Here is a 72,089-nt window from a genome sequence, read left to right as displayed (position 1 = left end):
AGACTCCTCTTTGAGAAAAGCACAGGGAAAAGTAAAGGGTCTTTGTCTTACACTTTATGTACCAGCTTGGCCACAGTGTGGTAGAGCAAGAAGCAGATGCTTGAGCTCCCCTAGTTCAACCCTAGGCTCTTGGACAGCATTTCTGAACCTGCCCTGGGCCAGAGGGGAGTCCACTCCTCTGAAGGGTGGGTCAATAAAGAAATTAATAAGGAAATTGAAAAATTTTTTGAAACAAATGATAATAGAAACATAACATAGCAAAACCTGTGGGATATAGCAAAAGTGGTACTAAGAGGGCTATTTACAGCTCTAAATGCCCACATCAAAAAATATGAAAAACTTCAAATAAATAACCAAAGAATGCATCTTAAAGAATTAGAAAATGAAGAACAAACCAAACCTAAAATTAGTAGAAGCAATAAATAAATAAATAAACAAAGATTAGAGAGGAAATCAATAAATTTGAAATGAAAACAATACGAAAGATCAATGAAACAAAAGTTTGTATTTTGTAAAAGATGAACAAAATTGACAAATCTTTAGCAAACCTAAGAAAAAAGAGAAGATCCAAATAAATAAAATCAGATGAAGAGGACACAGTAAAACTGATACTGCAGAAATTCAAAGGATCAGTAGTGGCTACTATGGGCAACTACACCTCAATAAATTGAAAAAATGAGAAGAAATGGATGCATTCTTAGACACATACAACCTATCAAGATTGAACCTGAACAGACCAATAACAAGTAATAAGATCTAAACCTTAATAAAAAGTATGCTAGTAAAGAAAAGCCTTGCACCCAATGGCTTCACTGCTGAATTTTTTTTTTAAACATTTAAAGAAATAACACCAACCCTACTTGAACTTTTCGGAAAATTAGAGGAAGTGGGAATACTTCCAAACTCATTTTATAAAACCAGCATTACCACTGAAACCAAAACCAGACAAAGACACATCAAAAACAAAACAAAACAAAACAAAAACTGCTAGTCAATATCTCTGATAAATATAGGTGCAAAATCAACAAAATACTGGCAAACTGAATTAAGCAATACATAAAAAATGATCATTCATCATAAATAAGTGGGATTTGCCCCAAAGATACAAGGATGGTTCAATATAGATCGATTAATTAGTGTGATAGATCATTTCAACAGAATGAAGAACAAAAACTTTTTTTTTTTTGAGATGGAGTCTCACTCCATTGCCCAGGCTGGAGTGCAGTGCCACGATCTCAGCTCACTGCAACCTCCGCTTCCCAGATTCAAGTGATTCTCCTGCCTCATCCTCCCAAGTAACTGGGATTACAAGTACATGCCACCATGCCCGGCTAATTTTTGTGTGTGTGTTTTTTTGTTTGTTTGTTTGTTTGTTTTAGTAGAGACAGGTTTCACCATTGTTGGTCAGGCTGGTCTCGAACTCCTGACCTCAAGTGATTCTGTCCTGTATCATCATTTCAATGGATGCTGAAAAACATTTGATAAAATTCAACATCCCTTTATGATAAAAACTCTTAAAAAACTAGGTAGAGAGGGAACATATCTCAACATAATAAAAGCCACGTATGGCAGACCCACAGATAGTATCATATTGAATGGAGAAAAACTGAAGGCCTTTATTTTAAGATCTGAAACATGACAAGGATGCTCACTTTCACCACTGTTATTCAGCATAGTATTGGAAGTCCTAGCTATAGCAATCAGACAAGAGAAAGAAATAAAAACCATCCAATTGGAAAGGAAGAAGTCAAATTATCCTTGTTTGCAGATGATATGATCTTATATTTGAAAAAACCGGAGACTCCACAAAAGAAAGAAAATCTTTTAGATAAACAAACACATTCAGTAAATTTGCATTATATGAAATCAACATACAAAAGTCAGCTGCAGTTCTACAGGCCAATAGTGAACAATCTGAAAAAGAAATAAAAAAGTAATCCCATTTATAAGAGCCACACATAAAATTAAATACCCAGGAATTAATCAAATAAGTGAAAGATCTCTACAATGAAAACTATAAAACACTGATGAAAGAAATTAAAGAGGATACAAAATGGAAAGGTATTCCAGGTTCATGGACTGGAAGTATCAGAATTGTTAAAATGTCCATACCATCCAAAGCAATCTACAGATTCAATGCAATCCCTGTCAAAATACTAATGTTATTCTTCACAGAAACAGAAATAATAATCCTAACATTTATATGGAACCACAGAAGACCCAGAATAGCCAAAGCCATCCTGAGTAGAAAGACAAAAATCTGGAGGAATCAGATTACTTGACTTCAAAGTCTACTTCAGAGCTATGGTAACCAAAGCAGCATGAAAGCGAGTAGACAACTCAGAAACAAATCTACACATCTACAGTGAACTCATTTTTGACAATTGTGCCAAAAACATACAATGGGAAAAACACAGTCTCTTCAATAAATGGCGCTGGGAAAACTGGACATTCACATACAGAAGAATGAAACTACACTCCTATCTCTTGTCATGTACAAAATTAAATCAAAATGGATTAATGACCTCAAACTATGAAACCATTACAAGAAAACTTTGGGGGAAACTCTCCAGGACATTGGCCTGGGCAAAATTTCTTGAGTAATATCCCACAAGCACAGACAACCAAAGCACAAAAGGGACAAATTGGATCACATGAAGTTAAAAAGCTTCTGCACAACAAAGGAAGCAATCAACAAAGTGATAAGACAACCCACAGAATGGGAGAAAATATTTGCAAATCACCCAACTGACAAGGGATTAATAACCAGAATATGTAAGGAGCTCAAACAACCCTACAGGAAAAAAATTCAATAATCCAATTAAAAAACAGGCAAGTACTTGATAAGACATTTCTCAAAAGCCATACAAATGTCAAACAAACATATGAAAAAGTATTCTACATTATTCATCATCAGAGAAATGCAAATTAAAATTATAATGAGATAACATCTCACCCCAGTTAAAATGGCTTTAATCCAAAAGACAGGCAACAGAAAATTCTGGTGAGGATGTGGAGAAAAGGAACCCTCATACACTGTTGGTGAGAATGTAAATTACTACAACCACTATGGAGAACAGTTTGGAGGTTCCTCAAAGAACTAAAAATAGAGCTACCATACAATGTAGCAACCTCGCTGCTAAGTATATACCCCCAAAGAAAGGAAATCAGTATATCTAAGAGATGTCTGCACTCCCATGCTTATTGTAGCACTCTTCACAATAGCCAAGATTTGGAAGCAACTAAATGTCTATCAACAGATAAATGGATAAAGAAAATATGGTCTTATACATAATGGGATACTAGTCAGCCGTAAAAAAGAATGAGATTCTATCATTTTACAACATCATGGATGGGAATGGAGGTCATTATGCTAAGGGAAATAAGCTAAGCACAGAAAGACAAACAGAACATGTTCTCACTTATATGTGGGATCTAAACATAAAAATAACTGGGTTCATGGAGATAGAGAATATAAGGATGGTTACCAGAGGCTGGGATGGGTAGTGCAGGAGTACAGGGGGCTATAGTCAATAATAATTTAATTGTTCAGTTTAAAATGACTAAAAGAGTATAATTGGATTGTTTGCAACACAAAGGATACATTCTTGAGAGCATAAATACCCAATTTTTCATGATGTGATTATTACGCTTTGCATGCCTGTTCCAAAATATCTCATGAACCCCATAAATATGTACACCTACTATGTCCCCACAAAAATGAAAAATTTCAGAACAGTTTTTGAGTTTAAAGGGGAGAAAAGGATAAGAGGTATGTGTACTTTCCTTTCAATTCAGTCATTTTGGATAGTAAGTAAAAATTCAAGTGTGCATTGCATAGAGTGTATGTTTATTTCTGAGGCTGCACGTGACTGTGCCTCCTTGTTTTCGCACCTTTTCCCTCTGTTGGAATATACTTAAAGTTATTTTTCTGACTGGCTAAACCAACAGTAACAGGAATGTGAATTCAGAGCCTCACATTTCCTCCACTCTCAACTCTTACCTCTGCTCTTGTATTCATTAAGAAAAGAAAACTGCTTGGATGTTGATGCTTTAAGTTTTCATATTCTCCTTTGACATAAATTTAGGCCTCGGTTAATCTACATTATTGGAAAACAACAAGTGTTAGATTCACACTAGTTTTTAGAGAATATCAAGTCATTAGATTTTTCAACTTTAGAGTTCTAATAAATATAATAATTATACCAGATATTTTTGTTGGACATTTTATAAACATTCCTCACAGTTAAACTCTTAAACAAGTCTTTTGTTCTATTTGCTATTTCGTAACTAGTGCATTTACAGACAGTTACAAACTCAGTCTTTTTTGATATACAGATTAATTTCTCTCTGACTGCAAATCAGATCTTATTTTTGTTTAAAATGTATGGTTTTATACAATGGTTTCTAATCTTTTAACTAGAGTTTGTCCACATATAAGAAAATTATGCTCTGCAAATTCACAAATTTCTTCTTGAATCTATTATAAAGCTCTAATAAAAATAGAAGTCTTAATTGCAACCTAAGTAATTTAGGTTTTCTGTCTTTTGTTCAAAAATGGCAATGTTGATTTCTTGGGTAAAATGATATAATCAGCACACAGAATAGATGCAGACTTCTATATTCATCATGTCCCAGAAGACACTCTGTAACAGATGTGTGTGTCTGTGTGTGTGTGTGTCATAAAACTAAATCTGTACTTAGGATGTTATTCTTTCTTGGTAGTGTTTTAAGCAGTAGTTAAAAGCTGACATTTGGTTATTGATAACTGGAATGAAAAGGTGGTGGCAAGCTTTTCTAAACTTAGTTTGCTACTATTCTGCTGTAGTACGTGTGTAACATAATAACACAGTAGTTTATGTATACTTTATGTAGAAGGATACTTTATGAGCTAAAGCTAGTGATTTATGACAAATGTACCTTTAATATTTATAGCAAACTTTATGCTCCATGCTTAGCTAGTTACCTGATATATTTTTTCCTGTAGTGCTTTATGAACTGTGGAAATTGTTAAAGTTACATTAAAGTTAATAAATTCTAGTCTCTGAAATTCTAGTTTGAGGTTAAATAGTAAAAAAAGTTGATGTTTAATAACCACTGAAAATTAACCAAAATCTTTCATTTGACTAGTATAGATTTTTAATATGTTTTGTAAAATCTGGAAAGTTATACATCCAAACTTTAGAATTTCGAGAGCAATGGTAGAAAATACCCAAGACGGTGTCATGGACCTAAGGCAACTGTCAGAGCCCCTCTGAAAGGAACTGGGACACACCCTCTATTCACAGTAGTCAGAAACAACAGTAATACTCAGTCTTGACATTCCATCAATAATCCCTTAGAAACAAAGCAAAAACATTATTGGGAAGCTGAATTACAACTAAAGATAGAATAGCTTGTTTAAAGAAGTAGATAATATGGAATTTGGTTTGGAGAAAAAAAAAAACTTTCATGAAGAAATGGAACAGTGCAGGAAACAGTATGTCCCCAGCCCTGGGAGATGGTTGAGTTTCAAGACTTGCCCTGCTGCTTCCTCTCAGGTTATACTTATGATTATCATGCTCCCACTGCCCCTGCCGTGGCCCTCTCCAACTCGTTCCTTCCCTCCATCCCATCTAAGAACAAGAGGTCAAGGGCCATTCATCAATGTTTCCAGCTTTCCAATATATGATGTTTGGAAATACCCTGATGATCTCTGCCCAGTTGCACAGATGCTAGATAAAAACTTAGTAGTTACAAAGTCTGGATTTCATCGTTGACCCTGCTATTTATTGGCTATGTGGACAAGAGTAAATTACTAACTTCCCTGAGCTTTGTCTTGTTTGTTTCTATACTGGGAATAGTACAACTTACTTTCTAGAACAATTCTGAAGATTGAATGAGAATATGTGTAGATGGTTTAGCTCAGTAATTGACACATAGCAAATGATCAATAAAGAGCATTTGTTCTTTTTTTAAATTTAATTTAATTTTCAGTTCTGGATACATGTGTAGGACATGAAGGTTTCTTACACAGGTAAACGTGTAAGAAATGGTGGTTTGCTGCACCTATCAACCCATCACTAAGTATTAAGCCCTACGTGCATTAGCTATCCTGATGCTCTCTCTCCTCTCACCCCTGAAACAGACCCCAGTGTGTATTGCTTCCCTCCCTGTGTCCATGTGTTCTCATGGTTCAGCTCCCACTTATAAGTGAGAATATGCAGTGCTTAATTTTCTGTTCCTGTGTTAATTTGCTGAGGATGATGGCTTCCAGCTCTTTCCATGTCCCTGCAAAGGGCATGATATTGTTCTTTTTTATGGCTGCATAGTATTCCATGGTGTATATGTATCACATTTTCATTATCTAGCCTATCATTGATGGGCATTTGGATTGATTCCATGTCTTTGCTATTGTGAATAGTGCTGCAGTGAACATATGCGTACACGTGTCTTTATAATAGAATGATTTATATTTCTTTGGGTATATAGCCAGTAATGATATTTCTGGTCTTTGAGGAATCACCACACTGTTTTCCACAATGGTTGAACTAATTTACATTCCCAACAACAGTGTAAAAGCATTCCTATTTCTCCACAGTCTCACCAGCATCTGTTGTTTCTTGACTTTTTAAAACTCACCATTCTGACTGGTGTGAGATGGTATCTCATTGTGGTTTTGTTTTGCATTTCTCTAATGATCAGTGACGTTGACCTTTTTTTCATGTTTGTTGGCCACATAAATGTCTTCTTTTGAGAAGTGTCTGTTCATGTCCTTTGCCCACTTTTTAGTGGGGCTGTTTTTTTCTTGTAAATTTAAGTCCCTTGTGGATTCTGGAAGTTAGACCTTTGTTAGATGGATACATTACAAAATTTTTCTCCCATTCTGTAGGTTGTCTGTTCATTCTGATAATAGTTTCTTTTGCTGTGTGGAAGCTCTTTAGTTTAATTTGACCCCATTTGTCAATTTTGGCTTTTGTTGCAATTGCTTTTGACATTTTCATCATGAAATCTCTGCCCATACCTAACTACTGAATGGTATTGCCTAGATTTTCTTCTAGGGTTTTTATAGTTTTGGGTTTTACATTTAAATCTTTAATCCGTCTTGAGTTAATTTTGGTATAAGGTATAAGGAAGGGGTTCAGTTTCAATATTTTGCATATGGCTAGCCAGTTTTTCCAGAACCATTTATTAAATAGGGAATACTTTCCCCATTGCTTGTTTTTGTCAGGTTTCTCGAAGACCAGAGGGTTGTAGATGTGCAGTCTCATTTCTGAGATGTCGATTCTGTTCCATTTGTCTGTTTTTGTACCAGTACTATGCTGTTTTAGTACTGCAGCCTTATAGTATAGTTGGAAGTCAAGTAGCATGATGCCTCCAGCTTTGTTCTTTTAGCTTAGGATTGTCTTGGCTATATGGGCTATTTTTAGTTCCGTATGAATTTTAAAGCAGTTTTTTTCTAATTCTGTGAGGAATGGCAATGGTAGTTTAATGGGAATAGCATTGAATCTATAAATTACTTTGGGCATTATAGATATTTTTGTGACATTGATTCTTCCTATCCATGGAAAACAAGGAACGTTTTTCCATTTGTTTGTGTTCTCTCTTCTTTCCTTGAGCAGTTGTTTGTAGTTCTCCTAGAAGAGGTCCTTAACTTCTCTTGTTGGTTGTATTCCTAGGTATTTTATTCTCTTTGTCTCAATTGTCAATGGGAGTCCATCCATGATTTGGCTCTCTGCTTGTCTATTGTTGGTGTATAGGAATGCTTACTATTTTTGCACATTGGTTTTGTATCCTGAGAGTTTGCTGAAGTTGCTTATCAGGTTAAGAAGTTTTTGGCGAGATGATAGGATTTTCCAGGTATAGGATCATGTCATCTGCAAACAGATACAGTTTAACCTCCTCTCTTCTATTCAAATATGCTTTATTTCTTTCTCTTACCTGACTGCCCTGTCCAGAACTTCCAATATTATGTTGAATAGGAGTGGTGAGAGGACATCCTTATCTTCTGCCAGTTTTCAAGGGAAATGCTTCAAGCTTTTGCCTATTCAGTGTGATACTGGTTGTGGGTTTGTCATAAATGGTGCTTATTATTTTGAGGTATGTTCCATCAATAAGTAGTTTATTGAGAGTTTTTAAAATGAAGCGATGTTGAATTTTATCAAAGACCTTTTCTGCATCTATTGAGATAATCATGTGGTTTTTGTCTTTAGTTCTCTTTATGTGATGTATTACATTCATTGATTTGCATATGTTGACCAGTCTTGCATCTTGAGGATGAAGCTGACTTGATTGTGGTGGATAAGCTTTTTGATGTACTGCCAGATTCAGCTTGCAAGAATTTTGTTGAGGATTTTTGCATTGATGTTCATCAAGGATGTTGGCCTGAAGTTTTCTTTTTTGTTGTATCTCTGCCAGGTTTTGGTATCAGGATGATGCTGGCTTCATGAGTTAGCAAGAAGTCCCTCCTTTTCAATTGTTTGGAATAGTTTCAGAAGAAATGGTACCACCTCCTCTTTGTACCTCTTTGTACATCTGGTCCTGGGCTTTGTTTGGTTAGTAGGCTATTTACTACTGCCTCAACTTCAGAACATTTTTTGGTCTACTCAGGGATTCAACTTCTTCCTGGTTGGGTCTTGGAAGGGTGTATGTGTCCAGGAATGTATCCATTTCTTACAGATTTTCTTGTTTATTTGCATAGAGGTGTTTGTAGTATTCTCTGATGGTAGTTTGTATTTCTGTGGGATCAGTGATGATATCCCCTTTATCATTCTTTATTGTGTCGATTTGATTCTTCTGTCTTTTCTTCTTTATTAGTTTAACTATCTATTTTATTAATTTTTTTATAAAACCAGCTCCTGGATTCATTGGTTTTTTGAAGGGTTTTCATGTCTCTATTTCCTTCAGATCTTGGTTATTTCCTGTCTTCTGCTAGCTTTTGGGTTTATTTGCTCTTGGTTCTCTAGTTCTTTTAGTTGTGATGTTAAGGTGTCAGTTTGAGATTTTTCTAGCTTTCTGATGTGGGCATTGAGTTCTACAAATTTCCCTCTTAACATTGTTAACATTGTTTTAGCTGCATCCCAAAGATTTTGATATGTTGTCTCTTTGTTCTCATTGGTTTCAAAGAGCTTCTTGATTTCTGCCTTAATTTCACTATTTACCCAGGAGTCATTCAGGGGCAGCTTGTTCAGTTTCCATGTAGTTGTGTGGTTTTGCATGAGTTTCTTAATCTTGAGTTCTAATTGGATTGCACTGTGCAGAGCATTATTTCTTATTATGTATCACTGAGCAGAACTTCTCTTCCTTGCCCTCTTGTATCTTCTTGCATCCTTTATTCCAGGTAGCTAAGGACCCAGAGCGTCTTGATCTACCTGTCTTTTACTCATCATTTGTCTAAGAGCACTGAAGTCCTGGGAAGGAAACTGTCTGACATCCAGCTCATTGACTGTGACTTACCATTTACCTTTACTTCCTAGCCCATTTCTCAGCTGCTGGACTCTCTTTCCATTTTCCCTAACCTCCAGCCATTAATGGATTTCTTGGACAATCTGGTTCATTTCCCATACTCCCTTTAAACCTACACTACATTTCTGAAGCTGTATGCCAGCATGGTCTTTTGGATTGAGACTTCCCTGGGTTATATTTTCCCGCTATCATTTTGACTTTGTCTCCAACTATAGGCCCTTTTTTGCTTTGCCCACCATATGGCCCAAGCTTCCTGGTCTGAGCTACATTCTAAGCTATATTTCTTCTCTTTCAGCTGGGTATCCTCCTCACTCCTACTTGCTGCTTGGCTTCCACTGCCCAGTGATGAACTCTTAACTCTGTGCTGGGGCTAATGCTGATAGTGACAGAACACACAAAAACAAGGGTGGTAATCCACAGAGACAGATTGTTTAGCTTTTGCATTAATGAAAACAAACCATTTAGTTTGGCAGAACACTATCTTTTAAACGGAGGAAACATGTCTTCTACCCTAAAGTAGTTAAATTCAGTAATTTTTTGTCAAGATATTATGCTTTTTAAGACATCCTTTGAGAAACCCTTAGATAACTTTGTTTTACCTTGAACCAGTTGTGTTCCCCTAAGTAAACATGTGCTAGAAGTTCTGAGAAATTCAAGTATAAGCTTAGTTTGAGAAACACTAATGCCCGAAATGGAAGAGGTGTACTCAGAAATAAAGTCAACATGATTTCAATGTTATTTAAAATGAGATTGTTACTTTTTATTCTCCCTTACATTAGCTGAAATTCTTATTGACTTACTAGCAACGCTTGCCAAGATCTTCTTAATAAAGGCTATAGAAACAAATTTAACTTCCCAACTTATTTCATACTACTGTTTCCAACTGATTACAAAAAGCTAATTCACTAAAAATCACAAAGTGATATTGGCAGTAATTATTATTCTAAATGATTTTCCCACCTTAATAAACCCATCTTTTATAATTACCATACTTACAAGTAAAAATGTTATGGTTTTGTTTTCAGTTAATTTTTAGGAAGTTAAGAAGCTCAGTTTAAAATAATACCTAAAATTTCCTTACTCCATATCAGAGAATTTTATGCCTAACATACATACTTTTAAAAAATACCACTCATGTCATTGAAACCTCCTAATAAGTTGTATTCAAGGATGAATCACACTTCATCAAAAGTGTTTCTCCTAGGTCATAGTACCCATAAGGAAATGGTTATTTTTCTTTCTACCACTGTATTATCTGACTCTCATCTTTTAGTATCTACTTGGAATCCAGTATTTTTTACATAATTTCACATGAGGTTCTAGAATTTACTTTTGCAGAATTCTTGATCAAGCACCTGCCCATTTTCAGCCTTCTTAGCCAAATATAAACTATCATTAAAAGAACAATATCAATCAGTATCAGTTTAAACAAATAAAACAAAACACCATACAAAACAAAACATTTCACAACCTGAAGGTGTGTAAAAGTATAGTTTGTCTCCTTAAATAGGAGGTATAAGACAATTAGAAGCTCTAGAAACAGCTCTGTGCCTCAGATACAAAGCAAAATCAAACTAAAGAAAGTTATTTTCATCTGAATGCATGGATGTTGACAAAGTAAATCTTTCAGTCTTTTAGAACACAGCCAAACTGGAAGCTAATTTACTGCTAGCTGATGTCAGAAGCAATCCAACTTGTCCACCGCAGAAGCCACACAAAGAACATTATTCATAAGTAAACTACCTTGATAAGAAGCCATTCTCCCAGCATAATTAGGAAATACAATGGCCGGAACCATAGCTGGAGTTTTAATAAAAAAAGACAGTAAATTCTCTTTATAACTTTCATGACATAAAAGCAAAATATAACAGAGGAAGTCAGATTATTTCAAATTGATGGCAGTGCAAAGCAGTTAAAAATAGCAAATTATTTTTCTAAACTGAAAGAAGTGACAATATCTTTTAGGTGACAAATACAGTTTATAGAGACCCCAATGGAATCCCATTTTCAATTCACTAATTCAAGCAGTAATTACTGCACAAGACATTACCAAGTAATTTTTTTTCTGTGACTATAGATAGACATTTGTTGTTTTAGCCTGACCAAAATCTTCAAATAAAGATAATGTTCGCTATGTACTGAATTCTGCTCTAGCTTTCATGAAAATTACAATGATACTTACTGACTTTTAGAAAGTGCTATGATTCAGGCAATTATTTTTCATCATAGGAATTAAATATCTGTACTCATTATGCATACAGCTTAATTAAGAGCATTTCTTTTGGCACCTAAGTCCAGAATGGCTTCTCTAAATGTTTCCATGGAGTTAAACCTCTATTTCCTCTTCCTGTGATTTACAGTCCCCCAAGTTTAAGGAACACAACCTTCTCTTGGCCTTGAATCATTCTCTTGACAACTATGCTCAAAATTTAATAGACAATGATTTTTTTAATTTTTATTTTATTTTATTTATTTATTTATTTATTTTGAGATGGGGTCTCGCTCTGTTACCCAGGCTGAAGTGCAGTGGCATGATCTCGGCTCACTATATCCTCTGCCTGCCGGGTTCAAGCTATTCTTCTGCCTCAGCCTCCTGAGTAGCTGGGATTACAAGCATGCACCACCACACCCAGCTAATTTTTTTTTTTTTTGTATTTTTAGTAGAGATGGGGTTTCACCATGTTGGTCAGGCTGGTCTCGAACTCCTGACCTCGTGATCTGCTCACCTCGGACTCCCAAAGTGCTGGTATTACAGGCATGAGCCACCGTGCTCAGCCAGTGATTTTTAACTCACCTTCCACATGGGTCTTTTGTATTCTAAACCTAATCCTGGTCTTCAGAGCTTTCTGAATTTCCACCTACTTTTTATATTATGGTGACATCTGTCATGGTGACTTTTACCTCTTTGACTGTTAAGAAACCATTTGGAATTTTAATACTTCACAGGATAAATTTATTTTACAACCCAATTGTAAATATACAACCTGATACAAGCAAAATGATGCTAATCTTACTAATCAGACTACTGAGTTCAAATTCTGGGTCTTTCACCTTCTTGTAACGTAATCTTGGGCAGCTGTTGGGAAGGAGGGACAATTTGTTTAAAGTACTGTTTTAATATTTGTAGAATTTCTTACTAACTCCCAGATTAATCTATAGCTTTCAACCATAGTATTCTACTATTTGGAGGAACTGGTCATTCCAGGCCTGAGCCCATTCATGATATTAGACGTACCTTCACATACTGTTTCTCTGGGGAGTAAAAAACAGAACTTGGAATAATAGCTAGACTTCCAATATTTTAAAGATGTCTATTGCAAATGCAGCTCTTTTGAACATGTATCACATTTGGGCAGCCCTCAATATCTGCTGCACATTAGTCGTGAAATCAAACTAACCTGAAGCAGTAAGACTAAAAGAAATGCTTTCAAATTTTACTTGATACACCAGAAATCTGGCCCATCCATAGGTAGCTAGGGAATCACTCAGCAGAACAACCTGGCATGCAGCCACGAATCATGGAATGATGCTCTTCGATCTGCGGATTTTGCTGGGACTGCAAGCCTGAGAGTTGGAGTGGCTCACTGGATAACAGTTACTGATGGTCATCAAAGGATCATCAGTCCTTATTCACGTGAAACGGCCCATCCTGTGCTGCTCTTTTCACTCACGCTCATAGATCACAGATCACAGTCAAAGCAATCTTTAGAAAATAAGTTAAAATGTATCGTTAAAACTTAAATAATTAATTACTAGGTTAAAATTTGAAGTGTCAAAATAGACATTATTTATTTGTTTTAGACACTGAGACAATTACCTGTGTTAATATGTCCTGAAATAGACAAACTCGTTTACTTCTGAGACTTCCAACTTGGGAAATCCTGAAAAGTGTTAATATTTGGGAGTCAGCTAGACAGGTGGTGATTATACAAAGATAACCCTATTAATGGCACCATCTCAGCTATGGTAGCAGAGTGTTAGGCTAGTTTCCACTCTCAGGAAAATGATTAATAAGAGTCTGTGGCTCACGCCTGTAATCCCAGCACTTTGGGAAGCCAAGGCAGGTGGATCACTAGGTCAGGAGTTTGAGACCAGCCTGGCCAATATGGTGAAACCCCATCTTTACTAAAACTACAAAAATTAGCCAGGTGTGGTGTGGTGCACGTCTGTAGTTCCAGCTACTCTGGAGGCTGAGACAGAAGAATAGCTTGAACCCAGGAAGTGGAGGTTGCAGTGAGCCAAGATCATGCCACTGCACTCCAGCCTGGGTGATAGAGCAAGACACCATCTCAAAAAAAAAAAAAAAATAGTCTGTTCCAGTTAAAGGCATAACACATTACTCCAGAAGTCAGTAGCTTTAAAAAGCCATTTTATTTTGCTCATGGATATTGTGGATCAGGAACTGGAGCACGGCACAGTGGGGAGAATTCATCTCTGTTTCATCAGGGGCCCAAGTTGGAAACAGCAATGCCTGGGGTGACTTGATGGTTAGGAATGTCTAAGGGATTCTTCATTCACCTATCATACCAGTGGATACAAGTTTCTTTTAGGATTTCTGCCAGGGATGTCAGCTAGAACACTTTTGTGTGGCCATTTGACTTTCACTTACCTACAGCATGGTGGCCTCAAGGTATTCAGATCCTTACCTGGCATCCCAAGACTTTCAAAGAGAGTGTACCAGAGAACAGTGGGAAAATGTGTCACTCTGACTCAGCTTCAAAATTTATTCAGTGTCATTGGAAGGCCAAGGCAGGTGGATCACCTGAGGTCAGGAGTTCAAGACCAGCCTGGCCAACATTGTGAAACTCCATCTCTACTAAAAATACAAAAAATAAGCCAGGCATGGTGGCAGGTGCCTGTAATCCAAGCTACTCAGGAGGCTGAAGCAGAAGAATCACTCAAATTTAGGAGGTGAAAGTTGCAGTGAGCCAAGATTGCGCCATTGTACTCCAGCCTGGGTGACGAGAATGAAACTTTGTCTCAAACAAACAAACAAACAAAATTCATTCAGTGTCACTGCTACTGAATTTTGTTGTTACAGTGAGTCACAAGTATGCTAAGATTCATGGGGAAAGGATGTAGATACCACCTCTCTGTAAGAAGAATGTCTAAAAATGTATGGTCATTTACTTAGACCACCACAGATCCAGTGATGGCCCTAGATCTGGGTTACTACCATGGATGTCAGGCTGCTCTCAACCAGGAAAAGCAAAGCAGAACAAGCGCTCCTTGGATTGTGGGACCAAATCAAATCAGATCTTTTATTTATCCAGACCTTTAAGTCTACCCATCTCCTCTATTTCTCCGTCACAAGCTATATTTAAGTTTTATTGAACCAATAATTATTGGAAACCTTTTTAATGTAAAGTTGTATATTTGCAATTCCGGACAAAATAGCAGCCCTACTCCATTGTGCTCAGTGTGGCACACAGGAAAGAAGAGTAGCAGATGAGTTACAAGGCAGCTGATGAATCAAAAGGCTTTCATGGACAACAAAGCTCTTATTTCAGTTTTTCTTAGTCATCTTATCCATTAGTATTGTTAATTTATTTACCAAAAAAATAAAAAAAGACATTTCTTTCTGATGTTTTCTGCCCACATAGTATATCGCTTGAAAATCAAATGTTCTTTACCTAGGGCCTAACATAAAATTTTAAAAGAAAAAGTCAAATTGCACTCATCTACAAAAAAGTAAATCAGTAAGTAGGTACGTAGCCTGATCTTTTGCTCTGGCTGCCCTTAACATTTTTCCTTTGTTCCAACCTTCGAGTATTTACAATAGCAAAGACTTGGAACCAGCCCAAAAGTCCATCAATGGCAGGCTGCATAAAGAAAATTTGGCACACACCATGGAATACTATGAAGCCATAAAAAAGAATGTGTTCATGTCCTTTGCAGGGATATGGATGAAACTGGAAACCATTGTTCCCAGTGAGCTAATACAGGAACAGAAAATAGAACACTGCATGTTCTCATTCGTAAGTGGGATTTGAACAAGGAAAACACATGGACACAGGGAAGGGAATATCACAACCAGGGCCTGTTGGGAGGTAGGGGGCATGGGGAGGGATAGCATTAGGACAAATACCTAATGCATGTGGGGCTTAAAACTTAGATGATGGGTTGATGGGTGCAGCAAACCACCATGGCACATGTATACCTATGTAACAAACCTGCACGTTCTGCACATGTATCCCAGAACTTAAAGTATACTAATAATAACAAAATAAGTAGGTAAACATCTGTTACCAACAATGAAAGCTTTTTCTCAAACTTCTGTGCTAAACAGAAATATAATAATTAATCAAAGAATCTATTTTTTCTACAAAATAAATTGAATATTCTCAGTATTAAATATTCTTACAAAGGTTGCTGTCTCGATTATCATCTTTTTCATTTTATGAACTGACTAAAAACAAATTAAAGATGAAATGCTAAAGACTGGGAATCTCTACATCAATCTCTACATCTAACTAGTTTTCCATATGAACTAAGAAAGTGAATAGACATAAGTATTATTGCAGCAAGTGTTGTAAACATAATTATGAACTTTCACTATTAACAGTTTGACTAACCCACATTAGTTTGCTAGACTCCCTAGTAACTATTTTCTTTCTAAACTGACTTTTTACTAATAGCACATCATTCTTTACCAATTTGAACCAAAGACCACTCAAATGAAAATTGAAAATCAATCTTGGCCACTCTGATGATGAGTTTCACGTCAGCTTACAATTTGGGATATTGGTAGTCTATAAAACAAATCAGACATTTGTCCATGGAACCTACAATTTATATTGTGCTAGGAGAGTAGCTTCATAATATTCTTAAAAGGTGTAAACTCTACAAATATAAAAGACAATGATTTATCATTAGGAAAAGAAAGGAGAGAGAGAAACAAAGAGAGAGAACAAAAGTGGGCCTGAGGAAACATAAGTAGAGCAGGAAATAAGAATCAGGATTAGAGGAGAGTACAGTATAAATACTGGGGCAATGTATGAAAAAGAAAAAAATTCAGTGTATATATTAAATCAACAAATATTGATAAAAATACCTACTATATGCCTGACAAAATTGAGATATAGAATTAACAAGGTTTGTATACTCAAGGAGATCACATTTTGATGAGTGAGACACATACAAACAAACAAACAAAAAAAAAAGATACATAAGATGATTAAAAATTGTGATTACTAGGAATAACATAACCATTGCATCTTACTAGAAAATAGCTTGTATGAATTTCTTTGGAAATTTCTTTCAGTGTTCCTTCTAAAGTCTCTCTGAGGAGATGATATTTTAGTCAGACCTTTACAACAGTATTAAATTAGTCAGTCAAAGAACTGGGAGAGGAGCTGTGTAGTTATACAGAACATTCGGTGCTCTAAGACAGAATTTAGAGTTTCAAGGTACATAAAGAAAGTCAGTGGCTAACGGTTATTGAGGAACTAAGCTACATCACTCCCTTAATATGTGCTATTCCATTTAAAAATACAACCACAACAAGAAACACAACAAATCTATGATTTAGACACTGGCTTCATTATTTCACCTCTGTTTAGTGGACAATGAAACTGAATCATGAAAAGGTGAAATCTGCTGAAGCCTCAATGGTGAGCACTTGTTGGAGCTAATATAGAAACCGGGGCATTCTGAGTTTTTGTATTGTTTTTACTGAGATGGGAAATCTGGCAAAAGAAGAGTTGGGGAAGCATCAGTACATGAAAAGCTTAATTTCCAAAATAAGTTTGAGATAACTAGTAGCAATCAAAGAGATGTAAAATAAGTGATTGGATATATAAGATTAGGATGAACTTACATTCCTAGTTGAATACTTAAATTCAAGAATTATAACATGTAAATGGCAATTTGTGCTTCCAGACAAAATGGAATATCAAGTATTAGAATACACTCCAGCTTGAAACAAATACACGAACAAACAAAACAGAGAAGATAAAACAATGTTTTTTAAGACATTGGATATCATGTAACAAAAGACAGAGCTGAGAGACAAGAAATGAAACAAGGTGAGCCATAACGTTGTACCAGTTTATTATCTTGAGGGAGTTTATAGCTACAGTGCATGTAGAAGGAACTGAGATAAAGCCCAATAAACTCTGAGTTGAGTGCACAGAACCAAAAGTCCAAAGAAACTAATGTAAATAGGCTTCACATGGCAGAGTTCTAGAGAGGCTGAAAATACTGTCTTTTCCAACAAGCAAGTCTGAAGAAAACTCATCATTTACAGAGCACTGGGTAGAGTACTCACAAAAACCTTCGTGGGGTTTTTATCCCTTAGTAGTGAGGGATCATTAGTCTCATACAAAATGCTGCTATGGCCCTACTTAACAAATCCTAACATCAATACCTAAATTTATCAAAGTAATTTGTTTGCATCCCAGAATGATGCAATTTGTTTGCATCCCAGAATGATGCTCAATATTTATAAGGATACAATGTTCAGCACCCAACGAGGTAAAATTTGCAAATTCTGTCATTTTATCAAAGATTGCCAGGCATGCAAAGAAACAAAAAATACAATCCATAATGAAAAGAAAAATATCACTTGATTGAAACTGATTCAGAATTGTCACAGATGTTAGAATTAGCAGGCAAGAACATTAAAACAATTATTATTATTTTATTCTATAAGTTCAAAAAGTTAAGTAGAGACATGGGAGATTTTAAGAAGGTGCTAATTATACTTTCAGATATGAAAACTATAATGTGTAACACGGAAAAAAACACTGGATAGGATTCAGGGCCAATTAGACATGGCAAAATAAAAGATCATTGAATTTGAGGATATAGCTGAGGATTTTCCAAAATAAAACACAAAAAGAAAAGAGAATTAAGATAAATGAAGAACGCATCAGTGATCTATGGAACAACTTTAGGCATCATAATATATCTCTAATTGTAATACTAAAGGAGAGGGCAGGGAAGAAATATTTTTTTAATGATGGTCAAAATGTTTCCAAATGGATAAACATTTTAACTCACTGATAAAAAAAAAAAACTAGCAGATTTCACACACAAGAAACAACAATGCTATACCATGATACATCTTAATCAACACATTCGAAAACAGTGATAGAAAGAAAATCTTGAAAGCAGAGGAAAAAACCAGTATTGCATATAATGGAACAAAGATAAAGATGACAATAAATTTCTCCCTGGAAACAATAAAAGCAAAAAGATAGTAGAGTAAAATCCTTAAAATACTAAGAGAAAATAAACTTCTTAATATATAATTTTATAAACACACACCAAAAAAAAAACCTCCAAAAAAGAGGGCAAAAGATAGCAGATGCACAAAAGCTAAAAGAATTTATTGCCAGCAGATCTGCATTACAAAAAAAAAGTTAATAAATTTTTTTAGGCAGAAAACTTATTTAAAAATCAATATACACAATGGAATAAAGAACATCAGAGTTGGTAACTACATTGGTATATATGTAAGACCTTTTTTGATATTTAGTATTTCTATAGGATAATAGATGTTTTAAACAAAATGTAATTTTTAAAAAGTGAATAAAAATAATATAAAAAATCAGAAAGAGGGAAACAGAAGCATAGTAATGTATGCCAGTACTGGAGGGTACACTAAGTTGTGTAGTCTAAACTTTACAACAACTACTAAAATAAAAAAGCTAATAAGCCAGTAGAAATGATATAAACTAATAATAAAAATACAAAAATTATCCAAATCAAGTGGAAAAAGAAATAAAGGGGAATAAAGAAGAGAAAGGAAAAATAGATAACAAAGGACAAGATGATAGAATTAAATTTGTGTTCATAGTCACATTAAATGTAAATGGTCTAAACAACCCCATTTAAAAGGTAGAGATTGGTTGATTATAAAGAAACAACTATATGTTGCCTATAAAAAATGCAATTGAAAAATAACGCAGGTAGGTTTAAAAAAGCATACAAATTGTATCACACTAAAATTAGCTAAAATAAAGGTGGAGTAGTTATATTAATATCAGGCTAATTAGATTTCAGAGTAAAGAATATAACTCAGGATAATAAACATAATTTTATGATAACAGAACCAAGTCATTAAGCACACAAAATAACCTTAAGGATTTATTTATTTTAATTTTTTTTTTTTTTTTTTTTTTTTTTTGAGACGGAGTCTCGCTCTGTCGCCCAGGCTGGAGTGCAGTGGCCGGATCTCAGCTCACTGCAAGCTCCGCCCCCAGGGTTTGCGCCATTCTCCTGCCTCAGCCTCCCGAGTAGCTGGGACTACAGGCGCCCGCCACCTTGCCCGGCTAGTTTTTTGTATTTTTTAGTAGAGGCGGGGTTTCACTGTGTTAGCCAGGATGGTCTCGATCTCCTGACCTCGTGATCCACCCGTCTCGGCCTCCCAAAGTGCTGGGATTACAGGCTTGAGCCACCGCGCCCGGCCAGGATTTATTTATTTTATAACAGAGATTTAAAATACAATAAACAAAAAGTGGTAAAACTTAAAGGAGAAATAGGCAATTCTACAATTAAATTTGGAGATTTTAATACACCTCTCTTAATTGATAACTCCATTACACAAAAAATCAGCAAGCACAGAGGAGTTAATGACTACCAACCAAACTAATTTAACTGACATTTATAGAGCACTTAATCTGAAAGTAGCAGAAAGCACAACATTTTCAAAAGCCTGTGGGACTTTTACCAAAAGTTGGCAAGATTCGTGCACTGACAACTATGAGATATTTTTCAGCAAATTAAATTGTCTCTGTAAATTTAAAATACTTCAAATCATATGAACTATGCTTTCTTATACAATAGAATTGAAGTAAAAATCAGTAACAGAAAGGTTATTAGAAACTCTCCAAAAGTTGGAAACTAAATAATACACTTTCAAATAATTCATGGGTCAAAGGATAAATCAAAATAGAAATTAGAAAATATCCTAGCCTAAATAAAGCAGAAAGCATAATTTATCAAAATTCTGGAATGCTTCTAAACTAGTAATTGGGGAAATTAAAAGGACTGAATGCATATGTGCAAAATGAAGAAAGGTTTCAAATAAATGAACTTAATTTCCACTATAGAAAAAGTAAATGTGAAGGACAAATTCACCCAAAATAAGCAAAATGTTTAAAATATAATTGTAAATTAATAAAATGCAGAACAGAAAAACAATGAGAAAATAAATGAAACAAAAACCTGCTCCTGCGAAAAGATAAACAATATTGACGCTTTTCTGGCCAGACTGATCATAAAAGACAAAGTGAAGACACAAAGTAGTAATATTATAAATAAATGTGGGAACATCACTACAGATTCTCCAGACAGTAAAACGGTGATCAGAGGCTATTATGAACAATTTGACAACTTAGATAAAATGACAAACTTCTCGTAAGATAAAAACTTCCAAGCTCCCTCAAGAAGAGAGAACATGAATTGATCCGTATTTATAAAATAAATTGAATTTGGCATTAAACACTACTCAGGTAGATTCTAGGCCCTGAAGTCTTTACTCGTGAATTCTACCAATCATTTAAGAAATAGTAGTACCAATTGTACACAAATTCTTCTAGAAAATATACTTTCTGGCCAGGCACGGTGGTTCATGCCTGTAGTCCCAGAACTTTGGGAAGGTGAGACAGGCAGATCTTGAGGTCAAGAGATTGAGATCATCCTGGCCAACATGGTGAAACCCCGTCTCTACTAAAAATACAAAAATTAGCTGGGCGTGGTGGTGAGTGCCTGTAGTCCCAGCTACTCAGGAGGCTGAGGCAGGAGAATCGCTTGAACCCAGGAGAAACAGGTTGCAGTGAGCCGAGATCGTGCCACTGCACTCCAGCCTGATGACAGAGCGAGACTCCATCAGAAAGAGAGAGAGAGAGAGAGAAAGACAGAAAGAAAGAGGAGAGAAAGAGAGAGAGAAAGAAAGAAGAAAGAAAGAAAGAAAGAAAGAAAGAAAGAAAGAAAGAAAGAAAGAAAGAAAGAAAGAAAGAAAGAAAGAGAAAGAAAGAGAAAGAAAGAAAAAGAGAGAGAGAGAGAAAAAAGAGAGAGAGAGAAAGAAAGGGGGAGGGGGAGGAGAGGAGGGGGAAGGGAGGTTAAGGGAAGGGAAGGGAAGGGAGAAAGAAAAGAAAGAGGAAATAAAGAAGGAAGGAAGGAAGGAAGGAAGGAAGGAAAGAAAAAGAAAGAAAGAAAGAGAAAGAAAGAACGAGAAAGAAAGAAAGAAAGAAAGAAAGAAAGAAAGAAAGAAAGAAAGAAAGAAAGAAAAAGAAAATACAAGTTCCAGAATTGAAGAGATGAGAATATTTTTCCATCCAAGTGCTAACTAGGCCTGACCCTGCTTAGCTTCTGAGATCAGATGAGATCGGGCGCGTTCAGGGTGGTATGGCCATAGATGAGAATATTTTTCATCTCATTCTATGTGACCATTACTCTGGTGAGAAAACCAGACAAAGACACTCTAAGAAAAGAAAACCGCAGACAAATATCACTCATGAGCTTAGATGCAAACATGCTAAGAAAAGATAAACCAACAACATATCTACAAAAATGATAACACATAATAGCTGAGTAGAGTTTATCCTAGGAACAAAGGTTGTTCTTTAACATTTGTTCAAAAATCAGCGAATGTAATTTATGATCTAAAGAAAAGTGTAAAAATTAAGGACATATCAATAGAAACAGAAGAAGATAAAGAAGGAATAGCAAACTAGGAATAAAATGACCTCTGCAACTTGATAAAAGGCATCTGCAGCTACCTTTACATTTTAATAGTGAGAGACTGAATGCTTTGCCCCAAATCAAGAGTAAGACAAGAATTTTTTCTCTCCCCTCTTTTATTCAACATGGTATTGGAAGACATAGGTAGGGCAATAAGGTAAGGAAAATAAATAAAAGATAGGCATATTGGAAAAGTGGAAGTAAAGCTAATTTATTTACAGACTAAACGATTTTCTATGTATAAAATCCAATGGAATTGAGAAAAAAAGGTACTAAAACTAAGAATTGAAAGATACAGGGTCAATATACATAATTTAATTATATTTCTATGTACTAGCAATGAACAGTTGGAAATTGAATTACAAACAACAGCATTAGTTACAATAGGAATAAAAGTATGAATTATTTAGCAAAAATTCTGACAAACATTGGCAAAATTTGTACACTAATAGGTACGAAATATTTTTCAGAGAAATTTAAAGAGATCTGTATAAACGGGGATATATAGCTTGTTCCTTGACCAAGACTCAATGTTGTTAAGATCAATAACTCCCAAATTAATACACAGAGTCAAAGCAACCTCAATAAAAAAATCCCAGCTGACTTCTTTGTAGAAGTTTGCAAGATGATTCTTACATTCATATGAAAACACCAAGGACCCAAAAAACCTAAAACAACTTTGGAAAAGAACAAAAACTTTGGAAAGCTTCTGTGGCCTCATTTTAAGATTTATTACAAAACTTCCATCACACAATATGGTATTAGAATCAAAATAGATAAATACATCAAGCAAAAAACAAAAATTCATAATTAAATCACACGTATAATGTCAACTGATTTTTTTTTTTCCACAAAATTGCAAAGGCAAATCAGTGGAGAAAGGCGCCTTTTCAATAAATGGTACTGGAACGATTGGATATGCATATGAAAAAAATTCAATTTGTTCCTGTTACAATAATCAAAAATTAGTTCAAAATGGATCATAGACCTAACAGTCAGCCTAAAACTATACAACTCCTAGAAGAAAACAAAAAGAAAATCTTTATAATTTTAGCTAGGCAAAGAGTTATTATTTACAATACCAAAAATACAGTCTATAAAAGAAAAATAATTTTTTCCCAAAATTAAGAACATCTGTTCTTCAAAAGACAATCTTAGAAACTGGAAAAACAAGCCATACACTTAGATAAAATATTTTCAGAGAATAAATCTGAAGGCTGGGCACAGTGCCTCATGCCTCTTATCCCAGCATTTTTGAGTGGCCAACGCAGGAGGATCGCTTAAGTCATGAGCTCAAGAACAGCCTGGACAAAAGACCAACGTCCCTGTCTCTGCAAAAAATTAAAAGATCACCTGGGTGTGGTGACATGCCTGTAGTCCCATCTATCTATCTATCTATCTATCTATCTATCTATCTATCTACTCTAGTTCTTTTGCATCCTCACTAACACTTGGTATGGTCAGCCTTTTAATTTAGCCATTCTAATCAGTGTGTATCTCAAATGCTTTTAATTTGCGTTTCCCTAATGACTGAAGACATTGAATACCTTTTCTTGTGTTTGTTTTCTATCTATATATATCTTATATGGTGAATTGTCAGTTCAAATCTTTAGAATATTTATGAAAATTAGATTTTGTATTTCTTAAGTTTTGAGAGTTTCTTCTTCAACTATCCTGGATATCTATCTGATAAATCATTTGTATATATCTGATAAATGATATATATCTGATAAATATGAACCATCTATATATACTATATATCTGATAAATGACTATATATCTGATAAATGATATATATCTGATAAATATAAACCATATATATATATATATCTGATAAATGACTTGTATCCAGGATATTTGAAGAAGAAACTCTCAAAACTTAAGAAAACACACAATACAATTTTCGTAAATACTCTAAATATTTGAACTGACAATTCACCATAAAATATATATAGGTAGCAAATAAATACAAGAAAAGGCATTCATTGTCTTCAGTCACTAGGGAAATCCAAATTAAAAGCATGTGAGATATATACTGATTAGAATGGCTAAATTAAATGGCTGACCATACCACATGTTAGTGAGGACACAAAGGAACTAGAATTCTAACGTATTGTGGTAATGTGAAAGGGATAACCACTTAAGAAAATAGTTTGGCAGTTTTGTAAAAAGTAAAATAAGTTATACCTACTATATGATCCAGCTATTCCACCTCTACAAATTAACTCAACAAGAAAGCAAGCTTATGTTCATATAAAATTTTAAAAATAGTCTCAGACGCTTCATTTATAATAGCCAGGATTTTGAAAACAATCTATCATCAGACAATGCTTACATCAATTCTAGTATATCCAAATAACATTAATAAAATACTACTGGGCAATAAAAAGTGATGTCACACTACAACCTGGGTGAATCTCAAGCAAACCAGGCTAAAAGAATCATACTTGCTGTATGCTTCTATCTATATAAAACTCTTTAAAAGACACACTAATCAGTAGTGACGGAAAGCAGATCAGTGCTTGCCTGGGAGAGGTGGAGTTAGGTACAATGCGAAGAGATTATTACCATGTGGCATGAGAAACTGTTGGTAGTGTTGGATATGTTCACTATCTTGATTTTGTTGATGGTTTCACAGTTGTGTACATATGTCAAAACTTATCAAAGCATACACTTTAAATATGTGCAGTTTAATGTATATCAACAAATAATAACATAAAAAACAATTAAAATGGCATAAGATTGTCAAGACAGAAAATAAAAGGTGTAAGACTAAGGCTTAAAATACTTGACATTTAAATATCAGATAAAAAAGAGACAAATTTGCAAGGGTTACATAGACAAAGGTATGGGAGGGTTAAGAAAAGAAACCACAGAAAGAGTTTTTGAAGGAGAGGGTAGTCAGCAATGTCAAATTCCACTGAGAAGTCAAGCAAAATGAGAATTTAACATGTTCATTGGATTTGGATTAATGGAGAACTTCGGTGGCTATCGTAAAATCTGTTTGGTTGGAATCCTGTGGGGGGAAGGCAGATTGGAATGGAATGAGGAATAAGTTGAAGATGAGGAACTGGTAATGATGGGAGAGAGTAAACAAGTTTTTCAGGAAGATTGTTTTGAGGAAGCAGCAAGAGAAGCTGGAAGAGGAATTTGAAATCAAAGTGGAGATTTTATGTGTGTGCCTGCATATGTGTGTCTGTGTGTGCGTGTGTGTGTGTGTGTACATGGGTGTGAAGATGGGAGTACTTTGACCATGTTAAAATACGGAATAATGATTCTACTAAGGAGACACATAACAACAACAACAAAAATCTAAACTCATTGCTAGAGCCCCTGTACCTTTAAAAGTGGGAGAAAGAAGAGTCAAAGCAAAATTTGAGGACGGCCCACACAGTGGAATGTTTATTTGCAAGATAGTATTCTCTCTCAAAATTGTTCCTGCACATAGTCAGATATCCATAAATATTTGTGGCAAATGGATTAAAATGCAGAAAAATAGTCTTAAGTAACTCATACTCCAATTGCTCAGTCACCAAAAGGGTGTATAGAAATCTCTTATTCTACCTGACCTCTCATATGAAAGTTTGGTTTCTCTGCCAGTGTGCAATTATACTACAAGTGCTTTTTCAATCGACTACGTCTCACATTAGTAAAATATTCCTCAAACAGTTTAAAGAAGAGGATGTCAAATTTATCTTTTGAATTGTATTAGTCAACTTGATTATTTACTTGCTCAAATAATAGAGCATGCTGTTTGGATCCAAAATAGTGGATTTTTAGAGGCAAGTAGATTCACACTTGTAATATGAAGCTTCACATGTCACTTCCCATTAATTTAGATTATTGATCCTGTTACAGTGTCGATGAAGAAGCTAAAATAGAAATGAGAGGGCCGGGCGCGGTGGCTCAAGCCTGTAATCCCAGCACTTTGGGAGGCCTAGACGGGCGGATCACGAGGTCAGGAGATCGAGACCATCCTGGCTAACACAGTGAAACCCCGTCTCTACTAAAAAATACAAAAAAATAGCCGGGCGAGGTGGCGGGCGCCTGTAGTCCCAGCTACTCGGGAGGCTGAGGCAGGAGAATGGTGCAAACCCGGGAGGCGGAGCTTGCAGTGAGCTGAGATCCAGCCACTGCACTCCAGCCTGGGCGACAGAGCCAGACTCCGTATCAAAAAAAAAAAAAAAAAAAAGAAATGAGAGGTTAGTACACTCTTCATGGGGTCTTTTTGTTTGTTTGTTTGCTTGGTTGTTTTGTTTTGACTGTCAACAAAGCTATAAAATGACTTGGAATTCAAAGAGAACTCTACTATTTGTAATAATTATTGATATCATTTCAACAACCTGGCCCCTGTTCTCTGAGCTTTTGAGGAATGAGTAAATGAAGGTGTTAATCTGTTACAAATAGCAGATTAAACCTAGGCACAAAAGAAATCTGCTAAACACCCTCACCAAAGTTACAAAGTACAGTAAGTGGAGAGACACTAAGCAGGCTTGGTTATATGAAGGAGGTAGCTTTTAAGTTGCGTCTTAAAAAATGACTTGCACTTTGTCCTTACTTGCCTAATACTTTAGATGGAACTTTTGGACTTAGATTGGAAAATTTATATTTCTAAGAGAATTTTTTCTTAAAAAGAAAGGTTTTGATTTCATTTTAATCATAATATAGCCTTTTGACTCTGGGCAAATCACTTCACTTCTCAGATGCTCTGTTGTCTCCTCTAACAGTGGGGAAATGATCAGACCCTTGCTTCAGCATCATGAGGCTGGCATGCAGTAGGAATAGTGTTCCATCCTCGGCACACAGTCAATACTTAATAACTCACCTCTTTGGTGAGCTCCATATTATCATAGCCTAACCACAGCAAAGAAGCAAACAACATAATAAATGAAAAAATATATATCAAATATTGGAGTTGGATAGTGCAACCATACAGGGGAACTAGTGAAAATGTGATCTCTAGGTGTTCCATCTACCATTTATGATTTCCAAGGGCTAGGTGCTTTCCTCCAATGTTCAAACACAAGGATTTCTTTTTCTTTTTGTTCTCTGTATTATTATTATTATTATTATTATTCTTTATGTTATGGGGAACATGTGCAGGATGTGCAGGTTTGTTACATAAGTACACATGTGCCCTGGTGGTTTGCTGCACCCATCAACCCATTTTCTACATTAGGTATTTGTCCTAATGCTATCCCTCCCGCAGCCCCCCACCCCCCAACAGGCCCCGGTATGTGATGCCCCCCCTCAATGTCCATGTGTTCTCATTGTGCAGCTCTCACTTATAAGTGAGAACATGCTGTCTTTAGTTTTCTGTTATTGTGTTAGTTTGCTGAGAATTATGGTCACCAGATTCATCCATGCCCTTGCAAAGGACATGAACTCATCCTTTTTTGATGGCTGCATAGTATTCCATGGTGTATATGTGCCACATTTTCTTTATCCAGTCTATGATTGATGGGCATTGGGTTAGTTCCAAGTCTTTATTATTGTGAAGCGTGCTGCAATAAACATACGTGTGCATGTGTCTTTATAGTAGAATGATTTATAATCCTTTGGATGTATACACAGTAATGGGATTGCTGGGTCAAATGGTATTTCTAGTTCTAGATCCTTGAGGAATAGCCACTCTGTCCTTCACAATGGTTGAACTAGTTTACACTCCCACCAACAGTGTAAAAGCGTCCCTATTTCTCCACATCCTCTCCAGCCTCTGTTGTTTCCTGACTTTTTAATCGTCGCCATTCTAACTAGTGTAAGATGGTATCTCATTGTGGTTTTGATTTGCATTTCTCTAATGACCAGTGATAGTGAGCTTTCTTTTCATATGTTTGTTGGCTGCATAAATGTCTTCTTTTGAAAAGTGCCTGTTCATATCCTTTGCCCAATTTTTGATGGGGTTGTTTGTTTTTTTCTTGTAAATTTGTTTAAGTTCCTTGTGGATTCTGGATATTAGCCCTTTGTCAGATGGATAGATTGCAAACATTTTCTCCCATTCTGCAGATTGCCTGTTCATTGTGATGATAGTTTCTTTTGCTGTGCAGAAGCTCTTTAGTTTAATCAGATCCCATTTGTTAACTTTGGCTTTTGTTGCCATTGCTTTTGGCGTTTTAGTCATGAAGTGTTTGTCCATGCCTATGTCCTGAATGGTATTGCCTATGTTTTCTTCTAGGGTTTTTACGGTTTTAGGTCTTACGTTTAAGTCTTTAATCCATCTTGAGTTAATTTTTGTATAAGGTGTAAGGAAGGGATCCAGTTTCAGCTTTCTGCATATGGCTAGCCAGTTTTCCTGGCAACATTTATTAAATAAGGAATCCTTTCCCCATTGCTTATTTTTGTCAGGTTTGTCAAAGATCAGATGGTTGTAGGTGTGTGGTGTTATTTCTGACCTCTCTATTCTGTTCCATTGGTCTATATATCTGTTTTGGTACCACTATCATGTTGTTTTGGTTACTGTAGCCTTGTAGTATAGTTTGAAGTCGGGTAGTGTGATACCTCCAGCTTTGTTCTTTTTGCTTGGGATTTTCTTGTCTATGTGGCCTCTTTTATGTTTCCATATGAAATTTAAAGTATTTTTTCCAATTCTGTGAAGAAAGTCAAGGTAGCTTGATGGGGATAGTATTGTATCTATAAATTACTTTGGGCAGTATGGCCATTTTCACAATATTGATTCTTCCTATCCATGAGCATGGAATGTTTTCTCATTTGTTTGTGTCTTCTCTTCTTTCCCTGAGCAGTGGTTTGTAGTTCTCCTTGAAGAGGTCCTTCACATCCTTTGTAAGTTGTATTCCTAGGTATCTTATTCTTTTTGTAGCAATTGTGAATGGGAGTTCACTCATGATTTGGCTCTCTGTTTGCCTGTTATTGGTATATAGGAGTGCTTGTGATTTTTGCACATTGATTTTGTATCCTGAGACTTTGCTGAAGTTGCTTATCAGCTTGAGATTTTGGGCTGAGACGATGGGGTTTTTAAATACACAATCACGTCATCTGTGAAGAGAGACAATTTGACTTCCTCTCTTCCTAATTGAATATACTTTATTTCATTCTCTTGCCTGATGGCCCTGGCCAGAGCTTCCAATGCTATGTTGAATACTAGTGGTGAGAGAAGGCATCCTTGTCTAAACACAAAGAATTTTAACTGCAGAGGAAAATGTTTGAATATTGAAAAGAGTGGTTCTACAGTATGAACTATACAGTTTGAGTGAGTCCAAATCACTTTGCACAGTGATTTTGATGCCTGCTACTTGTTTGTTTTGTCAATTTTCTATTGACCTGGCTGCTAATGACTTTTGTATATGAATTGAGGAGTGTATACCTTTTGAGTATGATATGGGCCATTAATCATGTATAAGACTTACTTTAAAACTTCTCAGTGATTTATTTTGCTTTAGGATTTCTTGCAGGAAAGGTCTTGATTGGTGTTGATAAAATTCCTCAGCTTTTGTTTGTCTGGGGAGATCTTTATTTCTCCTTCATGCTTGAAGGATATTTTCACTGTATGCACTATTCTAGGGTGAAAGTTGTTCTAGGCAAACAATGTACAGTCCACTTTAAATTTTTATTTTTGGCCCAGGACCTCCTAAACTCTACTAATGTAGATTTTTCACCTTATAATCTTGTCTGATTTTTCTAACTAAACACAAGCTCAGTGTGTGCCATTAGTGTTTTGCCTCTTTTTTCTTTCAAAATTTGCATAATTTTACCAAAATATGTTTAGAAACATATTTTCTGTGACTTTCCTTGATTTAAAGATGAATACAGGGGATGGAGCAAGATGGCAGAATAAAAGACTACACCGTTAGTGCCTCCACTCAGGAACACCGAATTTTACTACATGCAGTAACGCGTGTCAAAAGAACCAAATTTCAGCTGAGCAACCACAGATAATAACTTTCTTTCATATTGCTGAAAGAGGCATTGAAGAGCGTCAGAGACAGTCTTGAATCATGGATGTCACCCCTCTCCCATCCCACAGCAAGAGATTCTGCCTGGTAATCTAGATATTCTTCCAGATCATATCCAAGACCACCAAGGCGGTATCTCCATGAGTCTGCAAAAACCACAGTGGTGGTGGGCTTGGGGCCCAAGTCCCTTCAAATACCTGGAATGCCTCCTCAAGAAGGATGGGCACAATGACTACAATAAACTCCTAACTCTTCAATGCCCGGACACTGACAAATATTTACCAGTATCAAGATTATTCAGGAAATCATGACATTGCCAAACAAACTAAATAAGGCATCAGGGACCAATTCAGGAGAAATAGCAATATGAGACTGTTCAGAGAATTCTGTATAACTGTTTTAAGGAAATTCAAAGAAATTCAAGATAACACAAGAAGGAATTCAGAATTCTATCAGATAAATTTAACAAAGAGATTGAAATAACCAGAAAGGATAAAATAGAAATTCTAGAGTTTAAAAATGCAATTGACATACTGAAGAATACGTCAGAATCTCCTAATAGCAGAAGAAAAAATGGTGAGCTTGAAGACAGGCATTTGAAAATACACAGTCAGAGGAGACAAAAGAAAAAAGAACAAAAAAAATCAAGCATATCTATAAGATATAGAAAATCACCTCAGAAGGGCAAATCTAAGAGTTACTGGCTTTAAAGAAGAGGTAGACAAAGAGAAAGAGGCAGAAAGTTTATTCAAAGAAATAATATCAGAGAATTCTCCAAACCTGGAGAAAGATAGATACTAACATTCAAGTGCAGGAAGGTTATATAACACCAAACAGATTTCACCCAAAGAAGACTACATTAAGGCATCTAATAATCAGACTCCTAAAGGTCAAGGATAAAGAAAGGATCCTAAAAGCAGCAAGAGAAAATAAGCACATAACATACAATGAGCTCCAGTACATCTAGCAGTAGACTTTTCAGTAGAAACCTTAGAGAGAGTGGCAAGAAATAATATCAAGCTCTTTCTCTCACCACAATTGAATAAAAATAAAAATAAAAACAAGATTGGAAAGTATACAAATACATGGAAATTAAATAATACATTCCTGAATGACCAATAGGTCAATGAAGAAATTAAAAAGGAAATTAAAATTTTCTTGAAACAAATCATAATGGAAACGAAACACAATATACCAAAACCTATGGGATACAGCAGAAGCAGTACTAAGAGGGAAATTTACAGCTCTAAGTGCCTTCATCAAAAAAGATGAAAAACTTCAAAGAAATAACTTAATGATGCACCTTAAAGAACTAGAAAAGCAAGACTAAAAATTACTAATTTACTAGTAAAATTAGTAAAAGAAAAATAATAAAGATCAGGAGAAAAATAAATGAATTTGAAATGAAGAGAATAACACAAAAGATCAGTAAAACAAAAATTTAGTTTTTTGAAAAGATAACCAAAATTCATAAACTTTTAGTCAGACTAAGAAAAAATAAAAAGAGAATACCCAACTAAATAAAATCAGAGATATAAAAGGAGACAGGACAACTAATACCGCAGAAATTCGAAAGATCTTTAGTGGCTACTATGAGTAACTATATACCAATAAACTGGAAAAACTAGAAGAAATGCATACATTCCTAAACACATACAACCTATCAAGACTGAACCATAAAAAAATCCAAAACCTGAACAGACCAATAACAAGTAATGAGATCAAAGCCGTAATAAAAATATCTTTCAATACAGAAAATCCTGGGACACGACAGCTTCACTGCTGAATTCTCCCAAGCATTTAAAGAATTAATACCAATGCTACCCAAACTGTTCCCCAAAATAGAGGAAACCAGAATACTTCCAAACTCATTCTACAAGACCAATATTACCCTGATACCAAAACCAAAGACACATCTAAAATAGGAAAGTATAGGTCAATATCTTTAATGAATATTGATGCAAAAATTCTCAGCAAAATACTGACAAACAAAATTCAACAATACATTAAAAACATTATTCATCATGAACAAGTGAGATTTACCCCAGTGTTGCAAGGATGGTGCTACATCAATCCATCAATCAATGTGGTACATCATATTAGACGAATGAAGGACAAAATCTATATGATCATTTCATTTGCTGCTGAAGAAGCATTTGATAAAGTTCAACATTTTTTTCAAAATAAAAGCCCTGAAAAAAACTGGGAATAGAAGAAACATTCCTTAGCATAATAAAAGGCATGTATGACAGACCCTCAGCTAGTATCATATGAAATGGGGAAAAACTGAAATCGTTTTCTCTAAAATCTGGAACATGATAAGGATGCCCACTTTCACCATGGTTATTCAGCATAGTGCTGGAAGTCCTAACTAGAGCAATTAGGCAAGAGAAAGAAATAAAGGCATCCACATTCAAATGGCAGAAGTCAAAGTGCCCTAGTTGCTGATGATATGATCTTACATTTGGAGAAACCTGAAGACTCCAGAGAAAAACTATTAAAACTAATAAATTCAGTAAAGTTGCAAGATACAAAATCAATATGTGAAAATCAGTTACATTTCTATTTGCCAACAATGAACAATCTGTAAAAGAAATAAAATAATGTCTCATTTGCAATAGCCACAAATGAAATTACATACCTGGAATTAAGTTAACCCAAGAAGTAGAAGATAGTTACAATTGAAAACTATAAAACACTGATGAAAACTATAAAATACTGATGAAAGAAACTGAAGAGGTTGCCAAAAAATAGAAAGATATTCCGTGTTAATGGATAGAAAGAATCATTATTGCTAAAATGCTTATACTACTCAAAGCAATCTACAGATTCAATTCCATCCCTATCAAAATACCAATGACATTCTTCTCAGAAATAGAAAAAAATCCCAAAATATATATATAACCACAAACTACCCAGTATATCTGAAGGTATCCTGAGTAAAAAGAAAAACAAATCCCTGGGATAATCACAATACCTGACTGCAAATTATACTACAGAGTTGTAGTAACCAAAACAGCATGGTGCTGGTGTAAAAACCAGACACATAGACCAGTGGAACAAAATAGAGAATGCAGAAACAAATAAACCCACCTACAGTGAACTCATTTTTGACAAATGTGCCAAGTGACAACAATGTGGAAAAGACAGTCTCTTCAAATGTCTGGGAAAATTCTATATTCATTTACAGAAAAATGATATTAGACTCCTATCTCTTGCCATATAAAAAATTCAATAAAGATAAAGACTTAAATCTAAGACCTCAAGATATGAAAATACTACAAGGAAACTTTGAAGGAACTCTCCAGGACATTGGTCTGGGCAAACATTTCTTGAGTAATATTCTATAAGCACAGACAACCAAATCAAAAATGGACAAATGGGATCACATCAAGTTAAAAAGCTTCTGCACAGCAAAGGTGGCAATCACCTAAATGAAGAGACAAGTCACAGAATGGGAGAAAATATTTGCAGCTACCCATCTGACAAGGGATTAATAACCAGAATATATAAGGAGCACAGACAGTTGCATAGGGAAAAAAAACTAACAATCTGATGAAAAAATGGGCAAAAGATTTAAACAGACATTTCTTAAAAGAAGACATATGACTGGCAAGCAGCTATATAAACAAGTGCTAAAGGTCATAGATCATTAGAAAAATGAAAATCAAAACTACAATGAGATATCTCACCTCAGTTAAAATGGCTTATATTCAAAAGAAAGGCATAACAAATGCTGGCAATGATGCAGAGAAAAGGGAACCCTTGTATGCTGTTGGTGAGAATGTAAATTAGTACAACCACCATGGAGAATATATTGGAGGTTCCTCAGAAAAACTAAACAACCCAGCAATCCCACTGCTGATATATACCCCAAAGAAAGAAACTCAGTACGTCAAAGAGATTTCTGCACTCCCCTTTTTGTTGCAGCATTATTCACGATAGTCAAGATTTGGAAGCAAACTAAGTGTCCATCAGCAGATGAATGGATAAAGAAAATGTGGTACTTATATACAATGGATTACTATTCAGCCATAAAAAAAGAATGAGATCCTGTCATTTGCAACAAAATGGATGGTATTGGAGGTCTTTATGTTAAAGAAAATAAGCCAGGGTCAGAAAGACAGACATCGTATGCTCTCATTTATTTGTGGGATCTAGAAATTAAAACAATTGAACTCATGGAGATACCAGAGACTGGAGAAGGTAGTGATTGGGTGGGAGAGAGGTGGGGATGGTTAATGGGTACCAAAAAAATAGTTATAAAGAATGAGTAAGACCTAGCATTTGATAGCACAACAGGGTTACTATAGTTAAAATAATTTAATTATACATTTTGAAATAACTAAAAGGTTATCATTGTATTGTTTGTAACACAAAGAATAAATGCTTGAGGGGATGGATACTGCATTTTTGATGATGTGATTATTACTCATTCTATGCCTGTACCAAAATATCTCTTGTACTCTGTAAATACATACAGCTTCTGTGTACCCACATAAATTAAAACTTTAAAAAATGTATCTTATAATTCTTAGGAATATGAAAAGTTTACACTTGACTGAAATCTGAAAAATATAGAGAAAGGATTAATTAACTCATTTGAAAAAAATACTTGAAAAACACCTGAATTTGTTAGAAGGTTGTTATTTGTAATAAAAAACAACTTCAGATTTGAAATGGTAATTGCTCTCTAATAATTATAACAGGAAAAGCTAGTGGTATCAACTTTCTTGAAGACTTCAGGAACGCTTTGATGAAAGCTTGTTTGCAGCCTTGACCCAACTCAAAATAAAATATACTTTGTATGTGAGATTGGAAAAGAGTATTTACCTGAATCTATTTAAATGTTAAAATTATTTCTTAGTACATATTTATTTACAAGAATTTCTGCCCCTTGAAACATAAATTGTACAAAACTTCAAATGTTCAATAATTTTAAAAATCACATTGTTGATGCTTTCTATTTAAAGTGACAAAAAACTATCTTTTCTGCAACATTACACGAATAACTAGTCCTTTCCCTTCTCAAGATAAGCAGAGATACCATGCACACTGTTGTCTATTAGAGGTCATCAGGATGGACGACTGCTTACATAAGAGTATGTCAAGATTTTGAGAGAATCATGTTGTTCTCCTCTGTGTCATAAAAACAAATAAGTTAACAAGTTTAAAAAATCTTATCTCAAAAGTGGGAAGATTTCCTGGCCAGTAAATTGGCTGCCTGAGGTTGTCTTGTTGAGTATGAGTTGGGAATAAATAAGTTACATATATTTGCCTTGCTGTCAGTGTTATCTATTTTATTAGTCCATTCTCACACTGCTATAAAGAACTACCTGACACTGGGCAATTTATAAAGAAAAGAGGTTTAATTGACTCACAGTTCTGCAGGCTGTACAGGAGGCATGGCTGGGGAGGCCTCAGGAAACTCAGGAAGGCAAAGAGGAAGCCAGTACATCTTTCATGGCAGGAACAGGAGAAAGAGCTGGGGGAGGTGCTGCACACTTTTAAACAACTAGATCGCAAGAGAATTCAATCATGATACCGCACTAGGGGAATGGTGCTAAACCATTAGAGACCACCCCCATGATTTAATCACCTTCTACCAGCCCCCACCTCCAACACTTGGAATCACAATGTAACATAATAGTTGTGAGCCAAAAGCAGAGTCAAAACGTGTCACCCATGTCTGGAAAATGTGACCCTATAATTTATAATACACTATATGTAAACAGATAATTTACTCTAGACATAAGTGAAACTTTGAGATCATGAACTCTAATCTTCCTGTTTTACAGATTAGGAAGCTAAGATGACAAATTGGTTAGTGGTAACTGTGGTTACACCAGGTGAAAAGATCATAATTTTAGCATTTAGTGGTACACATACACCAAGGAATACTATGCAGCCATAAAAAGAATGAAATCATGTCCTTTGAAGTAACATGGATGCAGTTGAAGACAGTTATTCTAAGTAAATTAACACAGGAACATAAAACCAAATACCATATATTCTCACAAGTGGGAGCTACCCATTGGGTACTAATGGACATAAAGATGGCAACAATAGACACTGGGGACTACTAGAGTGGGGAAGAAGGAAGCAGGGCAAGGGTCGAAAAACTAGCAGTTGGGTATTGTGCTTAGTACCTGGGTGACAGGATCAATCATACCCCAAACCTCAGCATCATGCAAAATACCCAGGTAACAAACCTACATATGTATCCTCTGAATCTAAAATAATGGTTGAAAAAAGAAAGAAATTTGAGCATTTGATTTAATGTTCTTTATCCCCCATCCATTATTACTTTTGCCAGTGTATAAGAATTTACAGTTCAGAATAGCATCTGCTAAGTAGAATTTCTTTACCCAAATCTTATTAGAACTTCTCAAAACTCCTCACTAAAATTCTCAAGAATGAGAACAACCTACAACTTGGAAAAACCAGAGTTCACAGAAAGTCTGGGAAAGAATCCATAATCTAGGATTAAATAAATCCAATCATCTGGGGGGAAAACAAAATACCAACACATAAGAATCTTAACTTTTGAGGAAAAGTATATGAATTGTAATTGTAGAATACTTAGAAGCTAATAATGAGAAGTATGTATCAAATTTAGGGAATTCCATCCAAGATTCATTTAGAGGAAAACTCATAGCTTTGAATGAATTTTATTATTAAACAAATTGAGATGTTAGGCAAAGAACAATTAAAATAATTGGGGAAAATGAGAAAAAATAAATCTGGGAAACATTGTATTGAAAAGTCTAATATTTCCTTTATCCCAACATCTGTCTAAAGGTTTTCTATAGGTACACCTTGTAATATTGCAAAATCAGGAATAGCGATTTCCAAGAAACTAGTTTCATAACTATTGAAAAATTACTAGTCTTCTGGAGGAGCATTTACCACCATTCTATGGCTTAATTGAGACTGTAATCTTTCACTAGCAAGAATTATATCTGTTGTATTGACTTACTACCTTTGGTGCTATTTGGGACATTTGGAGTCTCTAATTTACACCTCACTGGCATGAATATGATATCTAAATCATATCTAATAAAAGAATAAAACTGGATCCATATCTCTCATCATATAAAAAATTAGCCAAGATGGATTAAAAACTTAAATGTAAGAACTGAAAATATAAAAGTCCTCGAAGAAAACTTAGGAAAAACTCTACTGGTCATTGGCCTAAGCAAAGAGTTTATGACTAAAACCTCAAAAGCAAATGCAACAAAAACTAAAATAAACAAATGGGACTTAAAAGCTTCTGAACAGCAAAAGAAATAATCAACAAGAGTAAAAAGACAACCTGCAGAATGGGAGAAAATATTAGCAACTATGCACTTGACAAAGTACTAATATCCAGAATCTACAAGGAACTCAAACAACTCAACAACAACAACAACAATAACAAAAAACAACAGATAACCCCATCAAAATGAGGGGAAAAGCACGAACAGACATTTCTCAAAAGCAGATGTAAAGTGGCCAACATATGATAAAGAGCTCAGCATCACTAATTATTAGGGAAATGCAAATTACAATCACAATGAGATACCATATTACACTAGTCAAAATGGCTATTACTAAAAAGTCTAAAGACAAACATTTGCAAGTTGCATAGAAAAGGGAATGCTTATGCATTGTTAGTAGGAATGTAAATCAATACAACCTTTATGAAAAATAGTATGGACATGTCTCAAAGAGCTAAAAATAGAACTACCATTCAAACTAGCAATCTTACTACTAGTTATTTACCCAAAGGAAAATAAACCATTATATAAAAAGACACCTGCATTTGTACGTTTATTCCAGCAGTATTCATGACAGCAAAGTCATGGAATCAACCCAAGTGTCCGTCAGTGGATGATTGGAACTACACACACACACACACATACACACACACACACTCAGTCAGAGCAAAGAATGAAATCATGTCTTTTCCAGCAACGTAGATGGAACTGGAGGCCATTATCCTAAGTGAAATAACTCAGAAGCAAATTCAAGTACAGCATGTACTCACTTATAATTGGGAGCTAAACAATGGGTACACATGGACATACAGAGTGGAATAATAGACACTGGAGACTCCAAAAGGTGGGAAGGTGGCAAAGCGGGTGAGGGTTGGAAAATTACCTGTTGGGTACGCTGTGCACTATTTGGGTGCTGGCTACATTAAAAGCCAGACTATAATATGCAATATATCCATGTAACAGAGCTGTGCTTGTACCTCTAAGTCTATTTTTTTAATTGATTTTTTAATAGAACAGAGAAAGAAAGAGAAATAAGTGGCCAATTGTTGCTGAATATTCATCCACCAAAGGAAAACATGCATTTTTCTTGGAAAGTTAGGCTATTCCAGTTCTCAACTGACCTATTGCTTCTTTCCATGAGATTCTGGAATATATTATGCAACTTAAAATTAACCACCAAATTGACATGATTGTTTATGCATGTTTAGTCTTAACACATGTTAGAAATCAGTGTCTGAGTAAAGTTGATGGGAAATGTGAGCATTTTACCAAATAAAGGCAATGCTGACATGTCTTAATTTACATGATATTATCAGCATGTTTTGTAAATGTGTTCTACGTAAACACAAAAAATAAATTTCAAGTTGTAAAAGATTCTGTAAAAAGTTGTTATTTTTTTTCTCTGGAATTCAAGGATGTAATAATAAGACAGTCATACAGAAATTCTTCTTTTTAGTAATGGGAAATAAGGCATTTATTTCACATTCTCTTTAATTCATCAAATCAATCCACAAACTGAAACCAACAATAACCTGAAAACAATACAGCTAAGAGAGCAGACTTGTAGAATGAGATAAGATAACTTGAAAGTTACATGGTCATCATTTTAATAAACGTAATATTAATTACTCTTTACCAGTCAAAGAAACTTCTTATTCCTTAAAAATATCTTTTTACTAAACTCTTAAGTTGTCTGAAAAAAACACTTTTAATCTAACATGCATTTATCTGAAGTAATATGGGAAGACAGTACTAGGAAAGTAGGTTCAAACTGAAAAGGAAAGGTGAAATATTGTTATAATATCAATGAAAAAAGTGAGGTAGACATTTATATGATCATCTGTCCAGCATCCTCACTATTATTTTCATGATTTATCTTCCTCTCTCCATGATACTGCCACACACACCCGGCCACCTTTCTATCATATTCTTGCACGAAACTGCCACCCTAAACACAGTTGTTTCATCAAGAGTTGACATCCCATAAAGGATAGAATAATCTTAGTGTCCCAACCCCTAGTATCACAATCGATTGGTCTACAAACAGGCACAAGACTTAAAGTGGGCTACATGCTTTACTAGTAGGTTTGAAACATAAAAATCATCAGGATGTACCTCTTTCTCTCTCTTTTTTCTCTCCCAGTTGTTGTCTTAAGATCTGATATTTTAGTCATTTAAAAAATTGTTTCTCAGGATGGGTATAGAGAGCAATGGAAATAACAAGCATCAAAAGTCTCTTGGGTTGGCAATGTGTGTGCCCCACTTTAGCCCCACCTTTTCCCTTGAGGATAAGAGAAATGCCCGAGTGTCCTCCAATCTCCTTAGATTCCAGAAGCCAATGTACTTTCTGCATAAGCCAGCTGGAATTGGATTCTGACCTCTTACATCAAAAGGAAACTCATATTGAATGAAAACACATGTATTAAAGCTGGACAGCAAAACCACTAAACAGTTTGATAATTTCTATGCAACAACTGGTCAGTTTAGTGAAAGAAAATAATCCAAGTAAATTAACCAAAAATTTTGTGCAAAACAGTAGCTCCTCAGATGTAGTTCAGGTAAGAAATACATAAAAGTCAGAAGATAATTATAAGAAAAAGCGAAAGAATGTGACTTATTTATCACAGTGGTATCATTCATTATTGTGGCTCTAATAAACTTCTGCCAGTGAGCCAATTCCTTCAGGGTTACCCAAGTTTTACCTGCTTCTAGTGGCAACAGTGTCTGGCATTATGCAAAAAACACAATTCTAGTTGCTTCAAAGAGTTCTGGCACCAAATAGAAGTCTTTGGTCACACATGAAAGTAAATAAAAGTAAAATGTGAATCCTGTACCAAGTAACTTAACCGCCATTCTCTTTATTCGTGATAACACGGAAATGGCAGCTGTGCCCTTTTTTAGATTCACCACTAGGGTAAGAGTCAGAACTTCAGTGATGAGATAAGAGGAGCTAGAGAAAATGGTACTAAGGAGCAGATACAAGGCTCCCAATCCCACTTTCCCTAATTCCTTTCCCCTTATGTTTTCTTTCTTTCCTCTCTTTACTTTCCCTAAACTGAAATTACAGACTAGCTCATCTCTGACAGGTAGAAGTGGATATAGCAAAGAAACAAACAGCTTCAGTCTCGGGGCTCATATTAGCACCAGTCCCTCTGGGTGCCGCTTGTGGAGTTTCCAGGAAAGGAGGAGGACGGGTCACATTCAGGTAGCATTTCTAAATAACTATTTCTGAAAAACTACTGAAATGGTATAGATGCTTGTTCCCTCTATAGCCCATGTTGCAATGTGGTCCCCAGTGTTAGAGGTGGGGCCTGATGAGAAGTGTTCAGATCATGTCGATCACGGAGGCAGATCCCTCTTGAATGACTTGGTGCCCTCCCCATAGTAATTAGTTCAGGCAAGATCTCATTTTTTAAGAGTCTGGGACCTCCCTCTTCTCTTTCTTGCTCCCCTTCTTGCCACGTGAACACTAGCTCCCCTTCTCTTACCATGACTGAAAGTTTCCTGAGCCTGCACCAGAAACAGATGTTGGTGCCACATTTTTTAAGACAGTCTACAAAGCCATAAGCCAAAATAAACCTATTTTCTTTATAAATTACTCAGCCTCAGGTACTTCTTTATAACAACACAAGACCGATTAATGCAACTACCTAAAGAGATTTCAGCAGAATGGCATTAAAACTCCAAGCCTCCAGCAATTTGTTATCATTTCTTTTCTTATTTTGAATAAATATTCACTTTTATTTTTGTGAACCCACTTTTGTGTTCATGAGTTCGTATTTATTATGGACTGAATTGTGTCCCCTCTTCCCTCCTAAAATCCATAGGCTCAAGCCCTAAGCCCCAATCATATAGGAAGGTGATTAAGGTAAAATAAGATTATATGTGTGGTCCTCTGATTTGCCATGACTGGTTTCAAAGAAAAGGAAGGGAAACCAAAGAGCACATGCACAGAGGAAAGATCACATGAGGACACAGAGAGAAGGTGGCCATCTACAAGCTGGGAAGACAGGCCTCACCAGACACCAACCCTACCTTGATCTTGGACTTCCAGCCTCCAGAACTGTGAGAAAAAAAAATTATGTTGTTTAAGCCACCCAATCTGTGATACTTTGATATGGAAGCCTCAGCATATAGACAGTGTTCTTCTTCAAGAAGGATCTCCAAATTGTATGAAGTTAAGGTCCTACGAAACCTGGATCTGGCATTGAAAGAAAAATTTAAAATAGGCAATAGATAGGGTAGGGACTAGGGCAATGAGGAAAATAATTTCGAGTTTTTTTCTCTCCTACCATCACCACCAAATCTGATGCAGACTCACTATTTTTCCTCAGAAAATTGTCAAAATAGACCTTAATCCTTAGGAGCGTCAACACTGGAGAATGAAGAGTTTAGAGTATTAGCTGAAGTTTTGCTATTTTTATATATCATACTTTAATTATCGAGACATCCAGAACTCAATAAATAATAAATAATATAATAACCAAAATCATTATATTAATGGTATTGCATAAGCTCGTTGTGATTGCTGTTCTCATTTTTGTTTCACTATAAACAGAACTTGAATAGACAGGAATTTATATGATTAAACATCCTACTTGCAAACATGAATATATTATGAAGTGTTAATGTGATACATTAATAAGTTATGTCATGCAGCATAGATTTGCTATTGGAATAAGGAGAACATTTTCAGTTTCTTTTTTAACTTCAAAACAGTTGATTTTGACAAATTTGGAGAGATTAGAATTTTAGAGAAAATTGATTAATACCACAGAGAACCCAACATAAAGATAACCATTCTAGATTGCTGAAGATGCACCTGACTTTTTGGTAGACTAACGGTGGCATTTAGCCTACCCGCAGAAAGCGTTCATTACTGCATGTGAAGCCATGAGTCGTTTTCCCTTTTTACCTGAGGGACACAGGCCATAGGAGATAGAAAGTTCCTATTCTTTGATGCTTGAAAAAGTATTTCTACTCCTTATTATCACAAATAGCTACAACCTCAAATGATTTCCCAGCACATGGTGTGGTTCATGGTCAAATATGGAGCCTTAAATGAATACTAGTGGTTTTGGAATTAATCAAGAATTAATCAAGAGTGGGGATGCGGGGACATGGAGACTGTTAATGAGTCCAAAAATGTAGAAAGAATGAATAAGATTTGGTATTTGATAGCACAACAGGGTGACTACAGTCAGTAACAATTTAATTGTACATTTTTTAATAACTAAAAGAGTATAAATGGATTACTAAATGGAATTTTTCCATACAGAAACTTGGGAAAATCAGGAAAGGCATCCCCAAAGAAATGAGTCAGAAAACACAAAGATATGGTGAGAAGCTCAATATTTTCAATCACTCAGTAAAGATCCAATATGAATTAATTATTAAATAGATTTAATAAAATCTATTGTATCAGACATTATGTGGAGGCATGAGAAAACAAAGGGAAATACAACACTTACCCCTCATGTATGTTGATGCTCACTCAGTTAATGTGTACCTTCCAATCTATTCTCTGATATGATCACAGCTGCATTGCAACACATCAGAATATTTAGAATGTTTCCTTCAAATACATAAAGCTGCACTTTGAGACGCTAAGGCAGGTGCATCACTTGAGGTTAGGAGTTCGAGACCAGCCTGGCCAACATGGTGAAACCTTGTCTGTACTAAAACTACAAAAATTAGCCAGACATGGTGGTGTCTGCCTGTCATCCCAGTTACTTGGAGGGCTGAAGCAGGAGAATTCCTTGAACCCAGGAGGTGAAGGTTGCAATGACCCGAGATTGTGACACTGTGCTGCAGTCTGGGTGACAGAGTAAGACTCCATCTCAAAAAATAAAAATAAGAAATAAAATAATAAAATAAAATACATGAAGTTATAAGGTTTTATATTTTTTAGTTGAACTTGTTCTATTGTAAAATAAAATAATAACGACATATTTTTCCTAGCATATCCTAAAATTGTCTTTTTCTACCAAAACAATCTTATTCCAAATCGAATGACCAATATCTGCTTTTTCCTCAAAGTTGATACACCAGGGCAGGCTCACAGGGCTCAGTCTTCCTAGCTAATGTAATTTTGTTTTCAATAGCAGTGTAGTTACTTCTCTTTGAAGAGCAAAGTCTTCATGCTAGAAGTGGTGATGTAGAGATTAAGGTGATATTGCACATGTCACAACAGACCCCAACGAGAATACATTTTGGAAGGGAAAAAAGTAAAAGCGACAGTCAACTTAGGTATTTCAAATCCCCAGGGACTGAACACCACAGCAAAAATCGCTGGTGCTTTCTTTTCCTGATTTTATAAGCATTTTTTACATAAGATAGACCGTAATTATTGTTAGCAGTCAGAGAGTTGTTCCAGTAACTATTTTATAAGATACCATGTCATACAGGATAATATTGGTACTTTAGGATCTCCCAGAGAGCTGTGCAGAAACCTTACATTCCTGTCAAAACAGGTAAAACTGTACAATTTGATTCCTTCAGTTTTTCAAATAGGTAAAAGTAATAGTAAAATAGTCCAGAGTATTGTATGTGAGTTAATAAATGTATTTAGTGAAAACAAAAAAATAAAGAGAAAGAAAACAAAGGAGAGGTGGTTTGTTTTTCTTATTAATGCTTGTCTCACTAAACAATTTGCTTTCTTCTTCCACTTCAGCCCATTCAAATGACATTTACATTGCAAGGCATTTGAGTAAATGTATTTAATATTTTTCACTGTTTAGTGCACACGATTGCTTGGTAGAGCACAAAACTGCCAAACTGCCTCTACTCCTCCTTGAAGAAAGACGAAAAGTAGTTTAAAGCTGGAAATAGTGAAACCAGAAGCCAACCACCTCCAGGAGCGAGGGCTCTACTTTTTCCAGGCACCTTCCGTTCAGACGGTCATTCCACTAGCAGGAGCTCTGTTGCCCATCTGCTTTGAATGGAGGTGTTGTCAGCATTCAAATGGTAAATGACAGCAAATTCTGATATTTTTACGTGTTATGTGAAAGGCCAGAAAATTCAGGCTGTGAAAGGCAAAAGAAGTCGACATCTGTTGAGCCAAAATGTCGGCTATTGTAGAGAACTCAGACCTTCAGTAAGTAAGTTGTGGGAGGTTTAGAGATGGCTCAGAAATCTTTCTTGTGACTCCTCTGCCTCCAGGGAGAGAGAACAAGCAGCTGCCAGAAGTAAATTTTGATCATAACAATTCATTCGACCAGGAAAATTTCAATCACGTTCCATGTAAATTGGGCCAAGTCACAGGTGTTCCAGTTTCCAGTTACGCATGAGTAAAGTGAATCATACTATTCAGTTAAAAAGCACTTTGAAGTAATCGAAATACAGATATTGAGCAAATACAGTGTAGGCTTAACATAGCTGAGCTGATAATGGTGTTTAACATTTTCCCAGGTACCATTTTTCCATACTTTAACTTGGGTACACATCTTTCTTTAATTTCATTCATGAGTCCACTGAAGATTTAATCATATATACACAAATAAATGTTATATACTATGCTATATAATTTTATAGGTAATAACAATAGGAAATGTGTTTTTTCAGCATACTCATTTAATTTTATTAACAGCAAACAGATATTTTAAAATATTATATTTTTGGAACAGTTTAACTTATTTATTTATTAATTTGTTTTTTTTTTTTCCTTTTTTCTTTTTTTTTTTTTTTTTTTTTGAGACTGAGTCTCATTCTGTCGCCCAGGCTGGAGTGCATTGGCACGATCTTGGCTCACTGCAACCTTTGCCTCCCAGGTTCAAGCGATTCTCCCGCCTCAGCCTACCAAGTAGCTGGGATTACAGGTGCGTGCCACCAGGCCCAGATAATTTTTTGTATTTTTAGTAGAGATGGGGTTTCACCATGTTGACCAGGCTGGTCTCAAACTCCTGATCTCAGGTGATCTGCCCGCCTCGGCCTCCTAAAGTGCTGGGATTACAGGCATGAGCCACCATGCCCAGCCCTGTTTTACTTATTTTGTGCAGCCTCTATCTTCCTGGTTTTCTTTTCCAATTTACCCTCAGGATTAAACCACTTAAAATCTGTCTAAACTTTACTACCCATTATGCATTCAGTTTTATAACTAATGAGTCAACTGGGTCAAACTCTATACTTTTTTAGAAGCCTAGTATATTTCTGAATATGCAGTTTTTAAAAATACTGTCTTATTGTTCCAAACAACATATAATTGGGAGACAAATAATAAGCCTTCTTCTTCTTTCTAGTAAGCCTTCTATATGCCATCATCCCCAAAGCAACTTTTCATTTTCTCCTCAGGTAACTTTATAGAGCATTCATTATGAGTGCACATTATATTAGGTGCATTAATATAGTGTGTTGTACTATGAACACCAAGGATGATTAACTTAATAAAATATTATAGCCAAGATAAGTCTAGAATAGATCTTTTGTGGTAGGTGGAGAAAAAGCCCTAGATTAGGCTGTCTATTCTCTAATCACCAACTTGCTATAATCTCACTTCCTTCTCATTTAGCCCTTCTAAACACTTATTTTCTTTAATATTCAAAATGTTCTCATCTCTACACCCACAAAAGAGGAGAAAAATTCTTGTCATTTTTAGTTCCAAAATCATTCTTAACAGTATGTGTTCATAAGTTTTAAAATTTATGCTAATGGCCATCTTCTGTAAAATAGCTTGTTATCCTTACAGTTTTGCATCTCTCTTGCCATTTAAAATACCTATAACTCAATTCAAGTAAATTGCAAGGAGTTGATACATATAACTTTACCCCATTACACATTTTGAGACAAGAAAGTGAAAATAATTGCACAAAGACTGTGCTGTTCATTGATTTCATAGGATCTTCCAGCCTTTTTTAGAATGGCCACCTCCTTCACGTTTTAGTGCGTGTTTTGTATGCTGCAAGAGCAGTGAGAAGATTACATTTAGAATTCTGTGAACTTTAAACAATAAAAGTTGCAGTATTTGTTCCCAGTTGTTTTTCAGTTCTTTCAATTTATCATGAAAAAGAATTTCAATCTCTTCTATCTTATGAAAAGGTCTCTGCCAGATATATTTGTCTGATATATAACTAGGAATCTGGAAAAACTTCAGAATATATAGCAGTTTGCAAAGGATATATTTGAAAAACTAAAACTCAGCAGAAATCATTTTTAAAATATTAACCAAAAACAATAGCTTTGACCAATAAATAAGTAGGTTTTTTGGTGTTTTTTTATAGTCATGATTCCCACATGTTTGTTTAGCTACCCCACAATCTTGCTGACTTTTCTCAGCAGTATCTTGTGATCTTGCTTTTCTTTCAGGAGTACAGTCATATAAGTGCTCCTTTTAAATTGGGACTTTTATGGAGACACATACAAACATTAAACGAAGTGCTTTGAACATTAAATGTCCAAAGTTAAAAGAAAAACTAGGCTACGTAATTTAGGCATCTAAATCTTAACCATCTGGGGCCATACTTTCTATTATTTGGAGGAGCAGTAGAGAAGAGCACGCACATCAGAGTCAGTCTGCCCAAATTCAAATTGGTGTTCTGTCCTTTATTTAGTTCTGAAAGTTTGGGCAAATAACTTAATCTGCATGACTCAGACTTGTCTTCTGTAAAATGGGAATAACAAAAGCATCCGCCTCATAGGACTATTGTGAAGATTAAATGGTTGATCCATGCCCTGCCCTCTGTATGTTACTTAAATAGCTAACATTTAAGTACTCAAATGTTAGCTATTGTTACCCAACATGCAATGATTATGCCACTTACTTCACAGTATGTGGAATCACAATTTTCATGAGCTCTTTGAGGTTAAACTTTGTATACTAGAAACAGAGCTAACCATTGCCATCAGCTCAACTCACACTCCAGTTTTGTTGGGATGGCAGCTCCCCAGCACGCCATTCCATACTTAATGATTTCCAATCAATCACTCACGATTGCACATCACTTCCCATCAATCAGTAAGGACAATTCTCAATCTGATATGAAACTAAAGGGTGGAGTCAATTACAGTTGCTTGATATGTTCTGATTCCATATTCTTTATAAATATTTTATGTATCTAAGTCATATTGTCACAGTTGCGTACTGCATATGTGAAACTACAAGTAATTAGGATGAAAGTTCTTAGAGCCTAGAATACAGGATATCCACACAATATTTAGGAACACTAAAAATACATGGTTTTGTGAATACAAATTTACAGCTTAAAAATAAGTCAAAATGTACTAGGTAAATAAAAATAAAAGAGATCACCAGAGAGAAATAGCTAGAATAATAACCACAGAATCAAGATAAATTACTATGATAATTATTTTGGGTTCTTATCGTTTTTAATAGACTTTTTTTAGAGGAGTTTTAATTTTACAGAAAAACTGAGCAGAAAGTCACAGAGTTCTTGTACATCACCTCTCCCCACTCACCTATGCACAGTTTCCATTATTATTAATGTCTTGTATTAGTATGGGACATTTGTTATAACTGGTGAGCCATAATTATTAACTAAAGTTAATCACTTATAGGTTCTCTGTTTTTTACGGTTCTATAGGTTTTGACAAATGTATGACTTCGTGTATCTACCATTATAAATAACTACCATTATTGTTTGTCTGCTTACAAACTCTTTTGTCTGCTAAAATTTTCTGTTCAGTGAAAGAATACAATACATAATGAACCATTCAGCTAGAAAGCTTCTTTCACTTTTCAGGGCTGTTTACTTCTAAGAACCTATAGGAGCCTATAGATGAAGGAAATTTCTGCTAGCTTCATCTTAACATCTACTTACGAATTTTCTCATATGGAACGCTTTAACTTCACTAAAAAGTCCCCTGTCCCCTGTGTTCCACTGCTTTAATGCTCTCTTCCTCTTCCAAAAACCTTGGCAACCATTGATTCTTTTACTGTTTCTGTGGTTTTGCCTTTTCCAGAATATTATTTTGCTAAAATCTTATGGTATATGGAATGTTCAGATTGGCTTCCTTCACTTAGTAATGTACATTAAAAGTTTCTCTATGCGTTTTTAGGGTTGGATATTTTATTTCTTTTAAGCGCTGAATAAGAATCCATTGTATGGATTTACCATGGTTTGTTTCTCTGATCACCTATGAAGGACATCTTGATTGCTTCCACATTCTGGTAATTATGACTAAAACTACTATAAATATTTGTGTGCAGATATTTGGGAGGACATAAATTTTCAGCACATCTGGGTAAATACCTGGGAATGCAATGGCTGAATCCTATGCTACCCATCATGTTTAGCCTTGTGAGAGAAGCTAAACCATCAAACCACCTTCCAAAGTGGCTGTACCATTTTGCATTCCCACCAGCAATGAATGAGAATTTCTGTTCCTCTACGTCCTGCCCACATTTGGTATTATAAGTGTTTTAGATTTTGGCCATTCTAATAGGTGTGCTGTGGTACCTTGTTCTTTTAATTTACATTTATCTAGTGAATAATTATGTTCAGCATATTTTCATATGTGTATTTGCTATCTTCTACAATTAGACGTCTGTTCAGCTCTTTTGCCCATTTTTTAAATAGAATTTTTTGTTTCTTTATTGTTAAGTTTTAAGACTACTTTGTATGTTTTGGATATACAAACCCTTTATTAGTTATGTGTTTTGCAAATATTTTTCTCTTAGTCTGTAGTTTGTCTCTTCACTCTCTTAATAGTGTCTTTTATCAAACAAGTTTTCATTTTAATTATTTGCATTAAATATATAGCTGAAATAATAATTATCTAATCAGGAAAATTTGATGTATCGATTATTTTTAATAATGAATGCACCCAGAGTCATTTCTGAGATTTTGTGAGGAAAACAGCATAAAGATTGAGCTACCACTGACAAATGGTACAGGAAAATTACATAGAAATGTGAAGAATAAATTTAGAAACATGTTTAGAAGCACTAAAAACAAATGTGGGAAATTCACCAAAAAAAGGAAATTGTTTTTTGGGAAATATGTAGCAATTTTTGAAAAATCAAAATTGGATTATATATATTTCATTGGATCATATATAACATTACATCATATATCACATATGATTCATATATATGAATATGATATATACATATATGACACACATATCATATATATGAAGTATATTTATCTCATATATATCATACATACTATCTATCTACATATGATATATATGAGAGACATCAGTGAAAACCCACGGTTTCACAAGGAATTAAAAATTATATGTGACAGGATCACAACCTATTCTCTAGGGTCAATTGGTGGCCTCGTACATGCCAGTGCCAATGGATTGGTGGAGCTGCATCTAGGGCAATGTTGAGAAGCCTCCACGGGAAAGAAAGGAAGCTGTGATTGTTGAGCAGTGGAATCTTTGCTATAGAATGCTCACAGCATTCAATCTCAACCCTCAACCACAGCCCAGAAAGGAACAGATCCTGGATAAGTCACATGTTTAATTACAAAGCATACTAAAATAGAGATTTCATGGGAGAAGAAAGGCATTGCACCATAAGCTGAATGGTGAGTCCTTTCTTCTTTAAGTTCTGCATGATGACCAATATAAAAAGACAGACTTAATGGTCACTCTTGCTCTGGTAGAATAGGGGCCCCATACTTGGCAGATATGAGCAAGAATCTGTCCAAGACTCAGGCTGGGCTAAATTAAAAAAAAAAAAAATCGCTTTTCAAAATTTCATAGATGTTGAAGTCATCTCTACTTCTGAGCTGCTCCTTCAGGCCCCAGATAAGAGTCTTCAGAACAAAGACAAAAATGCAAAAGGAAAAAAAAATCTATGCAAGATGGCTGAATGACTGAGAGAGAACATTCTTTCTGAGTAAAATCAGAATAAAGAAACTTGTAAGGTATCAACTGGTGACAACAGTAGACAATTCTGTGGCAAATACACTATAAGAAGAAGAAAAATAATTGCCTTCTAGCATATGAGCTCTTCAACTCTAAGTCAGAGTCTCAGTCAAGTTGATTAAGAAGAGCTGGCTACAGTTTTTCCAGAAGCTACAACTTAGGGTTAGTAATATTATAGATCTGACAAATGTCTTTTCTCAATGTTCAAACACAAAATCTAAAATTTTGCCTACTTCATAAAGGCACAATTGTCTAAACTGATTGTAAGATAATGCAAATATTGATCTAAAACCAAAACAGCAATCCTGTAGCCTGAGTATGCTAACAGCTTTCCTGCCAGATCAACAATAAAATAGCAAACTGGTTAATTGTGCTCCTCTCTTCATTTCATCATAAGCAAGTGTCTAAATTTAGCAAATAAGCTGAATATAGGAATCTCCAAGCGTGTCAAAATATGATGGCAATTAAATTGACATCTCTTCTGCACTTCATTTTTAAGGAAACATATTTTTCAAGGCCTTGACAGTCAAAAACTATTTGGATTATTTATGACATTTCCAATGAATTAGTAACATTTTCTATTGCATTACATTTTGCATAATATAATTTGTCACCATTTCTTTATTAAGCTTGTTTTATATTCATAGTTGTCCCACAACACTATATTTTCCTTTTTGTCAGCCCAGAACTTCATTATGAAGGATGAGGTTTTATCATTTCCCAGTGATGCAAATGTCTACAGTGAATAAGTGTCATTATGCAGGAACAGGAATTTAGTTTTCCTCCATTAACCAGGCAGGCTAATGACTCAACAAGTTTATAGCTTGCCACAAAATTTGATAGCTCAATGTGAGTTAGAACAAATGAGAGTTACATGGATGTAAAGATTTAAAATACACACTTTTTTTTTTTCATTTGGTTAATTTTCTAAATCTCCTAAAGTAAATTCCAGATTTTCATTGGATTAATGAGTAAGGACTCTTCCTGACCTTTTCTCCTGAGAAAGAGTAACTCTAGTTTTCCACTGCCAGCAGTTCAACAGATCACATGTTCATCTCCTCAGATCCAACTCAGCTTGAGGGCATAGTCAAATGGCAAGCATTCACTCATACCTCCAAATCAACATTTCAACTCCTGTGGAAGAGAACAAGCACATTCAATTCTGAAGATTGTAAAGGAAGATCCCCGGAGTCAACTATTGCAGTCTTATTTCTAAATCCAGGGAACGTAAAAAAGATTGAGCAGGTAACGTGTTCAGCCTGCACATAGGCACAACCTTCTGAGTGCATAGCATTAAACAACCTTTCAAGTTAGCCTAGACCTACAGATCTTAAATCTCTTACCACTGTTAGAAGGTGCTTTCGGCTTTAGATGAAGGGAGGTATTAAGGGGAAGGGAGTCAGGAACCAAGTGTTCTAGTTATTCCCATATCTTTACAATGGTATGTGTTGGTTATCTATAACTTTACGGATGTGAAGCAGAGCTAATAAGCAGATATTGTACAAGAAGGTGAGATAATTCCAAATTCTAGGGTGTGAGGGAAGGTCACTACATGGAATATTAACCTCAAAAGACTACTCATAAGGAGCAATAGGCACAGAGCACTATTCTGGGCAACCCAATTTTGTTCTGAAAGTCCCAGACTAGGAGGACACATCCACAAAAGCAAATGCTTACTAGGTATCTGTGGAAGAACAAGACAACCCTTCACTCACTGCGCAACTGCACCAAAAGCAGAAAAGATCAAAACAAATTCTCTACCAGTAGAGTTTTCCTAAATGAAAGTGATTCAAGAGTCCACTCATTTAAAAATAGTCAATTTTATGTTATGTGATTTCACTTGAATTAAAAATATATGTATGAGCAGAAGGCATGGGGAGTCCATTAAAGTTATTGACAAAAAATGGTCATATTTTATGAAAGAATACAATGAAACATTTTCAACTAGGGAGCATGCAGAACTGGGTTTTAGACTGAGCTATTTGAGTAATTAGCAATATTACTCTGAACATGACCCTTAACCTCTCTGGATTTTAAATTTCTACAAAGGGAAAACTTTGGACTAGATGGTGACCAAGATTTCTTCTAGTTCAAAAACCAAATGAGTCTAAGATTCTACTTACATTCTACTCACGTATCTATAAGGGAGTTCCAACTGGTTTGAAAACGTGAAAAGAAAATGTCATTATTTGAATACCTATAGAAGTGAAAAATAATGAAGGACTAGAAACTGCCTATGTTTTCCCATAAAGCAAATATTTAACGTCAATCGCTTTTAATTGAAATCATTTACATAATCTTTACTTGAAGAGGACCACACCAAATACATAAAAGGTGAATACTCATGGAAATTGTTATGCCTAAATACTGCTTTGGTTTAGATTTAGAATTTTATAGAATTTCAGCCTGGATTAATATTTAAATCAGCTTTATTGAGGTAAAGTCTACATACAATTAAATTTTAAGTGTAGACTTTGATGAGTTTTGACAAACGTATACCATTGTATACCCACCACCCCATGAAATAGAAAATTCCCATCACTAGGAAAATTTCCCTTGGCCCCTTTGCACCTAGTTGCCTTGCCATCCTTGTCAACTGCTTAGCTGTTATCTTTATAGTTCTGCGTTTTCCAGATTGTTACTTAAATGTACCTAAACCTTAGGTATGCTTGCGTGTATGACTTCTTTAACATAACACTTTAGAAATGTATTGATGTTGTTGAGTATATCAACAGAGTTTTTCCTTCTTATTTCTGAGTAGTATTCCAATTTATGGATGTGCTACTTTTCTTAACCAGCTGATGACATTTGTGTTGTTTTTTGTTTCTGGCTACTATGAATAAAACTGCTATGAACATCTCAGTACATATATGTGGATATGTACTGACTAGATATAGCTCAGTTTTTATGTGGATATGTATTTTCACTTCTTTTTGGTCTCTGTCTACGAGTGGAATTGGTAAGTGCATGCTTTACTTTGTGAGAAACTGTCAAAGTGCTTGTCATAGTGACTGTACCATTTTGCATTTTCACCAAAAAGACATAAAAGTTCCACTTTCATCTGGGGAGGGCAAGATGGCCAACTACATGCAGGCAGGTGGAACAGCTCACACTGACCGAGATGACTGGTGTGCTCCTAATAGATCCTCAGGGGGAAGGCACTGAGAGTCGACCAAGGGAAGACACAGAAGTTGGACCGAGAGGAGAGAAAGCTGGGAACCCCACACGGAGCTACTGCGCACTGTGACTTGTTCCTGACCCCACATGGCTCTGTGGGAATGGGTGGCAAGGAGCAACCCACTCTCGCCACGGGCCCGGAGTGCCAGCAGACAGAGACCCTTTGACCACTACAGGCACTCGAGTAGGCAGGGAGATCTGCCTAGAGAAGTGGTAGGGGCAGCAAGTCAGCTGATGTGGAGCCCAGAGGATTTGGTGTGGAAGCATCTGTAGCAGAGCACCATCAGGGACAGCTATCGGCCTAGGCTTGACTGGCTCCCGTAGGAGATGTTATTCGGAGCAGAACTGTCAAACCTGAACTCTGCAGCGCAGTCTTGCCCATTAGATGAGGCCGGTTTGACCTGAGCATCCCTTGATCATCTGGCCTCTCCCGAGGCCCCAGTCTGGCTGTGCCTGCTTGTAGGGCAGTCTCAGGTGCCCTGGGGTCTGCCTCTTAACTTCTGATCTAGCTGACCATGCCTGACTCGTGGCAAGCTCCAGTGGGGGAGTCCCTATGGCCGTGTGCCAGCTGGCATACTCCCTCCGTGCACATATATACATATATGAGCATATATATATATCACACATACACATAATGAAAAAAGTCTTTTATGAGAAATATGTTTTGAAAACATTTTCTCATTTTGTGTGATTTGTCTTTTCATTTTCTCAGTGGTGTTTTGAAGTGCATAAGTCTTTAATTTTGATGAAATTAAACTTACCAATTGTTTTCTTTTTTAATTTTAATTTTATTTTTTGTGAATTTGTTTTTTTTAACTTTTATTTTAGGTTCGGGGTACATGTGAAGGTTTGTTACGTAAGTAAACTCATATCATGGGGGTTTATTGTACAGATTATTTCATCACTCAAGTATTAAGCCCAGTACCCAATAGTTATCTTTTCTGCTCCTCTCCTTCTTCCCACCCTTCACCGTCAAGTAGACCCTGATGTCTGTTGTTTGTTCCCTGCTTTGTGTCATGAGTTCTCATCAATTAGCTCACAGTTATAGGTGAGAACATGATGTATTTGGTTTTCTGTTCCTGCATTCATTTGCTAAGGATAATGGCTTCCAGCTCCATCCATGTTCCTGCAAAAGACATAATCTCATTCTTTTTTTTTTTTTTTTTTTTGCTACATAGGATTCTATGGTGTATATCTACCACAATTTATCCAGCCTGTCATTGATGGGCATTTAGGTTGATTCTATGTCTTTGCTATTTGGAATAGTGCTGCAGTGAACATCTGTGTGCATGTGTCTTTATGGTAGAATGATTTATATTCCTCTGCGTTTATACCCAGTAATGAGATTGCTGGGTTGAGTGGTATTTCTATTTTTCACCTCTTTGAGCAATCACCATACTGATTTCCACAATGGTTGAACTAATTTACATTTCCACCTATAGTGTATAAGCATTCTCTTTTCTCCACAGCCTTGCCAGCATCTGTTACTTTTTGACTTTTTATTAATAGCCATTCTGACTGGTATGAGATGGTATCTCACCATGGTTTTCATTTGGATTTCTCTAATGATCAGTGATACTGAGCTTTTTCTCATATGATTGTTGGCTATATATATGTCTTCTTTTGAAAGGTGTCTGTTCATGTTCTTTGCCCACTTTTTAATGCAGCTGTTTTTCTCTTGTAAATTTGTTTAAGTTCCTTATAAATGCTGGATATTAGGCCTTTGTTGGATGCATAGTTTCCAAATATTTTCTCCCATTCTGTAGCTTGTCTGTTTACTCTGTTGATAGTTTCTTTTGCTGTGCAGAAGCTCTTACGTTTAATTAGATCCCATTTGTCAATTTTTGCTTTTGTGTAATTGTCTTTGTCATGAAATCTTTGCCCATTCCTATGGCCAGGATGGTATTGCCTAGGTTGTCTCCCAGGATTTTTATAGTTTTGGGGTTTACACTTAAATATTTAACTCAGCTTCAGTTGATTTTTGTATACAGTGTAAGGAACAAAAAACCACATGATTATCTCAATAGATGGAGAAAAAGGCTTCCAATAAAATTCACCACCCCTTTATGTGAAAAACTCTCAATAAACTAGGTATTGAATGAACACCTCAAAATAATAAGAATCATCTATGACAAACCCACAGTCAACATAATACTGAATGGGCAAAGGTTGGAAGCATTCCCCTTGAAAACCAGCACAGGACAAAGATGCCCTCTCTCGCCACTTCTATTCAACATGGTATAGGAAGTCCTACCAGAGCCATCAGGCAAGAGAAAGAAACCAAGGGCATACAGATAGGAAGAGAGGAAGTCAGACTATCCCTGTTTGCAGACGACATGATTCTGTACCTAGAAAACCCCATAGTCTTGGCCCAAAAGCTCCTTCAGCTGATAAACAACTTCTGTGAGGTTTCAGAAGACAAAAATCAATGTACAAAAATCCAACACTTTGGGAGGCCAAGGCGGGTGGATTGCTTGAGGCCAGAAGTTTGAGACCAGCCTGGTCAACATAGTGAAACCCCATCTCTACTAAGAATACAAAAATTAGCCTAGTGTGATGGTGCATGCCTGTAGTCCCAGCTGCTTGGGGGCTGAGGCACAAGAAACGCTTGAACCCAGGAGGTGGATATTGCAGTGAGCTGAGATCGTACCACTGCACTCCAGCCTGGGTGACAGAGCGAGACTCGTCCTCAAGAAACAAAAACCAAACCCAAAACAAACAAACAAACAAAAAGTTATTAGCATTCCTATACACCAACAACAGCCAAGCCAAAAGCCAAATCAGAAAGGCAGTCTCATTTACAACTGTCACAAAAATAAAGATAGCTAGGAATACAGCTAAGCAGGGAAGTGAAAGATTTCTACGATAAGAATTACAAAACACTGCTCAAGGAAATCAAAGACACAAACAAATGGAAAAAGATCCCATGTTCATGGATAGGAAGAATCAGTATTATTAAAACGGCCACACTGCCCAGAGCAACTTACAGACTCAATACTATTCCTATTAAATTACCAATGACATTCTTCACACAATAGAAAAAACTACTTTAAAATTCATATGGAACCAAAAAAGAGCCTGAATAGCCAAGGCAATCCTAAACAAAAAGAAAAAAACTGGAATGTCATGTTACCTGACTTCAAACTCTACCACAAGGGCTACAGTAACCAATACAGCATGGTACTGATACTTTTATTTCAATAGTTTTGGGGTACAGGAGGTTTTGCTAACATGGATAAGTTCTTTAGCAGTGATTTCTGAGATTTTGGTGCACCCATCACCTGAGCAGTGTACACTGTACCCAATATGTATTATTTTATCACTCATTCTCCTCCTACCCTTCCCCTCCAAGTCCCCAAAATCCATTATATCATTCTTATACCTTTGCATCCTGGTAGTTAACTCTCACTTATAAATGAGAACACACAATATCTAGTTTTTCATTCCTGAGTTACTTCACTTAGAATAACGGCCTCTAGCTCCATCCAAGTTGCTGCAAAATACATTATTTTGTTCCTTTTTATGGCTGAGTGATACTCTGTGGTGTATGTATACCACATTTTCTTTATCCATTCATTGGTTAATGGGCACTTAGGTTGGTTCCATATCTTTGCAATAGCAAATGGTGTGCTATAAACATGCATGTGCATGTTTATTTTCCAAATAATGACTTCTTTTCCTTTTGGTAGACACCCAGTGGTGGGATTGCTGGATTGAATGGTAGCTATACTTTTATTTCTTTAAAGAATCTCCATACTGTTTTCCATAGTGGTTTTACTAGTTTACATTATCCATGCCAACATCTGTTGTTTTTTGACTTTTTAATTTTGGTCATTCTTGTAGGAGTAAGGTGGTATCTCATTGTAGTTTTCATTTGCATTTACCTGATAATTAGTAATGCTGAGAATTTTTTCATATGTTTGTTTGCTGTTTATCTTCTTTTAAGTATTGTCTATTCATATCCTTTGCCCACTTTTTTTTTCTTTTTTCTTTCTTTCTTTTTTTTTTTTTTTTTTTTTTTTTTTTTGCTGATTCATTTGAGTTCCTTGTAGATTCTGGATATTAGTCCTTTGTTGGATACACAGGGTTGCAAATATTTTCTCCCACTCCATGGGTTGTCTGTTTGCTCTGCTGATTATTTATTTTGCTGTGCAGAAGGTTTTTAGTTTAATTAGGTCCCATTTATTGTTTTTATTTTCGTTGCGTTTGGTTTTGGAGTGTTAGTCATGAATTCTTTGCCTAAGCCAATGTCTAGGTTAGTTTTTCTGTTGTTATCTTCCAGAATTTTTATGGTTTCGGGTCTTAGATTGAAGTCTTTGATACATCTTGAATGATTTTTTTATGAGGTAAGAGAGGAGGATCCAGTCTCATTCTTCTACATGCAGCTTGCCAATTTACCCAGCACCATTTGTTGAATAGAGTGTCCTTTCCTCAGTTTATGTTTCTGTATACTTTGCTGAAGATCAGTTGGCTGTATAAATTTGGCTTTATTTCTGGCTTCTCTACTCTGTTTCATTGGTCTGTGCCTATTTTTATACCAGTGTCATGCTGTTTTGGAAACTATAGCCTTGTAGTATAATTTGAAGTCAGGTGATGTGATGCCTCCAGATTTGTTCTATTTGCTTAGTATTGCTTTGGATATGCGGGCTCTTTTTCGGTTCCATACGAATTTTAAGATTTTTTTTGTAGTTCTGTGAAAAATGATGATGGTATCTTGATGGGAATTGCACTGAATATTTATCTTGCTTTGGGTAGTGTGGTTATTTTTACAGTAATCAATTGTTTTCTTTTATGACTTTTGCTTATTGTGTCCTACTTAATAAATCATTGGCTAACCCAAGGTCATTAAGATATTCTTCTACATTTACTTTTAGATGTTTTATAGTTTCAGCTCTGACATTTTCATCTATGCAAAATAAATTAATTTTTGTATATGAAGTGAGGTAGCAGTTGAATTTAGTTTTTCTTTTGCATATAAATATTCAATTATTCCATGCATTTGTAGAAAAGTTTATCCTTCCACATATAATTACTTTTGCACCATTGTGAAAAATCAGTTGTCCATATATGTGTGGGTTTGTTTCTGGACTCTGTATTTTGTTATATTGATCTATTTGTCTAACAGGATGACAATACCATACTGTATTAATTACTGTACCCTTATGATGAATATTGAAGTTAGATAGTTTTGGCTGTATGAATTGTTCTTTTTCAAAGTTGTTTTGGAAATTCTTGGTACTTTGCATCCTCATATGAATTTTATAATCAGTTTGTCAGTTTCGTCAAAAATAATCTTCCAGGATTTTGATTGAGATTACATTGAATATATAAATTAAGCAGGGGAATATTGACATCTTAACAATATTTAATATTTCAATCCATGATAGAGCATATATCTCCATTTACTAGACACTTAAAAACTTATCAGTGTTTTGTAGTTTTCACTATATAGGTCTTTCACATATATTGTTGATGTCCTCTGGTAATATTTTATGTTTGATCCTATTATGAATGGTAAGTATAAATTTCAGTTTTCAAATGTTTGTTGTTAGTATATAGAAATACAATTACGTTATCTTATCAGTCTTGTATCCTGAGATCTTACACAAACTTATTAGTACTAGTATCTTTGTGCTAGATTCTTGAAAAATGACTATAGATGATGTTGTCCTTTGAAATTTTTATGCCTTTTGTATCTTTTTCTTGTATTATTGCCAAGCTGGAAAATCCATGAAATTGTTGTAGTGAGAGTGGACATACTTTCCTTGTTCGTGTTCTTAGGGATAAAGCAATAAATATGAGGTCAATTGTAGATTTTTCATAAATGTCCTTTATCAGGTTGAGGAATGTCCCTTCTATTACTCTTATTAGATTAATAAGAGTTTATTAGGCATATATATTACATTTGGAAAGATGTTTTTTCTTTATCTAGTGAGCTGATCGTGTTTCTTTTTTTTAATGTGGTGAATTATAGCAATTGTCAATGGAAAACCAACCTGGAATTTCTGATGTAATCTCCACTTAGACAGGATGTGTTATATTTTTTAGGTACTGCTGAATTTGACTTGAAACATCTGTTAAAGATTCTTTTTATTTTTATTTATTTATTTATTTATTTATTTGGTTAATGAAGAATGTTGTTCCATAATTTTTATTGATATATTTTATTTTTTTAGATTTAGATTCACCAAAAAGTTGATCAGATAGTATAGGCTTTCTGTATACCCTTTCCTCATCCCACCCCACATTTTCCCCTATTATTAGCATTTTACCTTAGTGTGATACATTTATTAATATTATACACATGTATACATTATTATTAGCTAAAGTCCATAGTTTATTAAGATTTCCTTACTTTTTATTCTAGTTTTCCTTCTCATTTCAGGATCCCATTCAGGGTACCACATTACATTTAGTTGTCACGTCTCCTTAGGATCTTCTTGACTGTAACATTTTCTCTGACTATCCTTGTTTTTAATGATCTTGACAGTTTGAAGAGTACTGGTCAGGTATATTTGTGTAGGAGGCACCTCTATTGGAATTAGAATTTCTTTCTCATAATTAGTTTGGGGTTATGAGTTTGGGAGAGGAAGATCACAGAGGTAAGTGGCACGCCATTTTCATCATGTCATATCAACAGTACATACTATCAACATGATTATGATTGTTGATGGTGACCATCATTGTCTGAATGAAGTAATGAATGAAGTCTGAATGAAGTAATGGTTTTCAGATTTCTTTGCTGTAAAGTTACTCCTTCTCCCCTTTCCCCCTTCCAGGCTGTGGAAGGAAGTCATTATACTTCCCTCATTTTGGATGAAGTATCTAAATAATTTATAATTCATATGAGTGGGAGATTTGTTTCTCCTCCCCTATGTATTAACTTACTCAATTATGTGTTTCTGTCAGTATGGAATCATGAATACTTATACTTTGAGATACACTCTAATAATACTTTATTAATTGTTTTACTCAGATTGTTTCAGCTTTGGCCATTGGGGAGAACTTCAGTTGGCTCCTCGGCCCCATTGACAAACACTCATCTATACACATATATTTTTGAGTACTTTCTTACTTTCTGGTACTACAAGATGCTCCAGCTTCATCTTTTATATTTTCTGCTCCAGTACTAGGATAAGCCATTTCTCCAAGAAACCCTGGTTAACTGCCCTTAAAAGCACCTATGCTTTACCTATTCATTCCACTCTCCTTTTCTTTAGCCCTAGCAGCTGCTGACCTGTGCACTGTCTCCATGGTTTTACTTTTTCCAGAGTGTTATATAATTGAAGTCCCACAGTATGTTGCCTTTTGAGACTGGCTTATTTCACTGAGCAATATGTATTTAAGGTTTCTCTGTGTTTTATCCTGGCTTAATAGCTCATTTCCTTTTATGACTGAATAATGCCCTATTATGTGCGTGTACCACAGTTTGTCTCTCATTTTACCTACTGAGGGACATTTTGGTTATTTTCAGCGTTTAGTAATTATGAATAAAACTGCTATAAATATCTCTGTGCAATCTTGTTTAGACATAAGTTTTCAAATTAGGTGGAGGAATAATTAAAAGCATGATTGCTGGGTCGTAAGTGAAATAGCACTGTGATTTCAAATAGTATTGTAATGAACCTGTAGATCAAGTTGGGAAGAATAGGTATCTTAGCAATACTGAGTTTTTCAAAGCATGAACACAGAGTTCAAAAAAGTAATCTCTCTGATTACTTTTTTCTTTTTTTCAAATTTAGTTTAAAGTGGTACATGTGCAGGTTTATTGCACAATTTATTGACTTTATTGCATAATGCTGGAGTTTGGCCTTCTGTTGAACCGATCATCCACACAGTAAAAAACTACCCGAGAGATACCCAATACATAGTTTTTCAACGCTTCCCTGCCTCCCTGTCTCCACCCTTCTGAAGTTCTTAGTGTCTATTGTTTCTATCTCTATGTTCACGTGTACCTATTTCTTAGCTCCCACTTATAAAGAGAGAACAGGCAGTGTGTGGTTTTCTGTTTCTGTGTTAATTCACTTAGGATAATGGCCTCCAGCTACATCCATGTTGCTGCAAAGGACATCATTTCATTTTTTATGGCTTTATGGTATTCCATGGTATATAGCACCATTTTCTTTATCCAGCCCTCCATTGATGGGCACCTAAGTTGACTCCATGACTTAGGTATTGTGACTAATGATGTGGTGTCTTTTTGGTAGATAAATTTATTTTCCTTTAGGTAGATGCCCAGTAGTGGGATTGCCGGGTCAAGTGGTAGTTCTATTTTTAGTTATCTGAGAAATTTCCATACTGCTTTCCACGGAGGCTGAACTAATTTACATTCCCACCAAAAATGCAAGTGTAAAAGAAACTATTCAACAGAGTTAATAGAAAACCTAAGAATTTCAATCAGATGCAAACTAGGCATCTGATAATGAACTAATCTTCAGAATCTATAAGCAACTAAAACAAACTGGCAACAACAAAAACAAACAAGTAATTCCATTAAAAAGTGAGCAAAAGACACGAACAAATACTTTGCAAAAGAAGACATAAAAGTGTCCAAAAAACATGAAAAAATGCTCAATATCAATAATCATTAGGGAAATAAAAATTAAAATCACAACAAGGTCTCCATTTATTTAGATCTTTTAGTTCTTTCATCAAGGTTTTGTAGTTTTCTGCGTATAGATCCTATACATATTTTGTTAGATTTATAACCTAACTATATGAGTATATTAAGTATATTATGATTTTGTTGTTAATGGAAATGGTATTGTTTTTATTTTCAAATTTTAATTTTTCATTGCTGAAATAAAGGAAAGCAATTGACTTTTGTATATTAACCTTGTATTCTACTTTGCATCTCTTTTGCCATTTGTTTAACTTTTATCCTATTATCCTATTTGTATCTTTGAATCTAAAGTACCTCCTATAGACAGCATATAGTTGGATCTTGTTTTTTATCCAGTCTGACGATTTCTGTCTTTTGATTGGATAGCTTAATCCATTCACAGTTAATGTCATTATCAATATTGCTGGAGTGATGTCTCTCATTTTAGTTTTTATTCTACATGTCTCATATCTATTTTGCTGCTAGTCCTCCTTTACTATATTTTTTTGCATCAAGTAAATATTGTCTAGTGTAACGTTTTATTACTTTTAATCATTTTTCACTATATTTTTAAGTGATTTCCTTAGTGGTTTGTTTAAGGCTTATCATATACATCTAAACTCATCAGAATCTACTTCAGAGTTATACTAACTGAATTCAAGTGAGGTCTTCAAATGTTACTCCTCAAAAGTTGTATCCCACTTCAGTGAAATTACTGTTATATCTGTTATATAACGATATAGTGATATTATTATCTATTATATAACGATATAGTAATATTATTGCTATATATAATTTTTAGTGATATTATTATTATATATATTGAATCTTTTCATGTTACAAACCCAACAATATGTTGTTATAATTATTACTTTACATAATTTCATGTCTACTAAAGGAATTTACAAACAACAAATGTAATATATTTTCAAACCACACTCCTTTGTTGTTAGGTTTTCTTTCTCTATCATTCTGTGGTTTAACTAGTGGCACCATCAACATCAGCAGAAGGATACTAGGCAGCATCTCTGTTGCCTTCTTTTTCCTCATTTCCCACAATACATCAATCAGGAAGCCCAGATTCTGCCATCACCATTGCATTCCCACTCTCAAAGTCTTAATACAAACTCAGCTTCAGCTGACCAATTGCCTCAACCTAATACTTATCACCAGTCCCTCCTCCACTTTGGCCATCAGCTATTTTTCTAAAGCACAATTCTGATCAAATCAGTCACTTAAAAGCCCAAATACTTTTGCATTATATATAAGGTCCTGCGTCGTACATATCTACCCAAACTGTCTGTAGTCATTCCCCTGCCTCTCAACACTCCAGCCTTTTGCCTGGGACACCATCCTCCCTTACTCCCCATAACTAAAGCATGACACATTCTGTTAAGAATTTTAGCCTACACACTTGATATTCTCTTTCTGTCTCTGATGCTTTGATTACACTTCTCGGCTGGTAGACTCCTCTGCATGGTCTAAGAAACACTGTTGATGGGCCTTTTGCCTTTGGAAAACATTTTTATGATTGACCCAGGAATTCATCCTGTCTTGTATATTTTCATAATGATTCACAGCATACACTATTTTAAATTATAATTGTATATTCGTGCATTTCTCTTCTCCCCACCCCCGCCATTTCCACCTTATCCTCTGAGCTGTCCTAGATCTGAGACACTATTTTGCTCATCTTGGAATGCCAACAAGTGGGTGTTCACTAAGTATTTGTTGAAAATGGATAAATTAACTAATTTATAGATAATAATGACAAATGTTGTCTTCCTTATGTTACCCTGCCATGGGTGGGACCCCAGAGACATCTGCACTTCTTTGGGACAGATTATATTCTGCTACATATTTATTAAAATTCTTTGAAAATGCCTCCTTGGTCTTATGATTTCATCTCTATATTCTATCTCTGTGCTAAGTTAATTACTGATTTACCTAAGATTACAAAAGCTTTAATCTGCAATCTTAAATAAAGTGACATTAAAGATAGAAACACATAGATTTTGCTTTTTTATAATCATATGTAATCATTTTATAATTGAGCCACGTTAATAGTATCTAGATTGAAATTGGTTGCTAGCACTATTTGCAACAAAAGAAATAAGGTTTTTAACCAGGATGTACAATGCTGAATTTTACAAAATCAAGAAAAAGCATTTACTAGCCATGGATAGGAGTGCAGAAAGTTCTACATATTAACATAAGCAAAATGAGGTTTCTGGCCTTAGGCATCAAATTCAATCACTTCATCTCTCCAAGTAGCTCTTTCTCTATTTTAATATCCCCACAGGCACACACTCACAAGGATAGAAATGATGGAAGTGATTTTGAATTTTAAATCCAAATCAAAGTCTAAATGGAGTACAGAATACAATATTTAGCATACCAGGCTTAGCATCCTAGCTCTTAAGTCTCAGAAAATGAAAGGATCTATTAAAAATTATGATATAATAATGTTTGCTTATTGAAGTTCCTAAAATGATTTGGTCTTTGAATTTTAGGCACCAAACCTAAATGTGGAAAGTAACCAGTATACACTGAAACATTATTGTTATCACAAAACCATAATTATTACAAATACTGTTAGCCCTCTCTACAAGTTAACCAATTAAATATTATATAGATAAGCTCTTCATAAGTTTAGTTTAATAAAAAAGAATCTAACTGACAAATGCATGTTATATAAAACAAAAGATATAAAAATTGTATACAAATATGAGCAAAATTGGACATTTAACTAAATATTTATACTATTTTAAGCAATTACTTTAGATTATATATTATGTACAATTATATCAGACAATGAAATATAAATTAGAAAGTCCAACTCTTACTTCAGGTGAGTACTTTAGGTGATGCCTGGACTAGGCAGTGTCTTGAAACCAACTCACCTTCAACTTCACCAGCAGGTTAGTTTAATTAAATGTAACTATTAACAAGTTACTCTATTCTTAATAAACATTTGGTGGTTTCTCATTACCTGGGGATAAATTTCACATTCCTAATGCTAGTGTTTAAGGCCGTTCAGTCATTTAACGACTAGAGTCTTATACCTTATCTATCTTCAGAGCCTTATCTTCAGGGATTTTGTGTATGAGACTAGGTAGTAATCTATGTAAAGTAAAAAATAAAAATCAAGAACTGTGCAAGTAAGAAAACAATACCCATTTCTGAATGAAAGATAAAAGCCAAAGGGTGAATTAAAAGATCAATACAAAGCACAGCATTTGTTTTGATGGACTAGGAGTTGGAAAGATATCATAAAATTATGTTTCAAGGTCAAGGTAATAGCATTTATGTACTTATTCAAGCATCCTCCCCAACAGTCAAAGACCCTTTCCCCATTCTGTCCCCACTACCATATTTTGGTGTCAGAATCTGAAACAAAAACTTCTGTGCAGGTAGTGTAATTGGGAAGTAATCCCAGGGAGCAAGAGTGAGTAAAACATGGAAGAAGGGAATGGCAATAAAAAGATACTTATTCTGATGCTTATTGCCGGGGGCCACTGGCGTTCAATTCCACAGTAAATGTTTGAAAAGCTTGTGAAATAAGTCACCAAAGTGTCTTCTGGAGGACCAAAACCAGTAGCACTTATCTGCCGCCTCAGCAGTCAAAGGTACACATGCTCCTGATATGAAGATATTTGATGGAGGGCTTGAAAGTAAAACATGCATCTAATAAGATGCAAATATCAAGTGTCCTGAGGGATCCCATAAGTGCACCATTCCTTGGTGTCATAGGAAAACTCAGCATACGATGAGAAGGGTGAAAAATAATGCCTGTGCAAAGCAGATCAGTATCTTGCAAAAACTGGCTGTCACAGCAGTGACTTAAGTAAGAGATAGGAATGAGAGGGGCTGATGCACATGTACTTAAGCATATTAATTAACTATCACCTGTTGTTATGGTTACAGACTGGCAACTGGAAAATGTGAAACATCACCAACATCAATCTACATTGGGGTACATTACATAGACCTCTTCATACCCTCTAAGAAAAAATAACAACCACTAGCACCTGCTCTGTTAGGCATGGTAGGCAAACTACAAATACTAACAAAACATGTTTTATAAATGAAAATAAATTTTGGCATTCAGGGTTGGGCTTACCCTACCTAGTGACAGGATCCAAATTTATGTGTATATTGGAAAGCCTTGTAACAGATGGTAGAGACATCGGGCAATCTGGATAAAAATCTTACTCTATTAATTATATGATTGTAGAGAGGTAACTTTATGTGTAAAATTGAGAAAATATCTAGCAGCTAAGGATTGTGCAGAGATAATAATGGGTATTTTTCTTCAGAATGCAATATAACATCACCAAAAACAGTCCCTGTAGAGCAGTAAATGGCATTTTGTATTAGTATGATTATACTTTATTAAATTATGATAAAAGTATATAAATGATAAAAGACAATTTGAAGAAAATATACCATTGGTTCCTTTTTAATGTGTTGTAAGAATACCCATCTTAGTCAAGGATATCTTTGAGGAGGACATTGGATTTGAAAGTCTTTGACAGAGAACTTGAGAATAAAGCACATGAATCAGAAAAGATGCAAATATCCAAGTACAGCTATTTCCCTGTGTCTGTCAGTATTCATTCCTTCATTTACTTATTCATTCAACCAGTGTTCAGATATTCTCTATACCAGGCACTGTGTTTGGTCCTGATCAGTGGAGATCAAAGCAGGGGTTCTGACCTCCTGGATCTTTCATTGTTGGGAACTACGTGTCTTTTTCATTTTTGAAATAATTTGTTGTTTTATCTTGTTTTTCCCTGGTTAGTAATGGAGAGGAGAGTCTTCTCCCATAGATAATTTTTCCTAATGGTTATTGGATTTCTTCTTTTATTAATTTTCTTCTCATATTTTTGCACTTTTCCCTATTGTATGTTTTTTCTTGTTGATATGTAAATAATATTTATATATTCTGTGTATATTTTATCTAAATAAAAACTACTTTTTTGTTGTTTTCTGTCATTTTGGATTTAAGCTGGTTTATGGCACATTTTGTCACAGAAAATTTTAATGTATATGCAGCCAACCATATCAGTATTTTATTTATGATATTTATGATCTTGCATTTATGCTTTGTTATCAGAGGTCTCCATTTTCCCTGAGGTTATTGAATTACTGTCTCAGAGTTTTCCAATGTGTTTATAATGTGAGGTGTTTATATTTATTTCTTTTTTCTATTTAGACTTTATTTTACATATAGTACAACATAAGTTTCCCATTTTTAATTTTCATATGGATAATCTGTTTCCCAAAAATCATTTATAAAATTGTCCAGTCTTTCCCCAGTATTTTGAAATGTCATCTTCATCAACTGTGCTCAGAGACATTGACCTAACTACCAATTTATTTGCTTATTCTTTATTTTATTTCTGTGGCTTTTCAATATATTTTTCTATGTGATAGAAAAAAAATACTTCTCTTATTCACTCTCGTTTTTCAGTTTGTTGACTATTCTCACACATTTTATTTTACAGATAAATTTTAGAATTAGCTTATCAAGATCCCTCAAAATCATGTTATATATTAAATGAGATATTTCTAATTTTGAGAAAACTGATATGTTTTGCAATACTAAACAGTTCCATCCCAGAACATGCTATATGTTTAAAAAAACTTTTGTCTAATTTTTCTTTATATGTCTGGAATTCTCAGACACTTGCCACACAATAATGAATATTTTTGTCTGTTTCAGGAAAGAATAGGAATAATAATTTGTCACTTATAACTTTCATTCAAGCAAAATACACAGATATATTTATTTGCCCATTTCCAAAAGTTAAATTTCACATTATTGCAAGAGTGAAAACATGTAATGCTTAAAAACTTCCTGCGTGAAACCTCTATTCGTGATTGTACCAGTTTGCTATTTATTTTTGTTATTTAAGAATAGAGGCATATTGTGACTTCCAAAATGGAAGTGTGAAGAGCTTTGTGGCAAAACAATCATTTAACTGGTGAAAATTATGAAAAAAAGGTCCAATCATTTAAAATCTCTGGAAATTGCCTGAAGTACAGATAGCAAATAGAAAACAGGGACTATCTGTTCCATTTGAATCAAAACTTGCTTCCATTCTCATCCCCAAGGTCAGTAAAATTGAAATTTTTACTGAGCAAGAGCAACAATAAAATGGGTCACCCACTGACTTCAGTGCCTAGTCTTGGGCTACAGTTTCAAACCAGGAGGAGCAGGGGTCTCCAATTGCCTCCAGCACCCAGTCTGGGGCTACAGTTTTGAGCCCGGAGGGGCAGGCATCTCAAACTACCTCCAGATCCCTGTCTGGGGCTATAGTTTCAAGCCAGAAGGGGTAGGGATCTGGCATCTCTCATCCCTCATAGCTCTGTGTTGCAGAAACTCTATTCCAAGCAGACATGACAGAGAGGACTGGTGGTTCCTTCCACAATTCAGCCTTCACCTATACAGTGGATCCTCTATCATAGACATGGAAGGCTGAAAATACTGGGCTTTAATGTATTTTATCACCACAGTTTTATCATAAAATGTTAAGTTCCATTCCCAGTTGAGTAAGCCATGGGCACATGGAACATTCTCCAGGAGACACCATATGCTAGGTCCTAAATAAGCCTCAATAAATTTAAAAGTACTACAATCATACAAATTATGTTCTATAGTTGTAAGGCAATTAAATTAGAAATCAACAACAGAAAGACATTTGGAAAATTCACAAATATGTGGAAATTAGACAAGGTCCTAAATAAACAATAAGTCAGAGAAGGTATCAAAGGAGAAATTAGAAAATATTTTTATGTGGATAAAAATGAAGTTCAACATCACAAAATGTGTGGCATGCAACTAAAGCAGGATTTAGGGGAAATTTATACCTTTATACACCTTTTAGAAAAAGAAAATAATTATCTCAAGTCCATAACCTAACCTTCTACTCTAACATTTATGGTCAATTAATTTTCAACAAAGAGGCCAAAACAATACAATGGAAAACGAACATTTTTTTCAACCACTTGTGCTGGAACGACTGTGTGAATACATGCAAAGTACTGGGTTCCTGCTCCTTACTACAATCAAAAATGAACTAAAAGTGATTCACAGACCTAATATAAAACCTAAAACTAGGAAACTCTCACCAGAAGACATAGGAGTAAAGCTTTGTAATATTGTGTAAAAGTGTAAAAGCACCAAAAGCATAAGCAATAGAAGATTAATAAATTGAACTTCATGAAAATTAAGAGCTTTTGTGCTTCAAGGAATACACAAAAAAACTGAAAAGACAGTATCTTAACCTATTTAAATGTACAGTTCAATGGTATTAAATACACGTATAAGGTTGTGAAACCATCACTGTCACCCATTTCCAGGACTCTTTATTTTGTCATACTGATACTCTATACCTATTAAACAATAACTCCCCATTTCACCAGTCCCCTCTCCCAGTCCCTGACAACTACCATTCTACTTTCTGACTATAATTTTGACTACTGTAAGTACCTCATGTTAGTAAAATCACACAGTGATTGTCTTTTGGGGAATGAAATTTCACTTAGCATAATGTTCTCAAGGTCCATCCACGTTGTAGCATATATCAGAATTTCCTTTCTTTTTAAGGTTGCATAATATTCCGTTGTATGTGTATACCATATTTGGCTCATCCATTCATTCATTTATAGACACCTGGGTTGTTTCTACATGTTAGCTATTGTGAATCGTGTAGAAACTACCACAAGACAATAAAAGCCATATGTGAAAAAGCCATAGCAAACATCATAAACAATGATAAAAAGACTAAAAACATTTCATCTAAGATTAAGAACAAAGCAAAGATGCCTGCTCTCTTCATTTCAACATAAGACTAGAATTTCTAGCCTAAGCAATTAGGCAAGAAAAAGATATAAAAATAATCTAAATTGGAAATAAAGAAGTGAAATTATCTCTGTTCACAGATGATATAATCACATATGTAGAAAATCCTAAAGATCCCACAAAAAATTGTTAGCACTAATAAATGAATTTATCACAGTAGCAAAATACAAAGCCAATACACAAAAATCAGTTGCATTTCTATACTCTAACAATGAACAATCTGAAGATGAAGGTATGAGAATAATTCCATTTATAATGGAAGCAGAAAGAATAAAATACTTAGAAATAAACCAAGGAGGTAAAAGATTATACAATGAAAACTACAAAACATTACTGGAAAAAATTAAACAAGACAGAAATTAATGGAAGTACATCTCATGTTCATGTCAAAATGAACAGATACAATATAATCGCTATCCCAATGACTTTTTTATTTTTTGCAAAGATAGAAAACTCATCCTAAAATTCATATGGAATCTGAAAGTACCCTGACTAGACGAAACAATCTTGAAAAAGAAAAGCAAAGCTGAAGGACTCAGATTTTCTGATTTTGAAACTTACTGCAAAACTGCAGTAATGAAAACTGTGGTACTAGCATACAGACAGACATACAGACCAATGGAATAAAATAGAGAGCCCATAATTCCACCCTGTGATATATGATAAAATAATTTCTGACAAAGATGCTAAAACCATTCAATAGAGAAAGGACAGTTCTTTCAAAAAACGTTCTGGAAAAGCTGGATAGCCGCATGTAAAAGAATGAAATTGGTGCGTTACCTAACACCATTTTTAAAAAATCACTCAAAATGGATCAAAGAACTAAATATAAGGTCTAACCTATAAAACTTTTAGAAGAATCAGCATGAGGTAAAAGCTTCATGACATTGTCTTGTGGTAGTTTCTTATATTCCAAGTTTTTTGAGGGCTGAAAAGGTATTGAATTCTGTCAAATGCTTTTTCTGTACCAGTTAAATAATCATGTGTTTTTCTTATTTCATTATGTTATATATGTTATACTGATTGATTTTCATATGTTGAACTATCCTTACATTCTAGGAATAAATCCCACTTGGTCATGGTGTAGAATTCTTCTAAAGCACTGTTGAATTTGGTTTGCTAGTATTTTGCTGAGGATTTTGCATCAATGGGTATTGGTCTGTAGTTTTCTTCTCTTGCAGTATCTGCCTAGTTTTGGTAACAGGGTGATGTGGATTTCATAGAATGAATTAGGAGATATTTCCTTCTTTTCAACTTTTTGGAAATGTTTGAGAAAGATTGGTGTTAGTTCTGCCTAAATGTTTGTATGAATTTACCACTGAAACCATCAGGTCCAGTGCTTATTTTTTAAGGAGATTTTAAATTATGAATTCAATATTTGTACTGTTCATAGGTATATTCACGTTTTCTGTTTCTTTGTGATTTAGTCTCAGTGGGTTTTGTGTTCCAGGAATTTGTCCATTTCATCTAAGTTATTCAATTTGTTGGCAATTATTCATAGTAATCTCTTATAATCTTTATTATTTCTGTAGAATCAGCAGTAATGTCCCCACTTTCATTTCTAACTTTAGTAATTTAAATCATTTCTTTCTTAGTCCATTTAGTTAAAAGTTTGTCAATTTTGCTATCTTTTTAGAGAACCAACATTTAAGTTTATTTTCTCTATTGTTTTTCTATTCTCTGTTTCATCTATCTCTGCTCTAAACTTTATTTCCTTATTTCTGTTTGTTTGTTTGTTTTGTTTGCTTGTCATTGAAATGGGGTCTTGGGTATGTTGCCCAGGCTGGAATGCAGTGGCTATTCACAGGTGCTTTCATAGTGCACTACAGCCTTGAACTCCTGGGCTAAAGTGATTCTCCCACCTCAGTCTTTGAGTAGCCTGGACTACAAGTGTGAACCACTGTATTTCTCCCTTCATTCAGTCAGTTTTTGCTTCATATATTTTGAGGGTCTGTCATCAGGTGTGTAAATGTTTATATTATAATTATTATATCATCTTGCTGTACTGAACCATTTATTAGTATATAGTGTCATTCTTTGTCTCCTGTAATCTTTTTTAAGTCTATTTAGCTGATATTAATGTAACCATTCTTTCTCTCTTTTGGTTGCTATTTGTGTGGAATACATTTTTCAATCCTGTCATTTTCAATCTATTGGCTTCTTTGGATCTAAAGTGAGTTTTTTGTAGGCAGTATATATGTCTGTTGATTGGAGAATTTAATCCATTTTATTTAAAATAATTACTGATAAGGAGGGAATTACTTCTCTCATTTTTATATCTATTTTTATGTACCTTATAGATT

Source organism: Macaca fascicularis, chromosome 8, assembly GCF_037993035.2.
Source record: "Macaca fascicularis isolate 582-1 chromosome 8, T2T-MFA8v1.1".
Taxonomy (NCBI): Eukaryota; Metazoa; Chordata; class Mammalia; order Primates; family Cercopithecidae; genus Macaca; species Macaca fascicularis.
This window is presented reverse-complemented; position numbering follows the sequence as displayed.